Source organism: Armigeres subalbatus, chromosome 3 (assembly GCF_024139115.2).
Source record: "Armigeres subalbatus isolate Guangzhou_Male chromosome 3, GZ_Asu_2, whole genome shotgun sequence".
Lineage (NCBI taxonomy): Eukaryota > Metazoa > Arthropoda > Insecta > Diptera > Culicidae > Armigeres > Armigeres subalbatus.
The window spans coordinates 342,094,943-342,167,031 of record NC_085141.1 but is presented as its reverse complement, the minus strand read 5'-3'; the positions used below and the strand labels follow the sequence as shown (position 1 = coordinate 342,167,031).

The window sequence follows — 72,089 nt, the reverse complement described above, 5'->3', positions numbered from 1 at the left end:
GATCTGGACTGGATCTGGATCGTGATCTGGACTTGACTGACTTGGACTGGATTTGGACTGACTGGACTGGATCTGACTTGATCTGGATCTGGACCTGACTTGACCTGATCTGGACTGGACCTTTACTGGATCTGGATCTGGACTGGTCCTGACTGACCTGGATCTGACTTGGATCTGATCTGGACTGACTGGGACTGGATCTGGTACTGGATCTGGACTGGATCTGGACTGACTTTCATCTGATCTGGACTGACTGGACTGGTTTTGACTGGATCTGACCTTGATCTGGACTGGACTGGACTGGGACTGACTCTGTACTGGATCTGGACTGACCTGGACTGGCCTGGACTGACTGGATCTGACTGGACTGGACTGTATTTGGATCTGATCTTGGACTGGATCTGGACTGGATCTGGTACTGGATCTGGACTGACTTGGATCTGATCTTGACTGACTTTACTGGATCTGGACTGGACCTGACCTGATCTGGACTGGATCTTGACTGACCTGGACTGATTTGGATTGATCTGACTGGATCTGGACTGACCTGGACTGGATCTGACTGACCTGACTGGATCTTGGACTGACTTGGACTGGATCTGACTGATTTGACTTGGATTTGGACTGATCTGGACTGGATTTGGACTGGATCTGGACTGGATCTGGACTGGATCTGATTGACCGACCTGGATCTGGACTGATTTGACTGGATCTGGACTGATCTGGACTGGATCTGACTTGACTGGACTGATCTGACTGATCTGGACTGACTCTGGACTTGATCTGGACTGGATCTGGACTGGATCTTGGACTGGATTTGACTGACTTGGACTGGATCAGGACTGGATCTAGGACTGACCTGACTGATCTGGACTGGACCTGACCGGATCTGGACTGACCTGGACTGGATCTTGGACTGACCTGGACTGGATCTGGACCGACCTGGACTGGACTGGACTGACCTGACTGGATCTGGACTGATCTGACTGATCTGGACTGGATCTGACTGGACCTGACTGGACCTGAACCTGACTGCACCTTAAACCTGACTGCATCTGAACCGGCCTGACTGGACCTGACTGACTTGACTGGATCTGTACTGGATCTGGACCTGGACTGGATCTGAACTGATCTTGACTGGATCTGTACTGGATCTGGACTGGATCTGGACTGACCTTGGACTGGATCTGGACTAAACCTGACTGGATCTGACTGACTCCAGCCGATCTGGACTGATCTGGACTGGATCTGGACCGATCTTGACTGGATCTGGACTGATCTGACTGGACCTGGACTGATCTGGACTGGATCTGGACTGACCTGACTGACTGGACCTGACTGACTGGACTGGACTGGATCGACCTGACTGGACTGACTGGATCTGACCGATCTGGACTGACCTGGATCTGACCTGGACTGACCTGACTGGATCTGGACTGGATCTGGACTGATCTGACTGGATCTGGACTGGATCTGGACTGGATCTGGACTGATCTGACTGGATCTGGACTGGATCTGACCTGGACCTGACTGGATCTGGATCGATCTGGACTGGATCTGGACTGGATCTGGACTGGATCTGGACTGATCTTGGACTGGATCTGGACTGGATCTGACTGATCTGGACTGATTTGGACTGGATCTGACTGGATCTGGACTGGATCTGACTGACCTGACCGATCTGGACTGGATTTGGACTGACCTGGACTGGATCTGATTGACTGGATTGACTGACTGGATTTGGATTGGATTTGGACTGGATTTGATTGATTTGACTGGATTTGATTGGATTTGACTGGATTTGGATTGGATTTGATTGGATTTGGATTGATTTGGATTGGATTTGGATTGATTTGGATTGGATTTGGATTGATTTGATTGGATTTGGATTGGATTTGGATTGATTTGATTGGTTTGGATTGGATTGATTGGTTGGATTGGATTTGATTGGTTTGGATTGGATTTGGATTGGTTTTGGATTGGATTGGGATTGGATTTGGATTGGATTTAAATTTGATTTAGATTGGTTTTGCATATGAATTGGTCTTTCATTAGATTTAAATTTGATTTGGATTGAATTTAGATTGGATGAGGCCTCGATTGGATTTAAATTGGATTTTGATTGGATAAAGTTGGATTTGGCTTCGATTTATTTGGATTGGATAGGGAGAGATCGAGGAATAGAAGGGAAATTGAAATGGGTACTAGATCCAAAAAGCTCGTTGCTATGAAAAACGACAACAAAATAAATGTCATTTCTTGATGTTGATATGTTTGTTATTCTCCAAAAATGGTCTAGTAGCCTACAAATGTTAACATATCGACATAAGGAGAGTGAATCCAGAACAAAATATTATCAGAACACATCGAGATTGAGCGATATCGAGATAAGGAAGTTATCGAGATGTAGTAGTGGATCTGGATTGGATTTGAGCTAGTTTAGAAAATATTTTTCCTTCTATATCTGAGTGTCTGCCTTTATTTAGCATTCATATTTTCACCTTTTTCGGATAACAGATAACAATGGCCATTAACTTCATAAAATTTGTTGTTCTCTAGTTATCTATTCATCACTTAGATCCATATCCAGTTGCTCGACCAGATTTGTGGGACAAAACAGGTTGAAGGTATGGATCAAAACTAGTCTTTTGCGACCCACCATTGATCAGTCCACAACCCCCCGCGACTCACATTTTGGGAGCCCATGAAGTGGTGATTTCAGCACAAACTTTATATAATTAAAATAATATTGGAACTTATTTCTGTAAAAAAATTGTTTTTCTTTTTGGAAAAGTGCTATTTTCGCTGATGGACTCTAAACTATTGATTCGAAACACCAATTTTATAAAGGATTGTTAAAATTATAACCTTTTGTGTAAGTCAAGTTTGAAGCTCAAACTGGTTGAATCAATAGGATTCATGGTCAGATGTACTTTTGAAATCCCAGATTTGTTATCTGAACTGAAGCTCTTGCATAGGTTCGGAATTGTAGAAATGGTTCGGCCACATAGATCTGCCAGCTTGAAGGCGATTTTGAAGGAGATTTCCGGCAACGAAATATCACCACATTTTTGAAATGTAAATATTATCAATATGATCGAGATTTTCTACAATTTTAAAATGGCATAAGCTAGCTATATTGTTTAACTGTTGCATGAGGTAAAAATACCTATCAAAATCGTTACAGCTAAGATATTAAAGCAGTCTTTGCTTAGCTAGGGAATATTGTACCTCATTACCCCTTTGTCATCAACAGAGTTTGTTACAAGCCTTCATCAGAAGACGAACACAATATGACAAGAGTTAGATTATCTTCCAATTAAGCCAATAAAGTTATTTCGCTCATTGTCTTCCGGCCAAACCCCCTTTCCGGAATTTTTTACACTCATAGTATCGAAGCTTCAATGGTTCAAACGAATTCTTGTAAAACTTCATCTTTTTGTCAAGAAGATTTTTGCCCCTAATATTGGAGGTTTCAGAAGCTCACCACTAGATATAGAATTTTATTCCAAGTAGATATCATGATCTTTTTGGAATTTTTCATACAGCTTTGAAGTGTTTATGGATATTTGAAAATATTTCTACTCAATGAATTATTGGCATTGGGTGATTTTCTACCCGCCGCTTCCATATACAGGCGCTATCGTATATGCGCAAATAGCCAGCATGAGTTAACTGTATGAGTAACTGTATGTTTGTATGAGGAAAGACATCTATCGTAGGTTTCCTCAAAATTAGAAACTTTTCATGAAAAACTATTTGGTACCGGTTATGAAGGATGGTATCCACCACTACGCATACCAAATAAATTTTCGATGAAGGTGCCTAATTTTGAGAAATCGAACCTTAGATGCCTTTCGCTATACTGATTTTAGAAAGTTAACTCCTAGTGTGCCGCTGTAAGCACGCTCAAAGCAGGCGATTCATTGGGGCCCACTTAATCCGAAAGTTTTTATCTAGAGGAACGGAACCATCAGATAATCAGATTTAAAAAAGAAACAAGATCTTATTTACCATTCTCATAAGATTCTTAAAATTAAACCGGGAACTCAGTATAATTTAAAGCACATATCTCAATGTTAGGCTACCCAAGTAACAATCTCAATGCTTCGAAGATTTATGCTAGTTTTATAGAGGTTTTATTACGGCATGTAGAAATGCTTAAAGTTTTATTTTGGTTTTATTCAGTTGTCATTGAATTAGATCCGCAAGAGTACTTGAGAACTACGTTTTGAATTCCAATATAAAACCACAGCTCTTTAGGTTTTATAATGCTCCTGTGTTCCTCCTCAGAGCTAAAAAATGGAACTGACATAAAGCCAGCAGTTAAGTTAAATGTTGGTTTTGATCAAGACTTATAAAAGCTGCCAAGTTTCGTAGAGTCCTGTATAAAACCCACATATAACCTTTACTCCTGAAGAAGACCTGCATAGGAATACGAAGCTTGAAACTACTATGGATAGAAACCAAATTTTCAGCACAAATTGTTTGACCCAAGTCTTTTCATTTCGATTTCAGTCGAAAATGAAAAAAAAACATTAGCAGTTTTTTCTACGTCGTGAATTATGTAGGGGAACTGTTCCGATCTCCATCTCACCCACTGAACATAGAATCATCTTATCGGGAAGCAAAGAAATACGGCACCAATTTTGTTGTTTTTTTGTTAACATGCGTACCCCACAAATCACAATCAAATACCTTTCCATTTCTCTGCTTTTAATGGGATGAACATCGGAGCCATGAGATGAAATCCAGGAGCAGTTCCCTTATATATTTAAGTCGTTGAAAAAACTGTTCAAACAGCATTTGCCCATGAGGGGTATGAAAATATGTATTTAATCCATACATGCTTTGCCAATTTAACACGAGTAAAACACTTTTATGGTACAAAACATACCATTTAACAATTGCCACTAAATGCTTTTTAATTGAAATACTTATTTTTAAAAGTACTAGTAGTAGCATTCGATGTCGAGGGCAGAAAAAGTTTGTTTATGATTTTTTTATATCTGTCTATATTGTCATGTTGTCATTATATATAAAACTACCAAGCTTTAGGTTTGACCAAGATAAAACTTGCTAGTCGTAACATGGTCTTGAAAAGGCCAAGATAAAACCTCTAGGTGTTTGAAATGCCCAGATAAGGCCAGTTCAGGAGTTATGGTTATATAGAGGCATTTTTTATGCAATCGAAGCTTTATTCGAAAAAATGTCGTCGATATGAAAAAAATAATGAATTTCATAATCGAAATATCATGCAAATTTCTGTTTCACCTTTTAAACGGTAAAATTGGACATCCTAATATGTTTTAGGAACAATGCTTTGATTATTTGATCAACCAAAGTGGTTATTCATTGAAATTATTTTTAAAGTAATTAACTAAGGCAATCAATTAAACTTGAAAAATTCTAAATAATAACAAATTAACGAAGCGCATTGTTAAAATACTGATTATTTATCATGGTTTCACCATGAAAAATCCCTGGCATGCCTTCAAACATGCATAGAACACTCAAAGCCAGATATGAACTTTTATTGAACTGGCTGATAATAATTCTTTTATTTTTGTTGTTGACATGTAACCCATGTATTGTAGGAGGAAAAGCATATTTTTTCGAGTACAAACAATAAACAAATAGTCAACCTGAGAGATGACAACTGTTTCATTATCGGCTTATTTGTTGTTGTATCATAGTCATGAAGTGGTTGTATCATGGTTATATAGTGGTTCTCAAAACCACCAAGTCTAGAGGAGGTTTTATGTTGCATGTTTTATGTGAGACTTGAAGTATATTATAAAACCGTTGGTTCTGAACTGGAACGCATATTAGGTTTTAATGATTGCAATAAAACTGGGCCAACTGGCTGTAACATGGTTTTATAGAAATCTACAGGAGGTTGTGGAAACTGCGAGGACTGCATGGAAGGTTTTGAGATTAGGTTTTGAAGAACGCTATAAAACTCTGATACAACCTTAATTGTTACTTGGGTAAGGACGGTCCCAAAATAAAATGGAAAACAACTGCTTGATATTGACAAATGACATTCTGAATAACTCATAAAAGCTAATTAATAATTATCCGTCCACATATAGATAAACCAGATGAAACAAATTTGTTCATGTTTTCCAGCTCCAATTTTCAAATAGACTTCCATACATTGTTGCATTGCGTGCAGGAATTGCAGATGATTACGTCCGATTTAATTACTATCATTACCGACCAGCAGTTGCAGAACATAATCGCATTGTCCAGTGACAAGCGTACACAATCAGAACTCGACCGCGCCGAAGCGATGTAGATGTCTCAAGGTCCCCTGAATATACGAGCGAATTAGATTTCAGTTGCTAAAAAAACGAGGAAGCTACTACATATTATATTGACGTGTTCCGTCAGTCCAAACCCTTGAACTTCGGAGCGTAAATCCTTTCACGCAATCAATTTAGTACGCTGCCTGCTGACCCTCCAATTGGCTGAGCGACCATTAAGCGAAGTACAGTTTACCTTTCACCCCTTCGGTCCGAACCAAACTGCCTCAGGGGCATAAGCGACGTGTCATAACTCACCATCCAGCAAACCAAGGAGTGCAGTGGGGTCCGATTAGATCGCCATTAGCTTCGCTGGATTCCTCCATATGTCACATTTGCCCCCACCGTATGTTAACCTTTGACAGAGAGATGATCAATTGGTTCAAGTTCAAAAGTGCCACAATCGACGTGCTGGTTACTGCAACGGGCCTCATCCTTTCGTTCCGAACCAAATCAGGCACCTGTATCGGGTTAATTTTCCACGCAACTTAACTATTTGAACTGGCAAATTGAATGCGCGCTGCCATCTGATGTCCTTAACGAGGCATGTCGTTCCGCGCAACTCGTACTTACTCAAACACTTCTGAATCTTGTTCTTCGAGTGCCTTTGAGTGGTCTATTTGGAACTGCAAGAACTGCCCAAACCATAAAGAGGTATTATGTGGTTAGGAAAAAATGCAGAACTGTGATCATCAATTTGTTACCATACAGACAGTAAAACGGAACAAGATTGTCAAGTGGAGCATCAACAATAATAAAATCAGATGTTTGCTTCCATGAAGGTGCTTTCAAGCGGTTGTTGTACCTTCAACGCTGAGCAGAAGGTTCAAGAATTTGACGCTTCACGAGCTCATATGAACCCATAAAACGCGTGGGCTAAGTGAGGATGATGCTTCGGAGATGATTTATGGCACACGACGACGACGACGATGACGCCGGGAGAGTGGAGACTGGAGATAAGCGCACCGAGATGTGGAATGTGAATTGCGGCGCACACGGAAGGTTGTCGAATTTGTAGCGATTTGTACCGCCACTAACAATCAGTGATCATTAATCAGCAAATGATATTATGGAAGGGTTTGAAAAAAACGTCATGCAGAATGTTGCAATTCAGGCTTTATGAGATGCTTTATGTTGGTGGTTTGTCGAATAAGAGTTCACAAGATTACTACTCATTCTATTGAATGTCATATTCATATACTAATATAAACGTGGGTTTTATCTTTAACTATAAGATCGTTTACAATATTTCACATTCCAGCCACATTCGCAGACTCTAAAAGGGTGCGTAAATACCGTTGCAAGTTCTTATGGTGTGTCTGCAGAAGATCGTGACCATAATAATCATTGATAATTCAAATAACTAAAATCTCATGGAAACAACCATCAAACAGATGGTGTTTAGTGATAAGATAGTTGCAAATGACCTCCCGAATGCCCATTTAATACAAATTAGCCGACAATGTAAATTGAAGCCTGTGAAGCATTGTCTGCGGTCCCATGCAAATACGCATTACACTGTGATTAACAGACCCGCGCCGCGCATCCATTATTGGAGCGGTAGCGTGACGGTGTTGAACTTGAAAGCTGACCCGCGGTATGGGATGCAATGCGTCGTCGATGTCGTCGTGCTTCGACCCTAGATGGGTTAGTTTATGGTTATTGGATGGGTCGGATGCCATAGTTGAAAGGGCATCTTGTTCAACTACTTACTTTTAAACGCTCTTTCAAATTATGGATGTTATTTGTTTTTGTTGTGTTGTAATTACTGCATCAAATTGCGTGCTGATATTAGCTTGATGGGAGAGGTTGATGTAATTCTATTGTCCAAGTGCGTCTAATTCTTCTTCTCCTTCTTCTTCTTCTTCAATGGCTCTACATTCCAACTGGAATTTGACCTGATTTTCAACTTAGTATCCTATTAGCATTTCTTCAGTTATTAATTGAAGGCTTTTTCTATGCTCGTCATTGCATGTGTATGTATCTTGAGTGTCAAGTACGCAAGTACAATGGATACACTATGCCCAGGATGTCGAGAAAAATATCCTACACAGGTCCGAGAATCGACCTCGCCATCTCCGGATAAGCAATCCCACGCCTTTGGTTGTAAGGCTACTGGAGACCCCGAGTGCGTCTAATTACTGTGATGGATTTCGTAAGGTGTTTATTTACCAGGAACAGGAAACAGCGTAATTTTTAGAAGAACAAGTATCTCAACTCCATCGCTTGTGGCCTCTGAGCAGTTCAGTTCTATACCTATAGATCAATAAAGTGAATAATGGATTAACCACGGTATACAGAGCATTGTTACGGTTAAGCTTAGCGAGGGAAGAAATGACGTCAAAGGTTTATATTAAAACTGAATGTTTACATATGCGCTGAGACTGCCATTTTTTATCCTGTACGATTAATTTTGAATACCACTTTAAATTGTGACTATTTTGTTAAAGAATAAAGATATATCATGGCATCATATTGTGCTCGTTTAAAACATTGTAAACATCATCTAGTTGGCATCAGTATTAAACAAACAAAACACATGAAGATTATGTTTGAGTAAAAAGCCCACTTACAATATAACAAAAAAACCCAGATTAATCCACCTAGCGGTGATGGTGCCTTTCTCGTTTCTTTCGAGTGAGTAATTTCTACGCACTTTTGGTGAAAAAAAGTATTTTGACCATAACTTCTGATCCTATAGTCCGATCCGGCCAATTTTCAACAGGAAACAATGGGACCGGATTCTGCATCGAATGCAACTTCCTGAGAGCAAATCGGCTGAGGGTACATTTTGAAAAATGTATTTTGACCATTACTCCGAATCCCATAGTCCGATTCCGCCAATTTTCAATACGGATAATAATGGGACAAGATTCTACGACGAATGCAACTTGTTGCGAGTAAATCAGCTAAGAATAAAAGCCAAAAAGTGAGTGAGAATTTTTCTTATAAAAAATATATTTTGGCCATAATTCCGAAGCCCATAGTCCGATTGAGTCAATTTTTAATACGAAACAATTGGACAAGATTCCGCGTCGAATGCAACTTTGTTGCGAGCAAATTGCGGTTAAGGATAAGTGCCTGAAAAATGAGTGAGATTATTTAGCGCACACACTTACACACACACATACACACACACATATACACACACGCACACACAGACATCACCTCAATTCGTCGAGCTGAGTCGATCGGTATATAACACTATGGGTCTCCGGGACTCCTATCAAAAGTTCGTTTTTGGAGCGAACATATAGCCTTTACGTATACTTTGTATACGAGAAAGGCAAAAAGGCAAAAAAATAAACTTTGGCCATATCTGTTTAATATCGATCTGTTTAATTTTCAATACGAAACAATGGAACAAGATTCTGCGTCGAATGCAACTTGTTGCAGGCAAATCGGCTAAAAGTAACTGCCTAAAAAATGAGTGAGAATTTTGTCAACAAATGTATTTTGGCCATTACTTGAATCCCATAGTTCGATTCGACCAATTTTCAATACGAAACAATGGGACAGGATTTCGCGTCGAACGAAACTTGTTGCGAGCAAATCGGTTAAGGATAAGTGCCTGAGAAATGAGTGAGAATTTTGTACGTGTTTATCATGTGAAAAAGTGGATTTTGGCCATAACTTCGAAACCCATAGTCCGATCTGTCCAATTTTCAATACGAAACAATGGGACAAGATTCTGCGTTGAATGAAACTTGTTGCGAGTAAATCAGCTAAGAGTAAGTGTCTAAAAAGTGAGTGAGAATTTTTGTTGTAAAAAAATATATTTTGGCCATAACTCCGAAGCCCATAGTTCGATTCGACCAATTTTCAATACGAAACAATGGGACAGGATTTCGCGTCGAACGAAACTTGTTGCGAGCAAATCGGTTAAGGATAAGTGCCTGAAAAATGAGTGAGAATTTTGTACGTGTTTATCATGTGAAAAAGTGGATTTTGGCCATAACTTCGAAGCCCATAGTCCGATTCGGCCAATTTTCAATACGAAACAATGGGACAAGATTCCGCGTCGAATGCAACTTGTTGCGAGTAAATCAGCTAAGAGTAAGTGCCTTAAAAGTGAGTGAGAATTTTTCTTGTGAAAAAATACATTTTGGCCATAACTCCGAATCCCATAGTCCGATTGGGCCAATTTTCAATACGAAACAATTGGACAATATTCTACGTCGAATGCAACTTGTTGCGAGAAAATCCGTTAAAGATAAGTACCTGAAAAATGAGTGAGAATTTTGTACGTGTTCTTATGTACAAAAATGAATTTTGGCCACAACTTCGAAACCCATAGTCCGATTGGGCCAATTTTCAATACGAAACAATTGGGCAAGATTCTACGTCGAATGAAACTTGTTGCGAGAAAATCAGCTTAGAGTAAGTGCCTAAAAAGTGAGTGAGAATTTTTCTTATACATAAATATATTTTGGCCATAATTCCGAAGCCCATAGTCCGATTGGGCCAATTTTCAACTACGAAACAAGATTCTACGTCGAATGAAACTTGTTGCGAGCAAATCGGTTAAGGATAAGTGCCTGAAAAATGAGTGAGATTATTTTGCGCACACACATACACACACACACACACACATACACACACATACACACACACATACACACAGACATCACCTCAATTCGTCGAGCTGAGTCGATCGGTATATAACACTATGGGTCTCCGGGACTCCAATCAAAAGTTCGTTTTTGGAGCGATCATATAGCCTTTACGTATACTTTGTATACGAGAAAGGCAAAAAGGAGATACAAATCAAACGAAAAGCGCCATTCGGAACCGACGAACGACGATACATTCAAAAAGTTCAGTCTTCAAGAACCATCAACTGCAACGCCACTAAATCAAAGCCAGGAAACTGATCATCTGAAATCAGTGGATTTGGAAGACAGAGTTTCTGAAATTTCGTTTAAATCTTATTGGCAGTCTAATGTTGCATGAAGAAGAAGAAACAGAAAAGATGATAGTCGAAAAAAAAATTCACGGGCAAGCATACGAAGAAAATTCTAGAAGCAATTGATTTAAAAACGGTTAGCAGTCAGCGGGGTCAGAAATTTCTTATATTTTATAATAACCACCTTTCTAGGAGAGATCGACTATGATAATGATATTTGAGGTTATGGCTTTCAGTCTTCTTATGCTCAAAAACGGGTTTAACGTTTTTATCCGACGTTTCGGTTACATATATTGTACCTTTATCAAGAAGTCTGTAGACAATGGTGGATTATGTTGTATTAATGTTGTATGTTGTGTATGTTCAGGATTACTTATCAACTAAGTCCCGTTTTATTGTTAAATTGTCTTAGCATAGAACGTTTTGTCACAACTTTATGTTAACTGCAATAAACGAGAAACACTGATTGTAACAGGCACACTCACTGTGTAGGTGGTCTTCATAAATTTACTTACATCGCCCCCTCTATTTTTCGGTAGGGGCTGCGAAATTGAATTTATCCGGGCACCAGGAACTATCGTGTAGTACGTTTTTAGCGCCACTTCTATTCTGTTTGTATCGAACTGTGTTGTGATGGCGTTTCTGTCTGTCTGTTTGCTCTATTACACTGATTGTTTTTTTTTTTTTTTTTTTTTTTTTTTCGTCAAATAAGCTGAAAACAAGAATTGCCGGCCACCGCTCCTGTTCCAACCGATTACAAACTATGTGGGATCAAGGGAAATCAGCAGAAGATCAGGAGGTAGCAGCAATGCGAGAACGAACAGCGTTACTCGATCATTCCATCGAGAACCATCATGCTTTCGCATTCGATCGCACACACGTTCTAGACTCTAGTCTTAAGAAACAAAATCTACACATTCTAGAAACATGCCATATTATAAACACACAGAACACAGTCAACAAGCGCACAGACACAGACAACCTCAGCAGTACGTATGCCGGCATACTCCACACATTCAAAAACAATCAGTGTAATAGAGCAAACAGACAGACAGAAACGCCATCACAACACAGTTCGATACAAACAGAATAGAAGTGGTAATTCCTGGTGTCCGGATAAATTCAAATTCGCAGCCCCTATGGAAAAATAGAGGGGCGATGTAAGTAAATTTATGAAGACCACCTACACAGTGAGTGCGCCTGTTACAATCAGTGTTTCTCGTTTATTGCAGTTAACATAAAGTTGTGACAAAACGTTCTATGCTAAGACAATGTAATAATAAAGCGGGACTTAGTTAGTAAGTAATCCTGAACATACACAACATACAACATCAATACAACATAATCCACCATTGTCCACAGACTCCTTGATAAAGGTACAATATATGAAACCGAAACGTCGGATAAAAAAAGAAAACCCGTCTGTACTCATAAGACGACTGAAAGCCATAACCTCAAATAATTATAATAACCACATCATTATGATTAAAAAAATATTTTGTGATATTGCACTTTATACACAGTATAAGATATTTCCTCCTCCTTAGCCGTGTGGTAAGACGCGCGGCTACAAAGCAAGACCATGCTGAGGGTGGCTGGGTTCGATTCCCGGTGCCGGTCTAGGCAATTTTCGGATTGGAAATTGTCTCGACTTCCCTGGGCATTAAAGTATCATCGTGTTGGCCTCATGATATACGAATGCAAAAATGGTAACCTGGCTTAGAAACCTCGCAGTTAATGACTGTGGAAGTGCTTAATGAGCACTAAGCTGCAAGGCGGCTCTGTCCCAGTGTGGGGATGTAATGCCAATAAGAAGAAGAAGAAAAAGAAGATAAGATATTTCCGACCTCGCGCTGCTAACCGTTTTTAATTTAATTGCTTCTAGAATTAAAAAACCCAGATTAATCCACCCAGCGGTGATGATGCCTTTCTCCTGCGGTAAAAAAAAAGTATTACTTCTGAGCCCATCGTCTGATCCGGCAAATTTTCAATAGGAAATAATGAGACAAGATTCTGCGTCGAATGCAACCTGTTGCAAGGAAATCGGTTTAAAATGAGAGCATTAGTGAGCTAGATTTATTTACGCGCTTTTTTATGAGAAAAAGTATTTTGGCCATAACTCCCAAGCCCGTAGTCCGATCTGGTCAATTTTCAATAGGAAACAATGGGGCAGAATACTGCGTCAAATGCAACCTGTTGCGAAGAAATCGGTCAAGGGAAAGTACAAAAAAAGTGAGCGAGACTTTTTGCTTTTTTGGTGCGCACATACACACACACATACACACACACAGACATCATCTCAATTCGTCGAGCTGAGTCGATTGGTATATAACACTATGGGTCTCCGAGCCTTCTATAAAAAGTTTGTTTTTTAGTGAACATATAACCTTTACGTATACTTAGTTTACGAGAAAGGCAAAAAGTATTTTGGCCATAACTTCTAAGCCCATAGTCCGATAGGGTCAATTTTCAATAGGAAACAATAGGACAGGACTCTGCGTCGAATGCAACTTGTTGCGAGCCAATCGGTTAATAATAAGTGCCTAAAAATGAGCTAGACTTTTAACGTGCTTTAATATGAAAAAAAGTATTTTGGCCATAACTTCTTAGCCCATAGTCCGATCGGGCCAATTTTCAATAGGAAACAATGGGACAGGATTCTGTGTCGAATGCAACTTGTTGCGAGCAAATCGGTTAAGGATAAGTGCCTGAAAAATGAGCTAGACTTTTTAACGTGCTTTAATTTGAAAAAAAGTATTTTGGTCATAACTTCTAAGCCCATAGTCCGATCGGGCCAATTTTCAATAGGAAACAATGGGACAGGATTCTGTGTCGAATGCAACTTGTTGCGAGCAAATCGGTTAAGAATAAGTGCCTAAAAATGAGCTAGACTTTTTAACGTGTTTTAATATGAAAAAAAGTATTTTGGCCATAGCGTCTAAGCCCATAGTCCGATCGGGTCAATTTTCAATAGGAAACAATGGGACAGGATTCTGTGTCGAATGCAACTTGTTGCGAGCAAATCGGTTAAAGAGAAGTGCCTAAAAAATGAGCTAGACTTTTTAACGTGCTTTAATATGAAAAAAAGTATTTTGGCCATAACTTCTTAGCCCATAGTCCGATCTGGCCATTACTTCTAAGCCCATAGTCCGATCGGGTCAATTTTCAATAGGAAACAATGGGATGGGATTCTGCGTCGAATGAAACTTGTTGAGAGCAAATCGGTTGAGGATAAGTGCCCAAAAAGTGAGCTAGACTTTTTAATGTGCTTTTATATGAAAAAAAAAGTATTCTGGCCATTACTTCTAAGCCCATAGTCCGATCGGGTCAATTTTCAATAGGAAACAATGGGATAGGATTCTGCGTCGAATGAAACTTGTTGAGAGCAAATCGGTTGAGGATAAGTGCCTAAAAAGTGAGCTAAACTTTTTGCGCACACACACACATACACACACACATACACACACATACACACACACATACACACACACACATACACACACACAGACATCACTCCAATTCGTCGAGCTGAATCGATTGGTATATAACACTATGGGTCTCCGGTCCTCGGATCAAAAGTTTGTTTTTGGAGCGAACATATAGCCTTTACGTATACTTTGTATACGAGAAAGGCAAAAAAGAGTTTCAAAATGTTCTTCGCATGCTTCCCAGTGCATTTTTTTTTTTTGAATATCATCTTTATGCTTCTTCTTCATCATGCAACGTTTGTCTGCCAATCAACGCACGTTGGATGAAGACTGTTTGGGATGCAGCAGTACCAGCAGCAATGAAGCAAACGACAATGGCAAAACTGACGAAACTTCTTCAAAAATGGACTAACCGCGAAACATCTTCGAGCCCTGAAAACTCAGATATAAGGGAACTGTCAAACAGTTGAACAACATCCATGGTGGATTGTGGTGAAACTTCTCCGTTGGGGAAGGCCAGTATGGTGTTGTTTTTATTAATTCAATCCCAAATTCTTTACAAAACTTAGCCATGGCTTCGCTCACGAATAACAAAAACACAAATCCCAAAGCAAAACTAAATTTCGACGACCGGCCGATCCGCTTACTGGAGAAACACGACTGGTCAAGAAACAAAATAAGGCAAAGGACCTGCCTCCGGAGGAGCTCTGGGGGGGGGGGAAACACCCCCGCCTAACTCACGGTTTAACACTACTTTTTGCCCGTCGCCTTCCCCATCTCCGCCGGTTGTGGGTTCCGGATCTGCAACACAACACACAACGCTAGCCTTACAATGGAACGCAAACGGCTTCTTCAACAACCTGTGCGACCTGGAGCTGTTGGTCTCAAGCGCCGAACCGATAGCCATAGCTCTTCAAAAGGTCCACCGAGCTACGCCCGCAGCCATGGACCGAGCCTTTGGCGATCGCTACAAGTGGTTTGTTGGAGTCAAGCAGAACGTGTACCAATCTGCCGCAGTCGGAGTTCTGCAGGACGGCCTTCATCGATCATGGGGTAGCAGCCGTAACAACGCCAGAGGAAGCACCGTGTTCCACCGTGCATCACCCTTTCCATTGACGGAGTCACCGAACGAGACCCATCGGTAATCGCGGACGCGCTTGCCGACCACTTTCACCAACAATCCTCCTACGCCAGCTATCCGGAAGCCTTCCGGAAGAAGAACCCAGCTCCTGCTTCAGAGATCGCCGCCTTCCAGGTCCCACCGGACGACGGAAAAGCCTTCAACCGTCTCTTTACGCTGGCCGAGTTGGATTTCGCGTTGGCAAAAGGAAAGGGTAAGTCAGCGGGTCCTGACTCCACTGGGTACCCAATGTTCCAAAACAGTTCCCCCGGACGGAAAATCGGCCCTCCTGGAGGCCATAAACAAGGAATGGTCGGACTGTACGCTCCCCCCGCCACCAACCAAGCCCTCCACCCGCCGGGTGGAAATCAAACCTCGTCGTTCCCATCCCGAAGCATATAGGCCCAGCAAACGAGGCAGGAAGCTATCGCCCTATTGCGCTCACCAACGTCGGGTAGAAAATCATGAAGCGAATGGTCAACCGGAGATTGACACAGCACCTGGAAACCACCGGCCGATTGAACGACCGACAACACGAGTCCTACTCGGAAACCGGTGTACCCCAGGGTTCCGTGACAGCCGTCACCCTGTGCCTGGTGCCAATGGAAGACGTTTTTGCCTACCAGGAGGAAGCTCCAGGCGGCCGTTAATTGCATGTCCAGGTTGTGCCAAACCGCTGGCTTCACCATGTCGGCCACCAAGTGTGCACGCATGCACATCTGCAGTTCTGGCCATTGACTTTCTTTTTAAAAAAATACTTATCATAACGCATGTGAGAATAGGAATATTTTTCCTAATAAAAGGGAGAACGCGCAATGGGCAAGTTTTCTAGCATATGAGTCCATTGTGTTCGTTTGTCCATATCGTGCCCAAAACGCCACCGTGTGGGCTGCGGATCCGGCAACTGACGAGGGTTTGATGGAGGGGCTGGGAATCGAATCCATGACCGTCCGCTTGTAAGGCGAACATGTAGCCAACTACGCTACAGGGCACCCCTCTCCAATATCCAATTAAATCCAAAAAGATTTATCTTGCTAGTAGGTGTGTCAAATTGACACTGTCAATATTTGAAATATTTCTCTTTTTACAGGAGCCTTCTTCTTTCGTCGCCTCGAATAATCATGTGTCCAATGTTTCATGGTAGAATCAATGAAGCTAAATGGCTTAATGTTATTCATCAATCACAAAGTTATAATAACAATTATGTGAAATGCCCTTTATGCCAAACGACCATTATGCCAAAAGACCATTACGCCAAACCACTTTATGCCATATGACATTATCCCAAAAGGCATTATGCCAAACGACTTAATGCAAACAGAGTACAATCATCAATGGCACAGCTCTAATAAGAATTATGTTAAATGACCCTTGACCATTATGCCAAACGGCCGTTATGCCAAACAACCGTTATACCAAACAGCCATTATGCCAAACGACATTATACCAAACGGAGACAAACATCTTCTCTAGTTGCCTTGAATCCGGCAGATGCATCCATTTGAAAATCCCTCCATTCGCCTTATACCGAGAAAACATCACCGGCGGAGCCAGCTATTGTTATATGGTGGGGCACCGCTTGGTGCAAGAATAATAGCCGTTGAGAACAATGGTGTGATTGCATCGCGTGGTGCCCCTCCTCTGTCTCCGCCAGTGGCAAACATGTTCTTTTAAAGAAGGCATCACCCCTCCCTTCGCCTTATACCAAAGCAGCCATTTTCTATTCCTTCCGTCTTATACCGGACAGACGCATCAATTTGAAGACTCATCCTTTCGTTTTATTGATTTAGAGAAGGCATTATCTCCTCCCTTGACCTTGTAGTGGGCAGACTTCTTCCTTCAAAGAAGTTATTATTTACTCCTTTCGTCTTTCGACTCCATTTGAAAAATTTTCCTTTCGTTTTATGCCGAGCAAAAATATTCATATAATAAAGGGATTATCTTCTCTCCTTGCCTTGCACTGAGCAGGCACCACAATTTAAGGAAGAAACTACCCCTCCCTTCGCCTTATACTGTACAGACGCTTTCTTTTTAAAAGGTATCAGCTACTCCCCTCCTTAGCCTAGCGGCAAGATGCACGGTTATAAAGCAAGACCATGCTGAAGGTGGCTGGGTTCGATTCCCGGTGCAGGTCTCGGCAATTTTCGGTTTGTATCATCCTGTTAGCCTCATGATATACAAATGCCATAATGGTAACTTGACTTAGAAACCTTGCGGTTAATAACTGTGGACGTGCTTAATGAACACTAAGCAGCGAGGCGGCATTGTCCCAGTGGGGGATGTGATGCCAATAAGAAGAAGAAGAAAAAAAAAGCTTGTCTACTCCTTTTGTCTAATATCGGCCCAAGCATCCATTTGATGAATCTTCCTTTCGCCTTAATGAAAGCAAAAAGCTCCAAAATAATTGTATACCGTCAACTGGGGGAAAGATGATCATTTTTAAGACAAAACATGCAATAACAATGTGTGTTTACATTTTAAATCGAAAGAAATATTTTCAAAACATGTACTGCTATACGTTGCGATAATCAACAACTTTAGTTTTCTGAAATGCGTTCGCATTTATTAAAATAAATTAAATTATCACACATTTTTTTTGAATAACCTGTTTTGGGGTGAAGTTGATCAAGAAAGCTCTACTAAAACCATTATAACCTAGTAGTCAAAATACACTAGGTTATTTGTATGAATGTTGAATTTACTACGTAAAGAAGTCTAAGAAGTCAGTATTTGAAACGAAAATAGCGTCATTTTTGACTATCTCTCTCTTTCTTCCACAAAATACATTTTCATGATTATAATCGAAAAACTCGGATTTCTACCTAGCGGTAACATTACTTGAACGGAGAATATTGTTGACTACCGTTTAATAAAAAAATTTGGCACTTTTGACTGACACGGCAAATGCTGGGTAAAGCGTACCATTGGTACTTCGCGTACCTGAAGGAATAAAATAGACCCCACCTCGCGGTCCTTAGCCTCTTACCCAGCAACTCCTATCCCTACCTCCCCGCGGTGCTGGCCGGGATACGAGCAACCTTAGGGAAGATTGGGTAACCAACCCCGGTGGGAACTATGGTCGTATGCTGACAGGGAAGGGGGGGTTTGCTCCTCTCCGGAGGTGCAAATCTTATTGAGCGTGTGTTCTCCACGTTGGGAGCGGCTCCCAACAGCGTCTGTTCTCCATGTTATGGGCGGCTGATCATCATCTAAGTGCCAGCGAGGGACTCTAGGTGAAACTGTGCACCAGGGTCCACCGGAAAGAAGGAGGAATGGTCCTCCGGAAATTTAGGGGTTTGGTGTCAGGCCCTGCAAGCCAGCCTTTAAAAATCATAAGCAACGAACAATCAACAAGAGAGTACGGACCGGAACTATCGGCGAAGACCACTGCGACGAAAAGGGACTAGCGATTGGAAACTCGGTTCGTGGAACTGCAAATCTCTCAACTTCATCGGGAGCACACGCATACTCGCCGATGTGCTCAAGGACCGTGGATTCGGCATCGTAGCGCTGCAGGAGGTTTGTTGGAAGGGATCAATGGTGCGAACGTTTAGAGGTAATCATACCATCTACCAGAGCTGCGGCAACACACACGAGCTGGGAACAGCTTTCATAGTGATGGGCGATATGCAAAGGCGCGTGATCGGGTGGTGGCCGATCAATGAAAGAATGTGCAGGTTGAGGATCAAAGGCCGGTTCTTCAACTTCAGCATAATCAACGTCCACAGCCCACACTCCGGAAGCACTGATGATGATAAGGACGCATTCTACGCGCAGCTGGAACGTGAGTACGACAGCTGCCCAAGCCACGACGTCAAAATCATCATAGGAGATTTGAACGCTCAGGTTGGCCAAGAGGAGGAGTTTAGACCGACTATTGGAAAGTTCAGCGCTCACCGGCTGACGAACAAAAACGGCCTACGACTAATTGATTTCGCCGCCTCCAAGAATATGGCCATTCGCAGCACCTACTTCCAACACAGCCTCCCGTACCGGTACACCTGGAGATCACCACTGCAGACAGAATCACAAATCGACCACGTTCTGATTGATGGACGGCACTTCTCCGACATTATCGACGTCAGGACATATCGTGGCGCTAACATCGACTCTGACCACTATCTGGTGATGGTTAAACTGCGTCCAAAACTATCCGTCATCAACAATGTTCGGTACCGACGACCGCCGCGGTACGACCTAGAGCGACTGAAGCAACCTGATGTCGCCACTGCATACGCGCAGCATCTCGAGGCAGCGTTGCCGGAAGAGGGTGAGCTCGATGGGGCCCCTCTTGAGGACTGCTGGAATACAGTCAAAGCAGCCATTAACGACGCAGCGGAGAACAACGTCGGGTATATGGGTCGAAGTCGACGGAACGATTGGTTCGACGAAGAGTGCAGACAGATTCTGGAGGAGAAGGACGCAGCGCGGGCGGTCGCGCTGCAGCAAGGTACCCGGCAGAACGTGGAACGTTATAGACGGAAGCGGAGACAGCAGACCCGCCTTTTTCAGGAGAAGAAACGCCGCCTGGAAGAAGCGGAGTGCGAGGAGATGGAACAGCTGTGCCGTTCTCAAGATACACGCAAGTTCTATCAGAAGCTCAACGCATCCCGCAAAGGCTTCGTGCCGCGAGCCGAAATGTGCCGGGATAAGGATGGGAGCATCTTGACGGACGAACGTGTGGTGATCGAAAGGTGGAAGCAGCACTACGAGGAACATCTGAATGGCGCTGAGAGTACAGGCAGTGAAAGTCAAGGCAGCGGAGGAGATGACTACGTCAGTTCAGCGGACGATGGAAGCCAACCAGCCCCCACCTTGAGGGAAGTTAAGGATGCCATTCAACAGCTAAAGACCAATAAAGCAGCTGGTAAGGATGGTATCGGAGCTGAGCTCATCAAGATGGGCCCGGAAAAGCTGGCCACTTGCCTGCACAAACTGTGGATGGTGTGCAAAACTGTGTGAAGATTTCGGGCGAACACTCCAGTTCGTTCGAATCGCGCCGGGGACTAAGACAAGGTGATGGACTTTCGTGCCTGTTGTTCAACATTGCGCTAGAAGGTGTTATGCGGAGAGCCGGGTGTAACAGCCGGGGTACGATTTTCAACAGATCCAGTCAATTTATTTGCTTCGCGGATGACATGGACATTGTCGGCCGAACATTTGCAAAGGTGGCAGAACTGTACACCCGCCTGAAACGTGAAGCAACAAAAGTTGGACTGGTGGTGAATGCGTCAAAGACAAAGTACATGCTTGTGGGCGGAACCGAGCGCGACAGGGCCCGCCTGGGAAGCAGTGTTACGATTGACGGGGATACCTTCGAGGTGGTCGAGGAATTCGTCTACCTCGGATCCTTGCTAACGGCTGACAACAACGTTAGTCGTGAAATACGAAGGCGCATCATCAGTGGAAGTCGGGCCTACTACGGGCTCCAGAAGAAACTGCGGTCGAAAAAGATTCGCCACCGCACCAAATGTGTCATGTACAAGACGCTTATAAGACCGGTAGTCCTCTACGGACATGAAACATGAACAATGCTCGAGGAGGACTTGCAAGCACTCGGAGTATTCGAGAGGCGAGTGCTTAGGACCATCTTTGGCGGTGTGCAAGAAGACGGTGTGTGGCGGCGAAGAATGAACCATGAGCTCGCCCAACTCTACGGCGAACCCAGTATCCAGAAGGTAGCTAAAGCCGGAAGGGTACGATGGGCAGGACATGTTGCAAGAATGCCGGACAGCAACCCTGCAAAGATGGTGTTCGCTTCCGATCCGGCAGGTACGAGACGGCGTGGAGCGCAGCGAGCGAGATGGGCAGACCAGGTGCAGAACGACTTGGCGAGCGTGGGGCGTATACGAGGATGGAGAGATGCGGCCTCGAACCGTGTATTGTGGCGTCAAATTGTTGATTCAGTGTTATCTGTTTAGATGTTAACCAAATAAATGAAATGAAATGACTGACACATCAAATGATCATCTTCACCTCAATGATCATCTTCCCCCCAGTTGACGGTACATATTTTTCTTGATTGGTTTTTCTTTTGCAGTGAGGAATATTCCATAAAAATTCGTTAGTTCGTAATAATAAGTCATCAATCATTATTGCTATTACGACGGTTGTCGGCTGCCAGTGTCGCTTGTTGTGCTGTCTCGGTGCAGATTTGACGATAGTAAAAAATCTGCAAAATTTTGCAGCTACTAACGATGAGAATTCAGCTCAAGCGCCCCATTCTTCATAACAGTTTGAAAATTCATTCGTTTGTGTCAATTAGCGTAAGACAAGTTGATTGATAAAAATCGCTAACTTCATTGACGAAAAGTTGATGAATGACCGATCCGGGTCGAAAAGTTGTAGGCGATGACGCGCCACCGTGGATAGGCCCTGTTCGGGTGCCAGACAGATCGCGATCCCGATCAACCACCCCACTGGGCAGAAACGATGGACACGTATCTGCTGCTGTCTGTGATCAGAGTGTAGGTCATGTGGTGGTGTTTATTAATTTTGAAGATGATCTCTTATAGCTGCTGGTTGATGGAAACCTGTCCAAAATTTTGAATTCGGCTCGGTGGTTCGGAATAGTGGACACAGTGATTGATCATTTTGTGTGAAACCCTGCGGCAGTGTACCGCCATGTATATGTAGCTTGGTGATATATGAACTTCGTTAGTGAAGACGGTAAAAACTATTGAACTGCTACATGAGGGTAATCGTGAATGGCAAATTTAGACAAATATGTACGGTTACTAAGATTCGTCAATAGTTTGATGGTCGTAGTTGCTAACTAGAAAATGTTTCATCAATAAACAAAAATGAATGGAATTTTGAAATAATTGTTTGGAGAAGGTGCTTGGCGGAACGCGTCATGCTGAAGGTTAGTGATATTTTTGAATGGGATGTTTTACAACTATAATAACGGTTAGAGTTTCGTCATGCATTCTACAAGCGAATGCATGAATGGTAAGCTTAGAATAGAATGCTAGAAAAAACGGACATTTGACATATTTTTTTGTTTCACAAATTTGGATGAAAAATGTCCGTGTTATTTTGTTGCGACAATTTATGCATTTCAAAAAATATAATGAATGCCCTACATTAATTTATCTTGAAAATCACACCAAATTCAATGGGAAATAAATTGAGCTGCTTGAACAATGATCACCTTTACAGGCTTGAAATAACTCACTAAACACTTCAACTTGAACTGTCCAATTATAATAAACCAGCCTTAACCTTGCACATAATTAGCAAACTATCTGAGTCTAATTGTAGCAATGGACTCGTTCAAAACTGTTCGATCAATCGAAAAAAAAATCTCTAAATCTTCCCAAAACGTGCGTGAAGAGCATTTTCCGTTCATGAAGTGTTGTGTCGGTTGAGCCCATAATTGATTGCTGTTTTTGTGGTTGTTTTACACTTAATCTCGTACGCACGCAATCTCTTGGCGAGCAATCCAATCAATCTATTAATTCACTATTGTTTCACACATTAGCTACGCCACCCGTCCATTCGTCGATCAGCCATCGCACAACACAGTGGAGCGGAAGCACGGTTTTCATTGGACATATCCGCTTACATTCCGCATACGCTCATTTTTCTTACGGATATTGAAGCAGCAGGTTTAGGATTAATAAGTCATTCAAATGAAAATTTGAATAATTCTGCGTGTGAATGATGTTGAAATAAAGTTGAGGGTAAGAAGAACACGTACTTCAGTTGCGTTGTTTTGGATAACTTGAGATAGAAACGGAACATATTTCCCCCAAACATTTTGCCTGAGATATCCCACATTGAAACCCAGTGTGTGGCATCACTGAATCGAGCTGCCACTTCTACACATAATGAGGAGAAAAAACTAATTATTTGTTTCCTCTACACATATCATCATCCACTTGAGTGTGGAGTGGGATGTTTGATGTAAACAGAGTCAATACACGATTTTATGCCGAATTGAACTTAACTCCTGCCTCAATCTATGGGTGTGGAACACAATGTTGGCATTGGATAATATTGCATTCACCGAAAGTTTGTAGTTGGAGCGCATCATCTTGATTATGAAACATTTTACATTTGTTTGAAAACATTTGGTTTTATTTTTCTGCTTTTCAGTATTTTCAGAATACCTGAAAAGCTTGATTCGCCTGATCAACAAAATGCAATATCAAAACTTTTGATGATGAAAGGCGATAGAAGATGCGCATTTGCTCACAATTGTGCATTTGCCCTTGACGTAATGTCGTTTGGAATTAAGAACAAAACAAGGATGAAGTGCGACAGAAGAATAAGATAGGGAACTTATTATGTGAGTGAAAAAAAAACTATTAGGCTTGGTGTTGGTATTTTGTCGATTCATCGAATCCTCCAACTGCGTGCAGCTTGAAGAGTTTTGTCTTTTTTCGATGATCGTTCTGCTGAGTTTACTTTATTTCGCATCGATATGATCCTAAGCGTTAGCATTGTCTATCTACTTACAGTTAAACAACAAGTGGCTATTCATTAGCTCTTCATAAATTAATTGGTAATTAAACTGGCTTGAAAACATGTTAAATGCACTTTGTTTATAACACGCGTTAACGAATAAATAATTGAACTAATTTGTACTACTTTTGTGATTAAATATATGCGTATGTCGCAGCATGCAGTGTTGAGCCTCTCTCTCCGATAACCCTCCCAAGGTTGTGTCGTTCGCCGTTTCCTCCCATCTTAGGCCCTAGTGATAACCATTGTGACGGTTTCCTCCGCCGTTGCCATTTCCGTTAGCACCACGACGATGATGTTTACCGTTGTGCCCATTTCCGTGTCCATGCTGTCCGTTCCCGTTCCCGTGATGGCCGTCATCCGAGTTGCGCCGATGATGGTGCCCGTGGTCATGCCCATTGTGGCCATGATGCTCATGACCATTGCTATCGTAACCATGATGACCACCATGGCCGTCGTGGATGCCGTGATCCGCTCGGCTGTGGCCGTTATCGTGCTCGTGCTCGAAGTCATGGTGAGACTCCTTCGGATAGCCCAGCTGGTTGTGAGGCGATTCGTGGGGATAGCCGGCATGGTCGTGGTGGTGTGGGTGGGGGTGCTCGTGGTGGTGGGGATGCTCGTCTCCGCCCTCGTAGGTAATTTTTGGGCGGTATCCTTTTTGGTCGGCTTCGTACTCGACGATCTGAGGTGCAGGAGATAATTGAAACAGATATAATATTGCAAAAAAAAATAGTTGAGAAAAAGGAAAGTATGTAAAAGGCAAATAAGCCCAACCCAGAAAATTATTTTTATAATCTTTTGTACTACGTTTATGAGTGATTGGTACCATTGCTATATATTATTAGGAAATCATTCTTCAGATGTAGCGCTAAAACACACAAAGTGTGGTTCAACAAACCACTAACAACTAACCTGTAAGACTTTATTTGGCGATTATAGCTAGATGATTGAAATGATTTATATCTCGTTTATTGTTGTTTGTAGTACTAATATGTTCGAAATGTGTAGTGTAGTAGAGTCTATTTATTCATTTGAACATGTTCCATAAGCTTAGCTTTAGCTTAGACTGACTGTACATATCAATGGTTGCTTCTCCGTGATTGATCGAAGCTGATGCGAATTGCACTTCGATCCAAGTAAATACTGGTTGGGATTTACCATCTATTCTCGAAGTCCACGTTCCAGCAGCTCTCGAATTTTGATCCATAATGGTGCCAGCCAAGTCCTTACAGTCAGTTGGGAAAGGGAGGGAAGGTTAGTGTGTGGTTATTGTTGCTACTAGAAACCGAGAATACCTCTGTATCTCCACGATTACCACGGGAAGGAATTTTTTGTGTTAGTTGAGTGGGGTAATCAGAAACATAGATCGGGATTCACCATGGAAAGTGATGTGACCTATGCAACTTCTATACAACAGTATAAACACTTTTTTATCTTGTTCAACTGTTTAGGAAAGTAGAAAGTAGGAAAGTAGAAAAGAAGCAGAATTAAAAATGAAAATAAGGAGATTTTCACGGCTGTTCAGCCACATTGATAATACTCGGAAAGCTAATGTCAATCAGCAACCCATATTTTATTTCAATTTGAGGTTAAATATGAATGCTCAGCTAGATATATTTTGATAATTTACATTTTTTTACAGGTCGTTTATTTTTCATTCTTGTGTGAGGGTTATATGTAGGATTCCTCTACAGACCTTCACAAACTAATAATGTCAACCAGAAAAGATTTGCTATGCTTGTCAGCGCTTAATCGACCAGTTCCGCAGAAAACAGGCATCCGAATTTTATCACTAATGAGCTGTTCCATAAGTTTTATGACTGCATCAGTTATTCAAATTTCCGCAAAGACACTCATATAAAAAACTATAACTGTGACGTCAAAATACATCTGATATCTGTTACCGTAGGCCTTTAGATTGAATTGGATCATAAATAACAATCCACTGAGCATTAAATATACAACTGCGACTGCTTTTTATGTGTTGTAAATATTATTAAATTACAAATGATCATTGCACTATGGTCCAGGATACAGATTTACGCGGAAAGATGAATTTTACGCCAAAACTATATTTTTTAGAAAAAAATGTTGTTCTACAAAATTGTTCGAAATAGTAAGGCCATCATTATGGTTCTACAAAAAAAAAAGGGTGGCCCATCATATAAAAAAATAGAAAATATTGTTTTTATTTCTCAGAATATTGACACGTTATGTTCCACAAAGTTGTAGCGCAGCTTATTCCAATCAATTTTGCTAAAAAAAACTTTTTCTGTAGCTCTTGAGTTGGTTGATTTAGAGCAATTTTACCTAATTGGATTAGGGTGTACCTCAAAAAAACAATATTTTTTATCTACTTTTTTTATTTTGGATTTTTCGAAAAAGTCTTCTTTAGGTGACTTTTAGAGCTCAAAAAAATTCAACTTTTGATGGGTGAATATGCTCAATATCTTTTTCCAATAAAAAGTTTAATCGTTTTTATGTCAAAAATATTTTTTTTTCATAAGTTGATATCTCCGGTTAGGGCAGGCCAAAAAAATATATTTATACGGCATCTGAAAGAAAAATTTATATTCTTTCTTGTGTCAAAAAATTGGGGATATGTTATTTTTTTATCTCAAGTTTAACCAATTTTACTAAAATCATGTTCTTTTAAATAAATTGATATAACTCGACAACGGAAGAAGATACAGATAATATTCTTAAAGCAAAACACGCGTTTTGGAAAGCCCCAAAAGTCTTTAGAAGGTGACACACGGTGAAAAATGAAATGAGCAGATCATAAATATTGTTTTTAAAGGATACCTAATCCTGGTAAGTAAAATTACTCTAAACAAGTGAGCCTAAGAGCTACATAAAAAGTTTATATAGTAAAGTTAATTGGAAAAAGCTGCGCTACAACTTTGTAGAACATTTTATGTCAATACAGTCAAACCTCCATGAGTCGATGTTCTATGACTCGATATCGACTCATGGAGGCAAATTATGCCATATTAAAAATTATTTTCTTGGTTACTGTGATGGTCCCTTCAAACAGCTTTCCAAGGATTTTCTACTCCACATCTCGATATTTCCATGAGTCGATGGTCCCTTCAATATCGACTCATGGAGGTTTGACTGTATTCCGCAAAATAAAAAAATAAAAATTTCACATTTTTATATAATGGCCCACCCTATTCTTCGGTAACTCTATAACAAGGGCCCAAGTATCCAGAACAACTTTGTAGAACATTTTATGTCAATATTCCGCAAAATAAAAAAAATAAAAATTTCACATTTTTATATAATGGCCCAACCTATTTTCTGGTAACTCTATAATAAGGGCCCAAGTATCCAGAACAACTTTGTAGAACAAACTTTGTTTCTTAAAAGTATGCTTCAGACCGAAAATGCATCTTTCCTCGTAAATCTTGCAATACGATGATAATGATAAATCTTATAAAAAGTGTTAAAGCTGCAGAATTTTTATTTTTCACGAATGACATCTTCTGAAGACTTTTGGGGCTTTTCAAAACGCTTGTTTTGCTATAAGAATATCGTCTGTATCTTCTTTCGTTGTCGAGTTATATTAATTTATTTGAAAAAACATGATTTTAGTAAAATTGATAAAACTTGAGATAAAAAAATAACATATCCCCAATTTTTTGACATAATAAAGAATATTAATTTCTCTTTCAAATGCCGTATAAATATATTTTTTTGGTCTGCCCTAACCGGAGATATCAACTTATGAAAAAAATATAATTTCGACAGAAAAACGATTATAACTTTTGATTGGAAAAAGATATTGAGCATATTTACACATCAAAAGTTGCATTTTTTTGAGTTCTAAAAATCACCTAAACACGACTTTTTCGAGAAATCTTAAACAAAAAAAGTAGATCAAAAATACTGTTTTTTTGAGGTACACCTTAATTCAATTAGGTAAAATTGCTCTAAATCAGCCAACTTAAGAGCTACAGAAACATTTTTTTCAGCGGAATTGATTGGAATAAGCTACGCTACAACTTTGTAAAATATAACACGTCAATATTCCGAGAAATAAAAAAAATATTTCCTAATTTTTTTTATATGATGGGCCACCCTATTTTTCTGTAGAACCATAATGATGGCCTTACTATTTTGAACAATTTTGTAGAGCAACATTTTTTTCTAAAAAATATAGTTTCCGCGTAAATCTGTATCCTGGACCATAGTGCATTGATTTGCGTTTTTCCGGTGCCTAACATGTGAAAAATATAAACATTAAACTTGTTCTAGTATAGTATTTATTATCAATAAAGATCTGATTGGAATTTAATTGTGTAGTACGCTCTACAACCATACTTCCGATTGTTAAACACCCACACATATTGAATGGTCACTTACAAGAGTCATCACAATGTCAAGGGGCGGTTTTTTGGCTACATGCGCATTTTTTTTACACCCGGAGTTTTCACAAGGCCTAGCATTCAGTTAGCTAACCCTCAATTATGCCAATACTTAGGAAATTAATAATGCTGAAAAAATACTCCATTGATTTCGATCCAATAGTGATTTGCAGCAATAGAGCATCATCTCATGTTATTCATCCGTTTTCAACGCTAAATCTGGTAACTTTTATCATTGAATAACACTTCCTTTTCTGATATACAACTCTAATGACCACTGCACACATCAGATAAAACCGAAAAAAAAATGAAAAATGAACCGAAAAACGTAAAATAGGAATGTCATGGAAAATATGCATCCATTTGCGTCGCTTCAAAAGAAAACTAATTTGAGAGCCACCAGCTAAATTCAGGGGTGGCATTGCGCATCTCGATTCGAACGAAATTCTATCGAGTCGAACATGTTTGGCATTACGGCTTTCTATTCGATCTCGAAAACGACTTATCGTTCGAGTATGCTCGAGGAGGTACAAGAATAACGAGATGTTTTGGCATTATGGAAACTCGATAGCACACTGGAAAACGACTCAAGTCGAATGAAAAACACTCGTCACCTTTATAGCTTTCGATCGTTGTTCGAGAGTCATTCCTTGCTGAAAGTTTGTAATTATATTTGTTATTATTTCTGTATGGGAAGAGAATAAATGTTTCATTATTGAATCTTGAAGGAAAGAATGTCATTAGTATACCTACTTTTATAGTTTCCAGACAATATGTAATCTCTAATTATCCTGAAATCCGCGTAAAAACGACTTCAACTAGCATCGGTTTGCAGTTTTCACGTATTTCTTGACGATTTTGATAAACCGCGTGAAAAATTTATAGGGAAAATCTGCGTAAAAACGTGTATATTCCAAAATCTACGTAAAAATAGTTGAGTTAAATAAAAAAACGCGCAAGAGATGACCCAAGAGCATTTAACTAAAACACATGGAAACAAAAGTAATTTATTTATATATAAGTATATGGAGCCCTCCTTAGCCGTGCGGTAAGACGCGCAGCTATAAAGCAAGACCTCGCTGAGGGTGGCTGGGTTCGATTCCCGGTCTAGGCAATTTTCTGATTGGAAATTGTCTCGACCTCCCTGGGCATAAAAGTATCGTCGTGTTAGCCTCATGATATACGAATGCAAAAATGGTAACTTGGCTTAGAAACCTTGCAGTTAATAACTGTGGAAGTGCTTAATGAACACTAAGCTGCGAGGCGGCTCTGTCCCAGTGTGGGGATGTAATGCCAATAAGAAGAAGAAGAATAAATTTATATTATGCAAATCAAAGTAATTTATTATCGAATCCTTCTTTAGCTTTAAATTATTTAGCTCAAAATTGGATCTGTGGCATAAACTCAAATAAACATATAACATATAATTTGTGTCGTGACAATATCTCAATTTACAAGACATATCGTATCGGCAAATGTTTAAATCAATTGCTACTGCTCATTGCTTTTTATAGTCATTGAGCACAATTTGCTTGTCTATAAATCAACTGTTGATTCATGCCCTGAAGGATGCTTTTCCAACAGGTAACATGCTATTTACACGCAGATGAAAATATCTCTTATTCTCTCTGTTTACTCACATTTGCCATGCGTTGAAGGTTGTCTCTCCAGCGGGCGGCATACTAAACACGGATACAGCTATCTCTTATTCTCTCTGTCTACATTTCGTTTGATAGAACATACTCGATTGAACTAGTACAGCACCATTCGAAATCTTGTACTGCGACTGAATGAAGTCGAACGAAATACATAATGTCACATTTTTTCGAAACGAATGCAAAAACGTACGAATCGAGTGATTCGATTCGAGATGCGCAATGCCACCCCAGTTTTGGCTGCTGATTTCCGAAGATGCAATTAACACAAAAGCAAAATTCAAGGGCACCCTGATATTAGCCGCACAGTTTTAATCTAAACACAACACAACAAAAGAAATAAAATTTGAAATCACTAAAACATTTTTGCTTCATGAAAATTAAATGAGAAATCAGCTGAACCTGACTCTTAATTTTGCGCAAACGTCAAACATCCTTCTTTTAATCGCATTTATTAAATTAAGATCATAAAACCGTTTGGATGGTGCAAAATCAAAGAGCAGGCTTTTTTGCGCGGAGTGTAGGACAACAGTGACTGGTTAGGCAATATTTACAATCTTGAGTGTGAATTCAAGATGAATCGGTTTAAATTAATGTGAATATATGAATCAATGCATAAATGCATATAAACTTTATGTAAAAGTTAGTAAAAGGAAAGCTCTAGCCGGATATATCCTTCTACGCCTGCATGGAAGATCCTCACTAGACTGTTGAAAAACACAACACGCAATCCAAAATATAGCACAATATGAAAATTTCCCTTTTTCGGCTGGTTCATTAGAAAAGGAAAAATGAAGCTCTTGCGAACAAAGTTAGTTATCACACCACATTTTTCAACACCGGGTGGCGCAGACCGACTCACCACCAGCCGAAACTTTTTTAAAATGCAAACAAACTGTGCCAAAAATCAAGCACCAAAAATTGACGTCGGTATTCGCGCACGGTCCACTACGATCCTCCTTTATTCATTTGAACATGTTCCATAAATGACATTTACTAGGGTTAAGGCAGGCATTTTCATCTTTTTTGTCATAATCTTGAAAACTAATAAAAGATACCCTTTTTTGCCAAACTCATCCGTACGTAGGGGAGTTCTAGCAAATAGACGTTGCTTTAGTTGTTTAGCCCCTACGACGATGGGCGAATATGCCTGCCATGTCCCTACTCATAATGTAGTAAACTACATTTAATTCATACAAATCATTGTTGCGAAAGTATCGTCACTCATTTGTTAGAAAACTACAATGCTATCTGTTATCAGAATTATATTCTGATTTGTCTCGTACGGCGCTGAATCTGGCGGAGCGATTCATGAAACCAAAGAGTATGCAAAAGCTTTCTTCTTTAACTTTGGTTAACGACAGTAAAAATCATTTAACCGTCTAGAAGATCGTCGTTGGTTTCGATGTCAAATAGGAGCTCGGCAAATTGCGGTACACCAAGGAGAAGGATGCCTTATACTTCCGTGATGAATGCCGAACCTTTTTGAAGTCAATCGTCTGCAAGTTGTTGGTCAGATCGCGACTAACATATTCACTTACCATAGCATGCTTGTCGATCGATCCAGATCGATCTAGCAAAGAAACGTGTGGATAAACTTCTATCCATACTTACTAACCACGGACAAATTAGCGGGGTTCTGGCAGATAAGGCAAACAAGCAGTATCGATCGATTATATTAAAATGCGACTCGTTTGAGAACTACAATCGAAAGAAAACCCGCGTAGATGTGTTTTGGCGAGTTCTGCTAAATGATAAAAACAAAGAACTATCTACAATTATTCAAAGTGTAAGTTGTTTATCTCATGGTAACTCGGCTGTAGAGAGGGGGTTTTCTGTAAATGCCTATTCGACAACATGCGGGAGGAATTGGTGATTGCGCGCCGAATAGTGTATGACGCGATTGCAGCAAAAGGTGGTATGGAAAATGTGGAAATTTCAAAATCTTTAATCTTGAGGGCTAAGAATGCCCATTCGCTATACGTAGAAGAAATAAACCGTCGGAAGAAAGAGAAGGCTGATGAGCAAACCGAAACATCACAAAAAAGGCAACGAGAAGCTGAAGCAAGAGCCTTGCAGGCAAAAAAATCCAAAATATTAGAAGATGCTCAACGAGAAGCGGCCAAACTGGAAGAGGAAATTAAACTCTTGAAGAAGAAGTGATGAAATACATATTTTTTGTTTAATAAAATCATTTGAAAAATGTTGTTTGATATATTTGCTTGAGTATTTAGCTCCTGAAATCTATATATAACATATTTATTTCCACCTGGAAATTAATGTAAAGCACCTGGAAAAACCTGGAAAAATCAGGGAATTTTGTTTTTACAGATGAGTAGACACCCTAAGCCTTTTTGCAATTGCAGTTTTCGAGATAGTTTTCATTTTTCTAAACTTGTTCACTTGCAAATTTATATGAGTTATGCGCGGAAATATGCATTTTACGCCAAAACTATATTTTTTAGAAAAAATGTTGTTCTACAGAATTGTTCGGAATAGTAAAGCCATCATTATGGTGCCATAAAAAAATCATGGAATACTGACATCTAATGTTCGACATAGCTGTAGCGCAGCTTATTCCAAAAAAAATGCTTAAAAACGTTTCCTCTTAAGGAGGCGGGTTTAAAGCAATTTTATCTACTTGGATTAGGGTGTCCCTCAAAAACAGTGTACTTTGTTTTCGATTTTTTGGAAAAGTCGTCTTCGGGTGACTTTTGGAGCTCAAAAAAATGCAACATTTGATGGGTAAATATGCTCAATACCTTTTGCTGATCAAAAGTTATACTCGTTTTTCTGTCAAAATTACGTGTTTTTTAAACGTTGATATCTTCGATTGGGGCAAATCAAAAAAATGTTTACACGGCATTTAAAAGAGCAACTTATATTCTTTATTTTGTCAAAGAAATTGAAGACATGTTATTTTTTTTACCTCAAGTTTCGGTCCTTCACTATACATGTATTTGGGCATTCAACATCTCGATAAACTCCCTATCTCCTTGTCATAAGACGAGTTTGTACTTCTTCTTCTTCTTCTTCTTCTTCTTCTTCTTCTTGGCATTACATCCCCACACTGGGACGGAGCAGCCTCGCAGCTAAGTGTTCATTAAGCACTTCCATAGTTATTAACTGCAAGGTTTATAAGCCAAGTTACCATTTATGCATTCGTACATCAAAAAGCTAACATGATGATACTTTTATGCCCAGGGAAGTCGAGATAATTTTCAATCCGAAAATTGCCTAGACCGGCACCGGGAATCGAACCCAGGCACCCTCAGCATGGTCTTGCTTTGTAGCCGCGCGTCTTACCGCACAGCTAAGGAGGGCCTAAGTTTGTACCATTACATTTAATTCCAAAGTGACAGATACGAGTTTCGACCTCAATAGTAAGCCCGTCTTCAGTGTCTCGTACTTGACTCGACGGTATCTTGTTATCTCTCTCTCTCTCTCTCTCTCTCTCTCTCTCTCTCTCTCTCTCTCTCTCTCTCTCTCTCTCTCTCTCTCTCCCCATCGAGAGATGGGTTCTGATCAAGGATGTTATCGATCATTTAGAAATCTGCGTTCGATCATTAAGTAGTTTGTCAATAACTCATTCCAGATGCCAAATTTCGAAATGTGTTGTGTTGTGGACTTCTAGTGCAAAGGTTTATCTACAACTCTGCCTAAAAGTTCGTTGTATGATTTTCACTATTAACGGAGCTATAGCTCCAGTAGCAGTAACTTATACTAAATGATTAAAATTTTGTTATCATTTAGTATAAGTTACTGCTACTAGCGCTATAGCTCCGTTATAAGTTAAATTCAAACATCGACCTGTTAGGCAGAGTTATAGAAAAACCTTCGCACTAGAAGTCCACCATACAACAAATTTTGAAATTTAGCCTACTAAGTGATCGAACGCAGATTACTAAACGATCGATAACATCCTTGGTTCTGATAATATTTTGTTTAGGATTCACTCTCTTTATATCGATGTTCAAATTTTTGGGCGTCCAGACCATTTTCGGACAATATCAAATACAACTCGCAACTCTTTCCACGAGTAAAAAAACTTCCAATCATATCCTCGTCACTTATTCGGAATAACTTGGTCAGGCTGAGGAACTTGGTCTTTACTCTGAGTCGTAAAATAACATTGATAAACAGTAAATTTGTAATCGCCATGCTCATGTGTTGCATTTGAAGTTCTTGACCTCTAAAATCGACTGGTTACTGACGTTAATTGATTGATTGGGAAAATTTCGAGATTATTTGGTCACAAAGAAAGAAGAGTTCATCGGTTTAACGGCGTTGAAGTTATTTGCATGCTTGCATGCTCATGTAAAAATACTAAGTTATCACGATCATCTAAGTTATCACGATATCTGAATGTCTTCATGAGTATTTATCAGGAAAAATGGGTCTCCTAAGGAGAAATGTTAATAATAAATCAATACGTGTTATGTCTTGTCTAGTGTCGCGTCTTTAAGTGTCGTGTATTTCTTACGTTAGCACAAACAACAACTCTTTTCAGGAGAAATGTCAGGTCCTGAGTAGCACAATTGCTGCACAAAGATCACGGTATCTTATATGTGACCGGATTCAGTCACAATTAGGTTGCTGCAACCAGTTTCACTTGACTTGTGCTGCTTGGGGTAGGGATTTCGAAAACTTTTCAGCAGAATATAAGCAGAAAAGCGTATGGAGACGCATGGTTTTATGCAAATTTCATCACAGCCGATTAATTAATTAAATGAACAAGTGTGTAAACTTTTGTTAGCAAGCAACTTGTACTAAGGGAAACCTGAACCTAATTGCTTGCTGGGAAGTACATGTTCTTGGTTAAAATGTCGAAAACTGTGATCAATAAATCATGACAAACATGACACCAGGGCGTTCTATGCGATTCTTACAATTCTTCTACGGTTGTTTTACCCATGAAGGAGGCTGGGTTCAATTCCCGGTCCGGTTTAGGAATTTCTCGGCTTGGAAATTTTTTCGACTTCCTTGGCCATAAATGTCTTCACGTCGAAACTACCCATGCAGCATCAACCATATTAACCCATAAGTCAGCAGACAAAATTTGACGAACTCTAACCGTGAAGGCTAAACTGTGAAGCAATTCCGTTCAGAAGGGTGCGTGTTCAAATAACGGGAGCCCATCGTGCGGCATTTTGTGGACGCTTTTTTATCATTATCCGAATAAAAATCCATTTTTTACTCCACTCCACTCGATAATGGTCAAGTGGGTGAATAACGACGATTATATCAATTGAATGTTTAGTCTAGCAGATTCATGAAATTTTGTTTGCCGTAATTTGGTGTTTATGGCAAATTTTCTAGCTTTCCTCAAATGTTTATATAAATTGGTTGAAAAAAAAAACTTTGAGAAATAAGTCATACTGATCGAAAGTACACGCGTGGCATTCTTGGCAGCCCTTTCTTAAAATGTTCAGATTTCACGAGCTGCGAAAGAATTAGTTAATAGTACTATTACTACTATTACTATAGTATTATTACTACTTAGCAACATTAGCAAAAGATTGTTACGGTTATTGCTTTTAAGGCTGAGACTCAGCCTGAGATGAAAATGAAATTCTTATTGCATTTCCCATGTGCTGGTGAAAATTAAAATTTTTATGAAAATACGCTCAACCATCTGATACTATCAACAGTTTACCTGCCGTCTACCGTCAGGAAGCAGCACGTTGTATTTTCCCGTGGTGTAGTCACCATCTCTCATCTCTTCGTGGCCAAAGGATAAATCGCGATCTTCGTCATCCACTTCATATGTAAACTCGTACTTTGCTGGTTCCTGAAATTGATGATATGTCAAATCAAACTTGATCACTAGCTAATGCTGTTGCTCACATCTTCGAACGAATCATGATGCTCCTCGTGGTGCTCGTGGTGTTCGTGATGCTCGTGGTGCTCCTCGAACCCGGAATGATGGTGCGGTGGCCCATAGCTGCTGTCCGGTGTGCCGTAGCTGGACGACGGAGGCACTAGATCCGTGTGGTGATGATCGTCCCCACCGTGATGATGGTGCTCGTCGTGGTACCCGTTGTGACCATGCGCCGGTGGGAGATATGAGTTGACTGGGGCTTCGGGTTTTGCGTTCGCGGTGACGATGGCTATGGCAAGAAGCAGCAGGCAACGACACAACTGCGACGCGGTGGTGAATAGAGAGAGAACGAAGGTAAGTTGAATATGGTGGAATAAAAAGATTCAGCTAAAGGTAGATCGCCTGCCAGTATGAAACATTCGTTTTATATGTTTTATGGCAAAATGCTGAATTGACGGTGTATCACCGTTTCGCATATTGAATCACGATTGAGCTCTTCAAGCACAGTATCTCGAACACTAAAGTCTCTGTGTAGAAGGATGTAAAATAGAAGTGGGTGGTGGCTTTATAGCGACAACTAAAACAACAACATAACCACGAAGATTATCGCAAAGCTATTCAGCTTACGCTTATATTTTTGGGTGGAAAAGTTAAAGAACATTTTGAAATTAGAGGTCCTGACAAGGATGTTATCGATCATTTAGTAGTTTGTCAATAACTCATTCCAGAAGCTGAATTTCAAAATGTGTTAAAATTCCACCAGGAACTCCTTGAGAAATTTTTTTAGAAATTCCTGCGGAATGACTCTAAGAGCTCCATTGGGAATACTCCATCGGAAGAGCTCAAAGAATGTTTTCACAAGGAGTTACTTCGAAAATTCCTCCAATTGGAGTTTTTTCCAGGAATTTCACCGGAAATTCTTCCTGAAATTGCTTCGAAAATTTCTCCCGATATTTCACAAAAATTCCTTCCGAAATTCATTCAAAAATTACTACTGGATTTCCATCGGGAGTTCAAATCGGGACCAATTTGCGATTTGGGCGTAACTTATTTTGTAAACAAACATTGTTTCAAAGATTCCGAAGAATGTAAGTGCTTTTCTCCAAAACTAATTCCCTTACCTGATAGAGGAAAGCTCATTCTGTCAGATACATATCGTGGTTTTCACGGGAAATGCATGTTTTAGCAGGAATTTAGGCCTTCCAATGTTTGTTTAAAAAATAAGTTACGCCCAAATCTCAAATCAGTCCCGAATTCTCGAATTCTTTCGGAAGTTCTTAGGGCGATATTTCGAAAATTCCCCCAAAAATTACTTTTGAATTTACTTCATTTCCTGAAGGAAGTTTATAGACTACATCTGGGGCAAAGTCTTCAAGAATTTCTGGAGGAAGTCACGATGGGAATTGGAAAGTGATATCCTAAAAACTCCTGGAGAAATTTCTCATGGAGTTGCTGAAGGAATTTCAGAATCAAATCATTCATTGTTTCAGAGTAATTTTCGAATGGATTGAATCTCTTGATAAATTTTTGAACGTATTCCCGGTGTAATTTAGTAAACAGCTCCAGCAGGAATTTGTGAAAACACAGGAATTTCGAAAGGAATCTTAGAGGAAATTTCCGAATGAATAAGCGGATGAACTCCGGGAATTTCTTCAAAAAATCCTCTTGAGGAAATTTTCAAAGTTTTTCCAGAGGCATTTCTAAAAGAATTCTCGGAGGAACTTCTTGAGGAATTTTTTGTAGATATTTTTTAGAAATTAGAATTAGAATTTAATTCTCTAAGAAGTGTCTGAAATAATTTTCAAACAAATTGTTGGTGGAATTTCAAAAGGAATTTTTGAAGAAATTTTAAAGTGATTTTGTGGAGGAATTTAAGCACTCATTGAAAAACTTCCTAAAAAGCAAAGAAAAGAAGAAATGAGTTTCCGGTGAAATTTCTGGAGGAACTTTCGAAGAAATTTCATGAGGAATTTTCGAAAGAATTTCTGTAACAATTTCCTATGGAATTTCTGGAGGAATCCCCAAAGGAATTTTTCGGGGAACGTCCAAAGCAGTTCCTGAAGGAATTTCTAAAGTAGCTCCCTAAAGAGCTTCCTAAAAGATTCCTGGAGGAGTTTCGAAGGAAGTTCATAAACAACATCTGGAGGAATTTTCGAATGGGTTCCTGGATTATTTTCGAAAGAATTTCTGATGAATTTTCAAAGGAATATCCGAGACAATTGATCTTTCCCGTCAAAAATTTTTATTCGCTCAATTGATTCTTTGGCTTATTTAAGGTCAACTTTCCCAAAGAATCCATATTTTTTGACGCCTCTAAGTTCACACGTGCAACACTTTTCCGGGTTTGGTTTTTGCCAAAGAATCGACTGAGACAATAAAACAAGATACAATTTTTGACGAGATAGGTAAATTCCTCGGGAAAGTTCATTAGCAACGTCTGGAAGATCTTTCGATGGAATTCCTGGAGAAATTTTTGATGAAGCTCCTGCAGGAATTTCCGAAGGAGTTTCGGGAGAAAGGAAGGATATTCTAGATGAAACTCCAATAAAATTTCTGAATGAATTTTGAAGGAATTTTGAAATGAATTTACGAAAGGACTCGTGGGTAAAATCCCGAAAGAATTTTTCGAATAATCTCATATGCAATTTCTGGAAGAATTTTCAAAAGAATTTTTTGGAGAACTTTCCTAAGCAGTTCCAGAAGCAATTCCTGGCAGAACCTCCGAAACTATTCCTGGAAGAATTTCTGAGGCATTTCCTGAGGGAAGTTCATAAGCAACATCTGTAGGAATTTTTAAATAAATTTTAGGAGGAATTTTCGAAGCAATTTCAGGATAATTTCTGCTGGAACTTCTGAAAGAATTTTAGAGAGATTTCTAAAACAGTCTTTGAACGAATTTTTCAGGCAATACTTAAGGGAAGAGCATAAGCAATATCTGGAACTATTTCTTATAGAATTCCTGGAGAGTGGAGGTATTTCCAGAGGATTTTTTGAAGGAATTTCTGAAGGAAAATCTGAGACAATTCCTGAGGGCAGTTCATAAGCAAGGTCTGTAAATTTTATCTTCCGATGGAACTGCCAGAGCACCGGTTCTCAACCTGGGGTACATGTACCCAGAGGGTTACTTTTGCTAGTCTCAGAGGGTACCTCGGATAAAAAAGAGGAATTGGCTGATGTATTACAATTCCAATAAAAACATATTGATAAAGTTTTGATAATTACGTAATTTTTTATTCCAAAACTTTGAATCGTACATATTATGAGAGCGATGCGTATAATATACTGATATTACCAAAACCTATAGAATTCTGCCCACCGCACCGCAACCAGCACAGTGTACATAAGGCTGTAGGACAAAAGATCAAAAGAACAAAATGTCGAGTGACTAAAATGTAGAATGTAAATGTTTCTGATAGGTTCGGAAGCCTCAAGTGCAGCATCAAATGACTTCGAGAAGCAGGACGCAGGACACCTTGGATCATCCCAATCGGTGCTAGGACCCTTAGTAACTGAAGGCAAAAAGGAAAACGCCGGAGAACCTGCCTGTGTCAGCGAGGTTTCAACATCCAGAAAAAGTCCAACTATGCTGTTGGCATTATCGTAAGTAAACGTTTTTTATTTAATTCACCAGAATCATACAAATGTAAATCAAATTTGTTCTACTAAAACGCTCAAAGTGATTAGTGAAGTGAAAAAGTGATTAGTGAAGTGAAGTCAGTGAACGTCTCAAAATGCTCCCAGTAGTCCCACGAGCAGTAATCCCACCAGCGGCAGCCCCACCGGCGGCCCAAGTCCCAGACCTGACCACCCAACAGTTCTTAGAGCTTGGAAAAAATTTCGGAATTTTCGGAATTTAATAAACAATGTGCACTCGCTTGACTGTGGATATACAACAGTAAAGCACATGTGCAGATTGGACAAATCAAGCATCCGAAAGATATTCAATTTGCAAAAAAGAGAGCTAACCGCGGTGGAAGTTGGTACTCGGATTCTGATGGCTTTCCGCAAACGTGACCTTTAAGTGGTCTCGATGTGTAGGGGTTATCACGCCTATCTAGATAATAGGAGGTTGAGGGTTCGAGTCCCTCCAAGACACGTGGATTCTTTTTCGCAAATTTCATATCAATTTGTCCATTTCGAAACATATGCTGTGCATATGCACAGCCAAGATATTTAACAAAAAAAATCCGAGATGCTATCATAAGACCATCACGTTCAGCTTGGGCATCTCCAGTTTGGATTGTCCCCAAGAAAGCTGACTATCGCAAACTAAACGAAAAAACAACTTCGGACAGGTACCCTACGCCTGAAATCAATTACGTCGTCGACCAGTTAAAAGGTCAAAAATACTTTATCACACTCGATTTGGCATCTCGTTTTCACCAGATTAAAATGAAAGATAGTGATATCGAAAAAACTGCATTTTCAATCAATAACGGCAAATACGAGTTCACTCGGGCAGCAGGGACTATGTCCAAGGGCTTGACGATCCCTCCCCAGGCCATCTGCGAGTTGTGGGGCTTGCCTAGGATGTGGCGGGGTTTGACAGTGGGCCCTGGGAGACCTCTCTAAAACGCTGCATGGATCCGCAAGTAGGCCCCACCAAAGCGACCGTGTGCCGCTCAAAGCGCACAAGCCCAAGTCCTGGTGTTAGGTGGGACGCTAAACAGCCCTGACACGACGGCCCTCCGACGAGACAGGAGGTTTGCGCAGGCCCAATAAGCCGCCTAGAAAACCAATCATTACGAACAATATAAGAGATAATGCGACTCGATATAATCGGCAAAGACCTAGGCGACGAATAAAGGATCACGATTGGAAGCTTGGAACATGGAACTGCAAGTCGCTAGGCTTCGCAGGTTGCGACAGGATAATCTATGATGAATTACATCCCCGCAACTTCGACGTCGTGGCGCTGCAGGAGATTTGCTGGACAGGACAGAAAGTGTGGAAAAGCGGGCATCGAGCGGCTACCTTCTACCAAAGCTGTGGCACCACCAACGAGCTGGGAACCGGCTTCATAGTGCTGGGTAAGATGCGCCAACGCGTGATTGGGTGGCAGCCAATCAACGCAAGGATGTGCAAGCTGAGGATTAAAGGCCGTTTCTTCAACTATAGCATCATCAACGTTCACTGCCCACACGAAGGGAGACCCGACGACGAGAAAGAAGCGTTCTACGCACAGCTGGAGCAGACATACGATGGATGCCCACTGCGGGACGTTAAAATCGTCATCGGTGACATGAACGCACAGGTAGGAAGGGAGGAAATGTATAGACCGGTCATCGGACCGGATAGTCTGCACACCGTATCGAATGACAACGGCCAACGATGCATAAACTTCGCAGCCTCCCACGGAATGGTAGTCCGAAGCACCTTCTTTCCCCGCAAAAATATCCACAAGGCCACATGGAGATCACCTAACCAAGAAACGGAAAACCAAATCGATCACGTTCTAATCGACGGTAAATTCTTCTCCGACATCACGAATGTCCGCACTTACCGCAGTGCGAATATTGAATCCGACCACTACCTCGTTGCAGTATGCCTGCGCTCAAAACTCTCGACGGTGTACAACACGCGTCGAAGTTGGACGCCGCGGCTTAACATTGGGCGGCTACAAGACGGTAGACTAGCCCAAGAATACGCGCAGCAGCTGGAAGTGGCACTTCCAACGGAAGAGCAGCTAGGCGCAGCGTCTCTTGAAGATGGCTGGAGAGATATTCGATCCGCCATTGGTAGCACCGCAACCGCTGCACTAGGCACGGTGCCCCCGGATCAGAGAAACGACTGGTATGACGGCGAATGTGAGCAGTTAGTGGAAGAGAAGAATGCAGCATGGGCGAGATTGCTGCAACACCGCACGAGGGCGAATGAGACACGATATAAACAGGCGCGGAACAGACAAAACTCGATTTTCCGGAGGAAAAAGCGCCAGCAGGAAGATCGAGACCGTGAAGAAACGGAGCAACTGTACCGCGCTAATAACACACGAAAGTTCTATGAGAAGTTAAACCGTTCACGTGCCACAGCCTGATATGTGTAAGGACATAAACGGGAACCTTCTTACGAACGAGCGTGAGGTGATCCAAAGGTGGCGGCAGCACTACGAAGAACACCTGAATGGCGATGTGGCAGACGAAGATGGCGGTATGGTGATGGACCTGGGAGAACGCGCGCAGGACATAATTCTACCGGCTCCGGATCTCCAGGAAATCCAGGAGGAGATTGGCCGGCTGAAGAACAACAAAGCCCCTGGGGTTGACCAACTACCAGGAGAGCTATTTAAACACGGTGGTGAGGCACTCCCGAGCAACACACATGTTGTAAATCAGTTTATGATACTCATATATGACCAAATATGGTCATATACGAGTTATTTCAACTAAATCTACTTGAATTGTGTTGCTAGGGCTGGCTAGAGCGCTGCACTGGGTCATTACCAAGATTTGGGAGGAGGAAGTTTTGCCGCAGGAGTGGATGGAAGGTGTCGTGTGTCCCATCTACAAAAAGGGCGATAAGTTGGATTGTAGCAACTACCGCGCAATCACATTGCTGAACGCCGCCTACAAGGTACTCTCCCAAATTTTATGCCGTCGACTAGCACCAACTGCAAGGGAGTTCGTGGGGTAGTACCAGGCGGGTTTTATGGGCGAACGCTCCACCACGGACCAGGTGTTCGCCATTCGCCAAGTACTGCAGAAATGCCGCGAATACAACGTGCCCACACATCATCTATTCATCAACTTCAAAGCCGCATATGATACAATTGATCGGGACCAGCTATGGCAGCTAATGCACGAACACGGTTTTCCGGATAAACTGACACGGTTGATCAAAGCGACGATGGATCGGGTGATGTGCGTAGTTCGAGTTTAAGGGCATTCTCGAGTCCCTTCGAAACCCGCAGAGGGTTACGGCAAGGTGATGGTCTTTCGTGTTTGCTATTCAACATCGCTTTGGAAGGGGTAATACGAAGAGCAGGGATTAACACGAGTGGTACAATTTTCAATAAGTCCGTCCAGCTATTTGGTTTCGCCGACGACATAGATATTATGGCACGTAACTTTGAGAAGATGGAGGAAGCCTACATCAGACTGAAGAGGGAAGCTAAGCGGATCGGACTAGTCATCAACACGTCGAAGACGAAGTACATGATAGGAAGAGGTTCAAGAGAAGACAATGTGAGCCACCCACCGCGAGTTTGCATCGATGGCGACGAAATCGAGGTGGTAGAAGAATTTGTGTACTTGGGCTCACTGGTGACTGCCGAAAATGACACCAGCAGAGAAATTCGGAGACGCATAGTGGCTGGAAATCGTACGTACTTTGGACTCCGCAAGACGCTCCGATCGAATAGAGTTCGCCGCCGTACCAAACTGACAATCTACAAAACGCTAATTAGACCGGTAGTCCTCTACGGACACGAGACCTGGACGATGCTCGTGGAGGACCAACGCGCACTTGGAGTTTTCGAAAGGAAAGTGCTGCGTACCATCTATGGTGGGGTGCAGATGGCGGACGGTACGTGGAGGAGGCGAATGAACCACGAATTGCATCAGCTGTTGGGAGAACCATCCATCGTTCACACCGCGAAAATCGGACGACTGCGATGGGCCGGACACGTAGCCAGAATGTCGGACAGTAACCCGGTGAAAATGGTTCTCGACAACGATCCGACGGGCACAAGAAGGCGAGGTGCGCAGCGGGCAAGGTGGATCGATCAGGTGGAAGATGACTTGCGGACCCTCCGTAGACTGCGTGGTTGGCGACGTGTAGCCATGGACCGAGCCGAATGGAGAAGACTCTTATATACCGCACAGGCCACTTCGGCCTTAGTCTGAATAAATAATAATAATCGTATGCCATTTGGTCTAAGGAATGCTCCTGCATAGGGAATCAATATTCGAGCAACGCCTAACAATATACTCTTTGTCATCAACAGAGTTTGTTACTGACAAACGCACCTAGCGACAAACCATTAGCAGAATCCGAACACAATATGACAAGAATCATTTGCCTTGCATGCTCTGATATCTCCGCAAATACGCTGCTAATTTTGTAATCATTGTTCGATTCTCGAATATTTCCATAAAAGCAGAAACTATGATAGCATAAAACCGAAATTTTCACTAGAAATAATGCAAAACAACGGGATGAAAAGTTAGCAACAAGATTGTTTTCTTTTTTGTTGCTGATAAAATTTTTCGGATCTTTGTCATTATTATCTCCGACAAAAACAAAGCTTTGTCGTTGGTTCTCTTTTGTCGCTTGTTTCGCAGGCGCATTCCAAAAAAATTGATTCCCTGCTCCTGCAATATTTCAAAGAGCAATCGATGATGTGTTGCGGAGGCATGTTAGAAAAATATGCTACGTCTATATCGACGACGTAATCATTTTTGAAAAAACGCTTGACGAAGTGCTTCAGAACCTGGGAACCATATTACAAGCCTTAAATAACACAAACCTTAAAATTCAATAAGAAAATTATTTTGAGCTTTTTAGTGGAATGTTTTCACCTGGCATAAGACGAGTTTATACAATCCCATTGAATTCCACCACTTAATTGTATCTTGACAGATACGTATTCCGACCTCAACAGTAAGGCCGTCTTCAGTGTCTCGTACTTGACTCGACTCAATTAGAAAATCAATTAGATAAATTAGAGTAACTGCATAAAGAAATTGACTTTCTTGGTTGAGGGCCTTGAGCTCAACATATGGAAAATCGAAAAGTATCCTGAACCATCAACGATTAAAGAAATCCGATCATTTCTCGGAATGGTGGGATATTATAGGAGATTTGTAAAGGATGTTGCGAAAATAGCAAAACCCATTACTTATCTTTTAAGAGGGGAAGGATGCTACTCTAATAAAAAAGTTAAGTTAAACGAAAATGAACGGATTTGCATTAGGAAAATGGAAACTATTTTGTCCTCTTCAGATATTTTGATTTATCCAGACTATAGAACACACACTAGCGCCTCCTGAAGGCCGTCATGATACATTAAATTTTAAAAATTAGGTAAAAACATAAAAATAATAATAATAATAACATGTTAAAAATAATTGTAGAACAAAAGATGTGTAAATAAAAAAGAATTTTACTACTACTAACATACTATAGAAAAAGCCGCTAGCTTTTTCCCTTTCAGCAAAGAATACTGATGCAAAACTCAAGCGCGGGAAATCGTATCTCGAGGAACACGACTATACCATAAATCAGTGGCGTAGCCAGAAAATTGGTCTGGGGGGGTTTTCTGAACATTTTTTTTTTTCGAAAAAAAAATTTTCTTCCAAAAATTTTGTCTTTGGGGGGGGGGGGTTTATACCCAAAACCACCCCCGTGGCTACGCCACTGCCATAAATTATAAACCAGGTAAGAGCTACGTGGTAGCTGATGCACTCAGACGCATAGTTTGTTCAATGACCGGTACGCAACTTTTAGCGTAGAATAGCGACCATTTTTACATTATAAATCCACCGAAGCACCAATAAACGTTTTCAGACATCAAGTTTTTTTTTTTTTTTTTGGACTTTATTAGAGTGATTTTTAAGTTTGACAAAGTTCATCACTACAGACATCAAGTTATTCTAACATTCGGTCCGGATAAAGTAACAGTTGAACATCCATTTGAAAATTATACTAGATTCAATGTTTCTATCAGAGATGTTAATGAGAATTCTCTTTTACAGGTTTTGAAAAATCACTTTAACTTAGGCAAATTAAACGAGCTTTTGACATGTGAAGAAATAATGGGAAAATTGCAAGAAGTGTAACCCAAAGCCGGTTACAGGATATTGACCGAGAGGACGAACAATGGTAAGTTATACGGAAAGAACATCATCGCGCCCATAGAGGTGCGGAGGAGAACAAATTGCAACTTTTAAGGAAGGTTTATTTTCCAAAGCTTTCTAAAAAATTGCACGATTTTATAACCAATTGTCGAATCTGTCACGAGAATAAGTACGACAGAAAACCAATCAATTTTCTAATGCAAAAACCCCCATTCCAAATCAACCATTCCAAGTAGCACATATCGATATTCTTTTCATAGACAACCTACAATACCTCACATACGTCGATAAGTTTTCAAAGTACACCCGATTCTTTTTTTACACGGGGGATGCGTTCCGTGTAAAAAAACTCAAAGGTGCAGCCCAATTGGGTTGTTCGCAAAGGTGACGTTGAACTACGTAGCTGTATGTAATGTGACGGTTTTCGACTTTTTTGTTCGATAAAACCAAAGCAAGCGTTTTTCAAGCCCAAGGTGAATCTGTTTTCGTTTATTACGAGTGAGCATTACGAACCCTGGTGATGCATATTATTTTTAGACCAATATTTGAAAAGGATGATGAAAATAAAATTTTCAAATAATCGGGGATGAATAACACTCTTAAGCGATCACATATCCACATTATCAATTGTTAAAAACTCGCTAGAGGCTAAGAATCGTTCGATATTGTATCTTGATTCGAAGCATTGGAAAATGCTACTTTATGAACTCATTTTCCTACATAACAGCAAAACACAATGCCAAACATCCGATTGAACTTCATTGTTGACATTAAATAGGTTTTAGTAAGGTTTATATTTAAATGATAATCGATTCCAAAATTTGAAAAGTTATCGCCGATGCCAACGCGCCTACTTTTCTCACCTGATAATTCCAATAATTATCGTATGAGAATGATTCAGCACAACCCTGGCTGATAGTGCACCGCTGCAACCATCACCGACGCAAACTGGAACAGAGACTAAGCACGCCACTAAGTCAACCTGAACCCCCGGTGGCTCAAAAAAGCTCATCATCAATGGGCTAGGGTGTCAACGGCGTTTGGTGGTCGATTAGACGCGATGCAAGGGGCAACTAACTCTAAACTTTTGACAGTATCCAAAAATACTAACAAATAGGGGGAATGACGGCTTTGGCAGGTTTTGTTCTATTATTGGCAGGGTTTTTTTATGACTGACTATGCTCAAATTTGGCCTAAACATTCTTTGCATATCAAAGAATATTGTGGCCAAATTTAATAAAAAATGGTTGACAAAAACCCCCCTGCCAATAATAGAACAAAACCTGCCAATGCCGTCTTTCCCCCTACTAGAGAAAAACTACGTCGTATCTACGGTAAGTTGATCGAATAGCCCTGGTTGGAAAAGCATGAAACACAACGCCACCCAGTCGATACAGTCCACCCAGTTTTTGGCAACACATGATTTCAGTCTCCTTTAAATTCTTCAAAAATCTTTGAACAACTTTTTCTATTATTATTAGTTTCTAAGGAATCTTTAGGGCCTACGCTTTGGTTTGATGCCATTCGTAATATAACATGCGGGTTGAAAGTTTTCTAGAATCTCTAGAAGGTAGAATCAGGTGTTTCCAAATCGTGGATACTAGAAATATCACGAGATACTATTGCGAGACAATGAGTAATATTTTCGCAAAGTTTAGAGTTACTTGCCCCTTGACGCGATGCGACACGACGCGACAAAGAAGTTCGCACGCAAAAAAAAAAAGCGTTCCCGAATTCGTGAACCAGCAAAAATACACCGTGATTTAAGTCATTGATTCGGGAACACCAGTCACGTTTTCCAGAACGTTCCAGAAAACGTGACTGTGTTCCCGAATCCGTGACTGTTGTTCCCGAAAAAATACACCGTGAACTCGTTAGTTCACGAATTCATGAACGCTTTTTTTGCGTGTGATAATTTATTGATAATAATTATTACTCTTTCACGTGAGTTGCGTCGGACTTTGCGTTTACTCTGGCAGACACCTAGAAAGTTTCCAAGAACGCATCAACTGCAGCAGCGAAGAAGATTCCGAGCCCCTCTACTGGCATCCATAAAGGTAAGCGAGAAGCTGCCGTCAAACGCCCCCAAGCTATCGAGAGAAAACGCGCGGGTAAATTAGCGGATATGAACTGCACCAGCTAAAAGCCCTGTAAGTTGCTTTAATTTGACGTCTATGCTGGCTTGAGGTTTCCAGTTAGCCTTGCAAACAAAGGCTCAGAACCCGGAGATGGCGAGAAAGATTCTTGATCCGATCTAGGATGTTTTCGGGTGGGAAACATTCTCGACACCCTGGGCATAGTGTATCCATTGACTTTGTCACATACTCATGCAAAGCTTTCAATTTATAACTAAAGAAATGCTAATAGATTAGTTGAAAAACAGGCCAAGTTCCAGTTGGAATGTAGTGCTATGGAAGAAGAAGCTTGCGATACACTTACGAGATTGACTGATTCACCCAAACCAATTGCTAAACTGTTAGCAAGTTTTCAATAGTAAATAATCATACATATATATTGTAATACACTGGAGTCGGTTTTCACGCGGAGGATATAGGCCGCGTAAATTAAAACAACGTAAAAAAACGCGTTAATCCCGAAATATGTCTGAACAAACCGCGGAAATCCCAAAATTCGAATGAAAAAAATCGCATAAAAAGCGATTCGTGTAAAAACAACGGGTATGAAGCGTTGGCTCTTCCTTGATTGAATGGTCCATGAAAATTGAAAATCCATCAAGAAACGGCTGAAATATTAACGATCAAAGTCTATCATATTTTCGTGACGTTTTTAGATTTTTTGCAATTGTAAAGTGTACCCCAATATAGAAAAGACAGACATAGTTCTACGTCAAAAGTTTTCAGTATCAAATTTGAAAATCCGTGTAAAAAAAGTTTTATGATTTCTCGACGAATTATGCAAAATGGAGCAACTTAGCAAAAATTTTGTTTTTTACACGGCCGGGGGGGGAAATACCAAAAAATAAATATTAAAATGGAAAAAATCAATAAAACTCCTCGGATTTGTTAAAGAATGTTTTGAAAATTTTCAAAATCATCCAAATTTTTTGTAGTTGCCCCCTCAAAATATAATTTTTGGGCAAAAAAATCCGAGGGGGAGGCCTTAGTATTGTATTTGTATCGGCCTCCTCATGAAGTCATAATCCCTTGCTCCCAAAGCTCCCATATCATCGAAACAGTCCACAAAAAATACTTGGAACTCAGACCAAAGACATAGAACAGCATAGCCGTAAGACGAAACACAAAAATATTGAGACAGGAATTGACTCCTACGAAAAGACAAGACGCCGAGTAAAGACGACCCCTAGATATAAAAATATCAAAATAACAAAGGTAAATAAAAGCACGGTGCAAGCAGATGACGGCAGACGAGTACATAAAAACGACATTAAAATTAGGAAAATATAACTACTGATCAGACCGCATCGTGCTTTCGTGCTGTGCAGTTCTTTTCTGTCTTTGCTGAAGGAAGTTTTCAATGAGAGGTGAGCCAGCCTAGGGTTAAAAACCTCTCAAAAACTAAAGACAAACAAATGTTTTTAATACTACTCGAAGCTATTTTAATTTCAACAGTGCTTCTCAGCGCTATTTGTAGCTACTGATCTTTGCCTGAAACCGTGCCTTCGGTTTACGTTGGACCCGTTTGCGGAAGTAAAATTCCGACATGCGGTGGTGATTCTGCAAGGACACCGTTCTGGAAAAAAAACTCTTATGGGCCAAACACAACTGTCAAAAACGCACGCAAACGTATCAATTGTGTTTGGCCCATTAGAATGTCACGTCTCCACGCTGAGCAATGATCATTAATTAAATACAAGAGGAAGTCTCACGTCTCTGAATTCTCCACTTCCTTCTAAGAAACAAGGTTTCCAGACCAGTGACGGGAATGTCATTTCGATGTCATGGGACTAATTTGCTAATAATTTTTTCCACACATTATTTACAATTATGTTTATTATATATACATGTAGCCCTCAAAAGACCCTAGAACTTTTTCTAATAGGTAATTTCTCTAAATCTGATATTGGCGGCATGAGAGCCGAATTAGTGTCAAATGACATTAATGTCATGACATTCCGTGACATTTTTTTAATTTCGCTCTCATGGCTTAAGGCCGGCGCACAATGGATCCGGAAGGCAATCCGGAAATTTGACAGCTAGTTTGAATACATGCAGTCAAACGTAGCAACGCACAATGCATCCGGAATGAGTTTGCGGATTGTACTAAACGCAAAGTAAACCGCAAACCTGTCCGCACCATTTGAACAATCTCAAACTTTGCGGACAGGCTTGCGTCAAATAAATAAACAAATCACGAGAAAATGATGATTCATTTTTACTTCCACTGGAAATTGCAGGGAATTTCCATTGAAAATTTCAAGGAGATAAAACTTAAATAAATATGTTGAATTTCTATGGGAAAATGTAAGTTTGTTTTTAAGGAAATTATAAAGAGTTGCAACGGGTAATTCAAAAGAATATCCTCGGAAAACTCTAAGAAAATTTCCTGGGAAATTGTAAGAAATATTCGTGGAATATATTGTAAGAACTTTTCAGGGAAAATTGTAAGGAACTTCCATACGAAATTGCGAGGAATTTAAACAGGAAATGGAAGGAATTTCGTCGGGCATTTGTAAGAAATTTCCATTGGCATCTGATAGGGATTTCCATCGAAAATTGTTAGGAATTTCCATAGGAAATTGTATGAAATTTCCATAGAAATTATTTAAATAATACCAATGGCAAATTACAAGGGATCTCTATTGAAAATAGAAAGGAATTTCTAAGGAGAATTATATGGGATTTTGATGGGAAATTGTTAGGAATTTTCATGAGAAACTGTTATGGGATTTTTCATGAAAAAAATTGAGGATTGTCCATGGAAAACCATGAACAGAGAGGAACTTCTATGAGAAACCATGGAGAGTTGTATGGAATTTCCATTGAAATTTGTAGAGGAATGTCTATAAGAACATTTAAGGGATTTCAATTGGCAAACTGCTAGTAAATTTGTGACGAATTTCAATGGGGAATTCTAAAGAATTTTTAAGAGAATTCGTAAGGTCGGAGACAAGCCAGCCTCGGGCTGAAAGTCTTCTTAATAAAGACAATAAATAAAAATAAAAAAGAATTTGTAAGGAATATCCATTGGGATGTTGGGAATATCATCAGTAAATTGTTAAAAGTTTCATAGGGCAATTCAAAGAAATTTTTATAGCAAATTGTGAATGTAATTGTAAGAAAATTCAATAAGAAACTATTAGGAAATTTCATGGAAAATTGTTAAGAACGTCAATAGGAAATTGTAACAAATTTCCAAAAGGAATTGCAAAGATTTACTTTGAGAAGCTGTTAGAGTTTCTCATGGGAAACTGTAAGGGGTTTGCATGGGAAATCGTGAGGAATTTTTATAAGAAATCGTAAAAAATTTCAATTTGAAATTTTAACGAATGTCCATTGAAAATTGAAAGATATTTCATCGGAAACTCCAAGGAAGTTTCACAAGACATTTTTTTCAAATTTCCATTGGAAATAGCAAGAAATTTAAAGGATGGATCGTAAGGAATTAAAAGTGCCTCCAGGAATTCCTGCGGAAGTGCTTCCAAGAATTTCTCCGGAAGTTCCTCCGAAAATTCTTTCAGAAGGTCCTCCAAAGAATTGTTCCAGAAGTTCCTCCAGGAATTCTTCCGGAACTCTTCTTCTTATTGGCATTACATCCCCACACTGGGACAGAGTCGCCTCGCAGCTTAGTATTCATTAAGCACTTCCACAATTATTAACTGCGTGGTTTCTAAGCCAAGTTAACCATCTTTGCACTCGTATGAGGCTAACACGATGATACTTTTATGCCCAGGGAAGTCGAGACAATTTCCAATCCGAAAATTGCCTAGACCGGCATCGGGAATCGAACCCAGCCACCCTCAGCACCCAGCCACCCTCCGGAAGTTCCTCCGGGAATTTCTCCGGAAGTTCCTCCGGGAATTCCTCCGGAAGTTCCTCCGGGAATTCCTCCGGAAGTTCCTCCGGGAATTCCTCCGGAAGTTCCTCCGGAAATTCCTCCGGAAGTTCCTCCGGGAATTGCTCTGGAAGTTCCTCGGGAATTTCTCACGAAGTTCCTCCGAGAATTCCTCACGAAGTTCCTCCGAGAATTCCTCCGAAGTTCCTCCGGGAATTCCTCCGAAGTTCCTCCGGAATTCCTCCGAAAGTTCCTCCGGGAATTCCTCCGGAAGTTCCTCCGGGAATTCCTTCTGAAGTTCCTCCGGGAATTCCTTCGGAAGTTCCTCCGGGAATTCTTCCGCAAGTTCCTCCGGGAATTCCTCCGGAAGAAACTTCCGGAGTAATATCAGAAGGAAATTTCAGAAGAAATTTTTGAGGAACATCCGAAGGAATTCCTGGAGGAACTTCCGGAGGATTTCGTGGAGTAACTTTCGGAGGAACTCCTGGAGGAACTTCCGGAAAAAATCCTGGAGGAACTTCCAGAGAAATTCCTGGAGGAACTTCCAGAGAAATTCCTGGAGGAACTTCTGGAGGAATTCCCGGAGGAACTCTCGGAGGAACTTCTGGAGGAATTCCCGGAGGAACTTCCGGAGGAATTCCCGGAGGAACTTCCCGAGGAATTCCCGGAGGAACTTCCGGAGGAATTCCTGGAGGAACTTCCGGAGGATTTTTTGTTTTTTCTTCCGAATTCTTCCGAATGATTTCCTAGAGGAATTTTCAGAGCATTTTCCGAATATTTTTTTGCAGAAATTTCCGAAAGAATTCCTGTACAAATTTCTGGAGGATCCCCTGTAGAAACTTTGGAAGAAATTGTTTAGGAATTTATAGAGGAATTCCTGGAAGAACTTCTGGAGGAATTTTCGGAGGAATCCTGGAAGAATTTTTGAAAATTTCTGTAGGATTCTTTATAAAAACTTCCGAAGTTATTGTTTGTGGCATTTCGGGGGGAATTCCCGGAGAAACTTCGTGGGGTGGCTGGTGGGGGGTGACTGCTGGATAAACTTCCGGAGGAAATATTTGAATTTCTGGGGGAATTCTTGGAGGCAGTTCCAGGGGAATTCCTGGACGGTCTCCCGGAGGACTTTTTAGAGGAAATTTCGGAGGATTTTCCGAAAATTTCTGGAGGTATTCCTCGAAGAACTTCCGGAGGAATTTCTGAAGGATATTTTATAAAAACTTCCGAAGTTAGTTTTTGAGGAATTTCTGGGGAAATCCCTGGAGGTACTTGCAGGAGAATTACTGAAGAAACTTTGAGAGGACTGTTGGAGAAACTTCCTGGTGGAGCTTCGGAAGGAATTTTTATAGGAACTTCCGGAGGAAATTCTGGAGGAACTCCCGGAAGAATTCCTGGAGGAGCTTCCGAAGCAATTCCTGAATGAACTTCCAGAGCAATCCTTGGAGGATCTTTCGGAGCATTTCCTGGGGGAAATTTTGGAGTTTCTGGAAGAACTTCCTGAGGAATTCCTAGTGGATTTTTCGGAGGATTTTCCGAATGTTATTTTGTAATAACTTCCGAAGGAATTCCTGTAGAAATTTCTAGAGGACTTCCTATAGAAACTTCTAAAGGAAATTTTTTGAGAATTTTTTGGAAAATTCCTGAAGGAACTTCCAGAGGAATTCTTGGTGAAACTTCCCGAGGTATTTTTGAAGGAATTTCCGAAAAAAAATTTAGATAAACTTTTTATAATTTATGTGGAAATTTCTGAAGGACATCCTGTAGAAACTTCCGGAGGATATTTTGTAGGCATTTCTAAAGGAATTCCTGGAGGCACTTCCAGAGTAATTCTTAGAGGAACTTCTAGAAGAATTTACGGACAAACTTCTGGATAAACTCTCGGAGGAATTTACGGAGAATTTAGTAGAGAATCTCCTGGAGAAACTGCCGAAGGAATTTCTGGAGAAAGCTTCAGAAGAATATCTTGAGGTACTTCCGGAGGAAGTCTAGGAGGATTTTATGAAGGAATTCCTAAAAGAGCTTGCGGAGGAATTTCTCCAGAAATTCCTGGAATGACTTGTGGGGAAACTTGCCTAGGAAACACCTGAGTCAATCACGATTTTTAATTAACCTCCATCCTCCAATGTCCAAAAACTCAGTTTTAATTCTCCTTCAAATTTTCTGAATACTTTAATAACTTGTCTAAATAAATATAAGCTCAAAATCGCGAGCGCCAGAGATACATATATCCATTCCGTAATAACTTATATGGAACCCAACAGCGACAAATAAATGTTAACTGATCAACTGTCAAAAACCGTATGCATTGTGGGTTGCTTATCCGTTTTGCGTACGTTTTGTATTTTAGTACAAAACGTATCAAACGGATTGCAATACGCAAACCCAAACGCAAACGCAACGTATTCATTGTGCTCCTGCCTTTAGCCTTCGTATTTAGAACAATGATCTTTTCGTCAAAGGTCTAGGATCTTTTAAACTTTGAATGTTAAAAAAAATTCGAATTGTAAATAACTTCTGAAAAAAGTTATTAGTTAATTAGTGATTGCAATCCCACGACATTTTTTTGACATTTCCCGTCACTGTTCCAGACCGTCCTGCCAAAGTGCGTAAAAAATAGAAGGAAGGAGAATTCAGATATTTCTTCTAACTTTAATATTGAAAATAATTCTTCACCTATCGAACTGAGCAATCAGTTCGATTTGATTCATGACGAAATTGGGCTGATTAGTCTCTTTCTCGATGCAAAGAAATTTGAAAACAACAAGGCCAGTAAATGTCAAAATTCATGAAGAATGAAAGAGAAAGGATTTTCCGTGTAGTGCCCTGTTGTTGAGAACCAGAAATTTAGCCGTTTAAGGACAAGAATTTTCGAATCCAAAACAAAATTCACTCGCGTTTTCAAGTGCACACCACTCAATACGAAAGCGTCGCAAGACTATCATTTTCATTATTCCACGCATGCTGTGATGCAGCAAAGCTGGAATAATGAAAACAAATGTTGTCCGCTGCCTCCGTATTGAGTGGTGTGCCTTTGAAAACGTGAGAGAATTTAGTTTTGGATACTGTGATGCTTGTCCTGAAACGAGTTAACGTCTACATTGCTGGATAGTTCATAGGAAATATTGAATTGTTTTCGTAGTCGTATTTTAAATATTTTTTTAGAAAATTTCTGGATGGCCGGAAGTAAAGATTCCAAGGGACATAACAAATGTTACAACGAAAAACGCTTGTAGAGAATTATTCTTCACGGGGGAATACTTTGCGTCCTGGTCAACGACAGAGTGTCTACCTCGAGTTCCACAGGATGCGAACACCCTACCACCCGGCAACGAGTAGACAGGAGGAAAAATTCATTCTGACTGTGTTAAATCAACGATTAAATGTGGAACTAATCGACATTCATTTGAGGTACCGTAATATTATTCATCCTGCTACTGGAAAATGCTCTTCCATAATGGTCTTGATTCGCAACACTACCTGGCCCGACACATTCGGAAAAGATAGATCCGAATATTCGTGCCATTCCAAATGTAGGATGAGTAGCTGCTCGTGCTGTTCTAGACCATGAGAGGTGGCAATACAGTCGTGTCGTGAAAATGATGTGGAAGTTGCACTACATAGGACAGCTGGATAACAATTGTGGGCCAGTTCGTCGCAGATATGCCGATTTTACCACAGATATGTTCAACCCAATCGACAGTCGCTGAGAATGTGTAGCCTTACTCGGCTACTGCAATGGATGCGACAATTGCGAGTCCGAATGTTCAACGAGTGCTCCGGTTAAGAATGAATCATCAAAGCCAGTTGCGAAAAGTATACGTAGCACAGGGTTACAGCGTTACAAATATAAAAATATAAGCTAATTCAACACGTTTGGGAATACGTCCACCTTGAAGATGGTTGTAAAAGAATTTATTTATTTCCCAACATTACTGCGTGACAAATAAATGAGACTTCAAGTCAACAATATTCATGTAAAAAAATGTTTCAACCAAACCAAACTATACCTTTAAAAGTTTTATCCTTTTGGCGGAACGTTGCATGATTTTCAAAAAGTTTGAACTGCTTAGCAGTTCACAAATTTCTTTGAGGTCCACTATCACACTACTCAACTTGCGCCACTGAATATTTAACGAAGTCCACAATGCCGAAAAATATCACTATTTAAACTATTCTAAGAATCACTTTTGAACTATCACACAAATAACAAAATTATTTTACTATCACTTTTACCGATCCGAAGATCTCTACAGATAGGAAGAACAATAGAACTTGTTCTTCCTGCTCCTATCGAGACAACCGAATCAACTGATGTCCTAGACGAGCATTTCCATGTTTTTATAGAAAAAGGAGATGACAATTCTACAGAGAACACTGGCGTCCCCGCCTGTCCTAATCAGTATCTCGTTAGATCACACTCGCCTGATGACGACAAACCGCTCATTACGGTGAAAAAATGGAATCAGAACGATTTCCTCCTGCCTCCTAAATAACCCCCGAATGCAGCACATCACCACCCACTTCCAAAAAGCATTAAACGATTACCCTCGGGCATAGGAAGGCATCCTCCTCATCAGCGCAGCACTATGGCGATGAAAATTGACTGCTCGACGTGGGACACACGGCAAGTGCACACATGGATGGAGGCCAATTTTAGTGGACAATATCTTTGCATCAGCCATTGAATAATATCAACACTTAAATACAACTTTACTCCATGATGGATTTGCAAATGTATGCAAAGGGATATTTAAGAACTAAATTATTGCACATCATATCACTCTAAAAATTAAATTTTATTGGAAAATAATCTAACTCAGCAGTTCGCGTCATCTCATCGAATGTCGAATAATGGAGAGAATCGTCTGAACATTATACAAGTACAAAAGATTTTAACCACCGAAAGCCTTAAACTATCCCATTGTACAGCGGTGAAAACGATCGTGAAACAAATCAACTTCACGAAAACTCGTTTGCATGCTGCTTCGGTATCGAGCGGAAAGAGATTACCCGGCAAGGAAAATCAACATTTTGCATACATTTGTCAGTTGGTTTATGCTTCGATTGTCTCCGATTTTCCGCCGGAGCCGAGACACCTGAGCTCACGATTGTGGCGAGCGCACACCTAAACGATCGCATAATCGGACAAATTATGGACTAAGTAAGCACCGATTATGGAGCAGTATGCTGCCGATGTTGCATATCGATCCGGTGTTGATGGTGGTCGCGTGTCACCGCAAAAAGAAATAAGGTGCCAGAATGGTTTCAGCTCGTTGCGACAGTGACTCTGAAAAGCGGGTCGAGTGGCATCAAGATCGCGAACCTTCAACGGAAAAGTGGATGTAAAAATTGAACCCTTCGATGACTGGAAGCATAGAAATGTATTACTATGGGAATGTTAATCTCTGTAACACTATTCTATCAGGTATACAGGTTTTATTGGTGTTGTATTGTACTCTGACAGTACCTGTTGTAGGATACCTATTATAGAATAAAGACCCTGTATTGTAGTCAATTGTACTCTATAACATACCACACCAATAGCTAATTGTGTACTTGTTTGAACTTGGACTTTGGACTTGTTTAGATTTGTTCATATGTCTTTTTTCGTGTTTTGCACGTGGTGTATTGTTTTCTCAATTAATGCATGATTTTATTCTTTAGTGTTTTATTGGAGCTTATAATATTTGATTTTCCAATAAACCAAAAAAATATTCAACACTCTACAACATAAACAACTTGTACACCAGATCCAAAAAGGTTAAACCAAGGAGCATAGCTTGGAAATATGCTTTACACAGTATTATTGAATCTCATTTGTATATTATTAAAATGGGAAGGAACATAGTTATTGATTACTACTGTTATGTCTCATTGGTTATCAACAGTAGCTTTGGTATGTGATCACCTTGGGTCACCTTTGGTTTGGTATGTGATTTTACTTGTTTTATTTATTCAACATGATGAACTCAAATCAATTGTTTCATTTGAAAATATAATTTACTTCACGTTTAAAATAAGTTCTAAATTCAGATCCGATCACTCCAATCTAGAATCCTTTCACTTTCAGTCAATCGGTTGACGCAAATCTGGAGACATCCTCACCCGTTTCCATCCGGCCTAGTCGTCGTGTGCTGAATGACAGCTGATTGGAGGAAGATGCGCTCGCGCTCGAGCATGAGTCTATTTTAGATCGAGCCCCACGGCGGCAGCTCAGCGGTTTTCCATCCGCCGACATGACTTGGCTTGGCTCACGGTAAATGATTTTATTTTAATTTAATTTACGACTGATTTTAATTTGGCCTCATCCAACGGACTGTCATTGTGAGCATTCGAATGTGACGACACCCACCACCCATTACCAGCGCCAGCATTAGGTTCGTCGCTTGATAAGCGTCGATGTTATTCGTGTTGTGTTTGAGAGTTTTGAAATGCACCGCATTTATGGAACTTGGGTCTGGTGGGTAATATAAATGAAAGGATTTTTGCCATGCTCTGTGAGATCGTGAATAGACTATAACAACTAATCGATTACAGCGTGGTGGAGATTCGATCGTGGACTTGATTGAGAGCTGCCTGTGCAATTGGATATGAAGGAGCTTGTTGACAGTTGAGGGTTAAGAAATGGTGTCGATGTGCATCTAGAGAGAGGGCGGTGGTGATATCGATGCTTTATCAGGCTTATAGTTAAATGATTCTGTTTCATTGTCATTTAAGTTAGAATAGAATGGGAGGATTTTCGGAACAGTATATAAGACCACGGTTGCCTCCAACGGTAGTTTGTCTTATTGGCTCTGTCGAGGGATGATAATGCTATTCATAGCAGCCACTAATGTGCTTTCTTATTTAAGTCATTACGTCTTCCAGTAGGACAGAGCCCTTCATAGTAGAATTTGTGGTCGTGCGGATGGCGGCGTTGGTCGTTTATGTGCATTTGCGTTTTGTGAAGTGTGAGTTTGAATCCCACCCTATGATGAGTAAACTAGTCCACTCAGTGTTATGTAAATCTCCTATCTGTAGTATAATTTTGTGTTGTCTAGGTGTCTTCTGGCTGAAAACAGCGATCCTGTCTTTACTTAGTGTTGGGCACGTGTTTTCGCCAAAAATCTTGACAAATCTTGAAAAGTCTCATTTTACTATGTAATAAAATTGAAACAGATTTTATGACCGTGATTATAATGAATGATTTGATTATCGGCTTTATCGGTTAGTTCTACTCAAAGTATGGAGGAGTAGATAACTGAAAGATAGGGTAAGACGGTATTATGCGCCCCACCTGGCCAAAACGCCCCCCTTTGATTTCTAGAAAACTATAACTAACTATGGGTCAACATCAGTTGATACCTATACATATTTGTAAACCTTTCATACTATATGAATGTTTACGTATTTTTGTATTACATAATGAAAATATTTGCAAAATACAAAAAGTTGCAGTTTTGATGTAACTTTCAATGTTTATTTGCTCAACATTCTGGAGCGACGCTAGCATGCTGTCCGCAAAACTTGCACTGGAACACTCAGTTGGGCAACAAAGTAACTTTTCTCAGTGGTGAATATAAAATTACTTTCATCTTCAAAAATGTAACGTTTTTCAAAAACATGTTTCACTAGTGAAAACACCCCAGGTAATTTTTTATTGTGATCCTATAGCATTTACGTAAACTGAGTGTACAAGTAATGCAAAAAGTGGGACATTTGAAATCTATATAACTCACGTGTAATTTCGTGTAAACACAAACTTCAATCACGAGATAAGAGTAAACATACAGCAGTTTCAGTGTACTAAAAAATTGTGTGCGCCATTTTGCGCCTGAACAAGTTACACGATTCTAAAACACCCCTAGGAAAAAACACATTTTCTCAAATAACTCTTCAATTTTAAGAGAGAGCTTCGCAATGTTCTACAAAAACATGTATTTTTGTTAGTTAAACAACGTTGTAGAAGAAAATAAAAATGCTTGACAATAAAAAAAAATTGCTAAAAAAATTGATTTCAGGGACCATCCACAGAAAATGTCCCATATCAAGTACTATAGGGGAAACTGGACACATGATCCCCACTTTTTGTTTCGGATGTTACTCGATGTAAAATGCTTAAATTTATACGATTTAAGACTTGATGAACAATTTAATAAGTTATTCAAAAACATCATTGGAAGTAATATTTTTTTCATGAAAGTTATCCAAAAATCGATTTTTCCAAAAGATAGAAAATTTAACATTTTCAAAACTAGCGGGAGACTTGATCCCCATATCGGGGGGAATAGATCCCTTTATGAACTGAACAAATTTAGGCTCTATCAAGCCTGATAAAAGACCAAATTGATTTGTTTTCAAATCCTAACAACTATTTATAGTTTAACGTAAAAACAGTATGGCAAAAATTGAAAATATTGTTGGTGTTAAGTAAGGCAAGTATTTGGTTCTTGAATAGAGTAACAGTGACAATTTCCAACATAGTTAACATGCTGATGATTATTTATGCAATCAATCCACGCCACTGAAAGGCAGGGGTCGTATTACGACAACAATGATGTTTCCAAGAGAATCTCTCTGTGTGGCTGATACAGTTATGATACCAAAACTGGTTGAACGATACATAAATATTAAATATATCTTTTTTGTTTTTAAATCTAATTATACTGTTTATAATTTTAAAAATTAAAAACCTTTCCCGCACTTAAAAACATATCCCAGTGTGCCTATTTCGGAATAAACCAAAAATGTCTTTGATGCATCGCGGTCGCCAGCCTACTACCAATACCACGATCGTGATCCTACCAGGCTGGTGATTCCATAAATCAATGTGGTACTGTCACTCATGCTTGAAGCATTGTATTTACGTGTATATTATTAATACATGAATGTGATTTCTTTTAAAATACTGAATAGCGATAGGATTAACCTATTGTTAAAACGTTTTAAAGGAAGACAAACAGGAAGACTTGCGATAAAATACGATGAAAATAGTATTTCTAAAAAACTTAACCTATTTATAAAAGAAAATACTATTGAATAGTAGATCTAACAGTACCGATTTTACACCCGGTGATTTCTTAAGTGTTTTCAAAACTTCAGTTAATTTTAGATTGAATATTATGCTATTCAATTTACTCGCATTTAATAAAACTAATCAAAGTTAAGCATGTTTAACTAAACTTTGTTCTAGGTAATGAGATAAGGCTATTGGCAAATTCAAAATACGCGTGTGCTTGAATAATAAAATTGTAGGAAGTAAATACATCTATATTAACTTTTAATAACGGAAACGAATAATAACAGATCAATAAGTTGCATGTAATGCAATTATATGCAAATGCAATGGAATACAACAAACGCCTCAATGTATGCAATATCGGGATCAAGTGTGTCCAAACTTTGGGGATCAAGTGTGTCCATGTTGAGTATTTATCGTGGTTTATTTATCCACACAATTTAAAATGAGCAATAATCAATTTAATGAGCTTATTAAATTCTGCAATAATAAAACTACGACCAGTAAAAATTTGACACGTTTTGGTTGGTTATATTCAAAGTTATTAAACTTTTTACCTTTGCAGAAAAAAAGAATTGGGAACGCTAAAATATTAAAACCTTTCTAAAACCCATATACATAAAGGAACTAATATCAAATGTAACTCAGATTCAATTATTTGTTTAACGGATCTTTTCACACAAATCAGTGGTATAAAAATTTTATTAGGTTTCGAGAAAACAGGGGGGGATCGGCAGGAGGCAACACTGTGCAGTGTAGGCAGGACGATATGCCCTTACCAACTGGACACAAGCGCGGCGAGCTTGCAGCAGTTTCTTCCAAATTATATGGAAACTATTGAAATGTAATTCAAACCTGCTTAACTAGACTTATGTTGGTTTATAATGTCAAGCACATAAGGATTGTAATCTTTTATTATGGGATTGATGAAATACTAATGAAGGGCTATGAAACATCTTTGGTTAAGGTGGCGTATTGTCCAGGCACTTTTTGAAATCCATTGTTTCACGACCATTCAAAAAAGCTTTATTACATGTTCTCAGTAATATTTTTATATGACTACTCACGGGCATCATGCATTTGCGACTTCCTGGACTACCAAATAACACAAAGTTTGTATAAATTGCGTTGAAAAGTAAAAAGTTATTAAGGATTTGCCTTAGGGGGGCATATTATACCGTCTTACCCTAATTGAAAATCAACAGATTGAAAGCCGTTCGCTAGGGCGCGAACACTCACACTCTATCGTTTCATACTTGTTCGCGCCCTAGCGAACGGCTTTCAATCTGTTGATTTTCAATTATCTACTCCCTCATACTTTGAGTAGAACTGAACGATAAAGCCGATAATCAAATCATTCATATGTAATTATGAGTTACGAAAACTCTACATAACGCTTCAAAACAACCAGTTTGCCCATACGAAAATAATCATACATTGCATATTATTGTACATCTCGCGCTTAGAATCATAGGGGCGTAATTGTTTAATGATGATGATGATAATGGTCCAGCCACATACCCCTGCAAAGGTTTGAGCTAGACGATTTATCTTAAAGATAATTGATTGAATTTAATTTTACAACAATTTAATCAGATTCAGTGCTCAAACATACAGTGAAAGTGTGACCTATTGTTTCCGCTGTTGAACGATTAAATTAAGCTAAGTAGTATTGATTTTTTATGTTGGCATTTTCTGTAGAGAACAATAGTTGTTGATCGCACGTCCATCTACACTATGGCAATGGACGTTAAAGACCCTCCTGATATAACAGATCCAGAACAATCCCCAAGAGCCAGAGCTTATCCTGCCACAGCCAAGCCTTCATACGTTGTCTTTTTCCGTCAAATAGAAAAACCGCTAGAAACGATTGCAATCTCTAATGACCTACCCTACATTATCGCATTATCGCTCTAGCATGAGCATGAGCATTATGACCGCACAATTCGTAGTTGCTACTCCGTGATTGACTGAACTTGCAAAATTGTACAGAGAACATAATGAATGGGGCTTGGGATTAGCTACCCATTCTCAATGTACACGTTTCGGGAGCTCGAATATTTAAAGTCAATAACGGCGCCGGCCACGTGCTTATGGTCATATAGGAATGGAAGGATTGTTAGTTCGACTCTCGTTGCTACTAGAGACCGAGTTTACCTCTGCATCTTCACGATTGTCTTGGGATAGGATATGGTTTTAGTTACAAAGGATAATTTATCTGGATTCACTTTGGTAAGCGATGCGATCTATGGGATGGGAAATAACACTAACACTCTGTATTCACATGCTCGATGGCAACAGCAAACTATTGAAGAACGCACTTTTTTCGACCGCGCACGACCACCGAACACAAGACAGATATTTTATTTCTTTCTCTACGACTAAAACACGTACTGCACTTACTTGTTCGATGGCTACTCTTATTACCAGCCGCGCAATGCAGAACACAATATTTCGGCAGATCGCGCGATCGTTCTGCTGGCCGAAACAAGAGAAAACACGCACTCCCTACATAAGCATTATCGCTCTATCCAACAAACTCGCAAGGTCACGGTGAGGAAGATTTGCGTAGTGGTCTCAGATCATATGGAAGCCAATGACACATCCCGAGTGAAGATGCTGAAATTGATGACGTAATTTCTGACTCCACATTGGACGGGCAATACCTACAAGAAAATGGCTATGACCCAAGCTACTCATACCGAATAACATTTGAAGGAACCGCTCTTCCAGATTACGTCGAGATTGATAGAGTATTAATTCCAGTTCGCTTGTTTGTGTACTAATTGTAAGCGATACGGTCACTCAGCCAAGATGTGTGATAACAAAGAACGTTGTGGTAAATGTGCTGAGATCCATGAAGAATCAGCGTGTGGCTTTGTGTCTCCTCTATGCATTCGATGCAATACGGAACAAGACCTTTATCCTAAAAATTGTCCCTCGTACCTGGGACTCCCACAATATCTGCGGCAATAGAAGCAAACGATGCCCTGTACGTATTTAGTGATAAATTTCAGGAATTATATATATAGTAAATAATTGGAACGTGCTCACCAGTTTAGTTCGTCAATAGCTCCAGGTTTAAACAGGGCGTAGCAAGTCCAATAAGATATCGACGTATTCATGAATTAGCACTTCTCATCCTTCTTTACTTCCATCGGAACTATGGCAATGCCCAACTGTTGCCGTTTGGGGACTGTGAAGATTCTCGTGGGATTCCTAGCTGCGGTAGCTCTTATTGTCAAGGTTGCTGCTCTTTCAGTTTAATTAGGTTTATCCCAAAATTTCAGTTCGTTCGCATTGAGCCTGGTATTACTATTTTACTTTTTAGTGGAGAAAGCTTGATGCCTCTCTTCAGCATAATCTGGGAAAAGCTGATCACTCATTTGCCCCTCCTTGCTTTCATTGCTCCTAACGGTTTTCAATGGAATTGCCATAGTATTCTCTCTAAAATAGCCAACTACAGATCAATAATTAATCAAAATCAAGTAAAAATTTTTGTATTGCCTGAGACGTGGTTGACCGTAGATAAACATTTCTTTGTTCCTAACTTTAACATTATCAGATGCGACAGAGAACAGCCTTATGGTGGAGTTGCGCTGGGATTCAAACGAGAAATTGAGTTTACCATTTCGATATGTAAGATACCATATCGATCAAGTTGTAACTCGCTGCTACTCGCTGTAACTCGCTGTAAACACGCTCAAAGTAGGCGATTCATTGTCGCTGTAAAATGCAAAAACAAAAACAAGCAACAAAAGAGAATAGTCCTCATGTGCAGTAGATAAAGACAATGTTGCGTTCCATTTTATCTGCAACAAATATGGAGAGGTAATGAATCACTAGCTTTGAGCGTGAGTGGCACACTAGGAATTAACTTTCGGATATCTGTATGGCGAAAGTCATGTAAGGTTTAACATCTCGAAAATAAGCGGATACCTTCCTACATAACTGGTACCAAATAGTTTTCCGTGAAAAGTTCCTACTGTTGAGAAAACCCGCGCTAAATATCTTTCGCCATACAAACTTCAGGTGGTTAACTCATGCTGGCTATTTTTACATATACGATAGCCCCTGGATGCTGGCAGCGGCGGGTAGGAAACCAACCACTGTAGGGGAAGAGGCCCCAAAACGCCCCTCCACCCCCGGGGCAAAACGACTTTCGGGTATTCACTTATATTTACCATGTTTGAGATAGCATTAATAAAACTAGACGTGAAGTTATGTAGGTTAGGCGAAAAAAGTGTCAAAATAATAGATAGGAGCGTAGGAAAAACTGAAATTTTCCACATTTTGATAAAACATCTAACATTTCGGCGAGGCAAAATGCCCTAGTGGAACTATCCTATCCTATGTTCTCGCGTCTCCAGGCACTGTCCATACCAGAATGCTGATGCGCTGATACCACGTGGTACGTTGTTCCCAAAGAGCTGCCGGCTAAAAGGCGTTTTGCCTCATGAGTTTTTCGGCAACGAAATATCACCACTTTATTGAAATGTTAATATTATCAATATGATAGAGATTTTTACTAATTTCAATATGGCATCAGCTAGCTATATTGTTTAACTGTTGCTTGAGAAACACCCATGAAAATCGTTATAGCTAAGGCATAAAAGCAGTCTATGCTTAGCTAGGGCATATTGCCCCTCCTTCCCCTATGCGATTCATTGTTTTAAACTTTTCAAACTGTGATAACTTCTATAATTCAGAAGTAAAACAAAAATCATTTCAACAGATGGTTATGTTTATGTCTAAACATTGATAATAATTATCAATTATTGATACTTATGTTAGGAGAAGAGGACCCAAAAGAGACCCCACATTTTGATGAAACATCTAACATTTCGGCGAGGCAAAACGTCCTAGTGGAACTATCCTACAATGTACTCGCGTCTCCACGCACTGTCCATACCAGAATGATTCGCCGACGCGTGGTGCCATGTTCCCTAAGAGTTGCCTATCAAAAGTCGTTTTGCCTCATAAGTTTTCAGGCAACGGAAACACCCATGAAAATCGTTATAGATAAGGCATAAAAGAAGTCTATGCTTAGCTAGGGCATATTGCTCCTCCTTCCCCTACCAAAAACATCATCGAAAACCGACTACTTCCCTAAATGCAGGCGATCATTGTCCTATTCTGTTTAGGCTGACCATACGTACCGTATTTAACGGGACAGTCCCGTTTTTTAGACCTTTTTGTGCTGTCCCGTCGTAATCTGAAAAATCTTCAATTTGTCCCGTTTTTTTTATTGATTCTACATTGATCATACATGGGAAGTGTTTTTGTTTGCGTCCTTTATAAGAGAGATTTACAGCCCTCGGCTGACTAATCTCTCAACAAAGAAAGTGGACGAAACCCATAAAAAGTGTAAGGTGTTAGGTTATTAGTGTTGCTTTTAAAAGAATGCTATCTATGCCGTTTTTTATTTTCCATTGATCGACTTTTCTTAAGGTGTCAGTTATTGACAACAGGTGCTTCACCGGGAGATTTTTCATACCGTCAATGATTTTTCTGCTTATTAAAATTTGACTGTCTAAGACGAGTTTAGTACTTTCCATTTAATTCCACTAAGTCTAAGTCTAAGTAATCTCTTTACAGATACGTATTTCGACCTCGACTGTGAGGCCGTCGCGACGAAATTGCATGATTCTCGCTTGGGAGCACATGGGAACAAAATTAATAGACAAGATTCCCGAGATGTTAGCCTACTTTTAAATTTAGCGCCATTTAAATCAGTTTGGATCAAAAAGGACTGTGAATTGCTTAGATTTGACATTTGTTCTCATGCGCCAACCAATTCCATGTAAATTATTAAAATTACATTCTTTTAAAGTTCTTTCCTTGTTAATATTCATGTTATTCTTATCCGTTGTTGCCCACTTATATTAATGAAAAAGGGATTTGGCACGGGAAATCAATAATCCACTCTATTGCTCTTTTCGCATTTATCTTCTGACATTTTTTCCTTAAAGTATGTTTTCTTATTTTTTAAATATTGAAAGATGCTTAATTTTCTGTTCCTTCGTATTTTTGTCCGCGTTCCTTTGAAGAGTGAAATATTTGTAGTATTTTTCCACAACTAACTTGCATGAAAAGCACAAACAGGCTTGAACATTTTTCTGAAAAATACTTTGCTCAACTCCTTTACCACCATCTTGCGAACATCTTTTGCGAAACAATGTTTCGTATGACATCGTCGCCAGAAAGCGCTGGAGTGAAATGTCAAACTCAAAGAATTACGATACTAACGCCTCTAGTTATGAATTGCGCAATCAATTAAGGTGATTAGACGTCAGCAATCTCAGTGAATTTTGAAATTTCCACAGCTCTTGAATTTTATCATACGGTTTTTTGTCTTGTCCCGTTTTGCAAGCGCGATTGTCCCGTTTTTTCACCAAAATGATATGGTCAGCCTAATTCTGTTACAGTTTGGGACGCTTGTGTGAGTTGAGTTTGTCCCAACATTTACAAAAGAGGATAATGTAGCTGTCAATGGCAATGTTGTTGTTTTTTTTTTTTTCAATTTTTGTAATAATCAAAATGAAATAAAAATCTGAAATGTGCAGAAATATAATGTCGCCTAATTTTGGAATAGCATGAATCTTATTATAGTATCCCTAATTTTACCGACAAATAAAACGCATTCAGCACGCTATACGTGCTGCATATATGCAGGATCGTTTGCTTTATTTTCAGAGCAGTCCGAACATTTTATAGCTATAAACAAACGCTTGGTGAAGCGCACCAAGGTTGCTTCTTACGCAGTTAGATTACTCGGTCTATCTACTCGAGCAAAGGCAGACAAACAGTCAAAAACTGAAATGAAATCAAACTAATAATAGCTTTGACTTCATTTAGATATTTAGTTACCAATTATGTGATTAACTGATAACTGAACAATAACAACATTTTATTATCAATACAAATAGGCTATTTTATTTTAAGTTTCGCATCGTTAGTATTCTATTCATTCAAACATACTAACTTCTCCTCAAAACAAATAGGACAATCGTTGGGATTTATTTTTGACTATGCAGATAAAAAGAAATAGGGGCCTATTTTTGGTGAATGGTCATCCCAATATCACAGACAAACAGACAGAACACTCGTAAAATTCTCATCGTTCATTGATTTACTGATCAATTTAAATAGTCATTAGTTGGCCAATAGATCACTCGTGGCGAGTTTAACGTTTGCTCGCTACCGCCATCCGGTGTGTGATTTGTCCAACTTAGTGAAAACAACAGATGTCCTTAGTGTGTGTACGACAGATTTGATGAGTGAATGAGTGAATGTTAAATGTTTTTTGTCTGTTTGTCTGTGGCATTATGTTTAAAAAAAAATGGAAAAGCAAAGCAAAAACTATCAGGCAGATATGTAAATACATGAGCATGATTGTTCGCCCACGGTTGCTACTCCGGTATTGCCAGATCAGCTGTAATTACACAGAGAACCAACAGATGATGTTTGGGACTAACATCATCTTCAATGTGTAAAAACTGGAGACCCAAAATTAAGCAATACCAGCGCCGGCCGTGCTCGAATGCAGGCCAATTAGGGAGAGGGTAGGAAATTGTTGACGTGATACTCGCTTTGATGGAAGCCGACGAATCATCTGCACTTCCACGAGAAATCACTGGGATGTTGGATATATGGGGTAAGAAGTGTAGCAGGGTTCGTTTTGGTAAACGGTTTGCCGGGTGTAGCATGTAGTTTGATCAAGGCTAAGCAAAAACACAATCGAGCGCGCACTAATTAAATAACTTACCGACCGCACAAAGCAGAACAAAGTATTCCGATGATCGTGCGATCGTTCTGCGTGGTCAACGAAACACGATCGGACGCGCGCCTTTTTTTTGCTAATCACCTGCACAAAGCAGATCTGATCTGATGATCGTACGATCGTTCTGCGTGTGGTCGACAAAACACGGTATTACACGCATTGATTTTTTTTGCTAATTAATTAACTCATCCGCACAAAGCAGAACAAAGATCCGATGATCGAATTCCGATCGAAGCATAACAAAAACATTATCTAACGCGCGCCAAATAGTTTGCTCTACGTCCAACTGAATAAGACAAAATAAGACAATCCGGACTCCACGAACATTCTTTGCACATTACATAAACACGACTGCGTAAAGCGGAACAAAATAATCAGGACTCCGCAAAAATTCTTTTGAAAATACGATCAAACTATTTTATGAAGAATAGAAACGAGTAGGGTAACGGCTGTATTTCGGACCGGGCTCATATTTTGGACCACCCAGCTGAATTTTGTATTTATATCACACAAAACTAAATAAAACATGCAACATTTAAATGTTATTGCAAAAAAAAACTATTCATAAGGTATTTCCTACATTGGGTCGGGGTTCAGCCAAACCACGCCAAGTGGCTTTTCGACTGACTTGTGATATTTTGTTCGTTCAAGAAAAACGGAAGTTGTTTCATATCAATTTAAGCATACACTTGCAGTAGGATATCCTCAGTTATGGGGTTGAGGGATATCCAATACGATTTGCGATCAATAATATCTGATAAACGAAAGTTTGAGCAGAAAAATCAGCAATTTTTCGTTGGCGCTTGGTGTGTTTTGGCTGAACCCCGACCATTTGTTTCTTATAAAATATTGCAATTATTTAGAATATTTGCACACATTTACCCATTCTGGCTGGATTAGACCAAAACTAAGACGATATTGTAAAATTGAAGTCAACTTTCAAAAGTTGTAAGTTTGTTTGTACATAGATTTAAAAGATGTGAATGATGTTGTTGACTTATTACAACCTCATAGAAGCAGTTTCCTATCTCGAGCAAAACATTGTAAGTTTAAAAACAGTATTCTGAGGCATGTCCAAAATAGGTTCATTTTTCATTGAGTCGAACATAGATTTCTTATACTTTTGTTTTTACCAACCATTTGTTCCTGTAGTATCAAATCATTCATAAATTACTGTTCATATAGCATTTATAAATTACCGTTCATTGATGTAGAAAAAAATGGAAGACATTAATAAGTGTCTATTAACCCAACATGTAACTGTTTTTATTATTTTCATACGAAAATACTGCCTATGATAGCATATCAGTCCCATCTTTACTGGAATTCCTAACCATATGAGACAAATATGCTATTGTGGGCAGAATAGTTAAGAAAGCTCCATGACAAGAACTAATCTTTGCTAGAACTCTCCATCCGTGCTGCTTGCCAATGCAACAGAGTTACGCGTTCTACGATTATGTTTCGTTTTGAAAAAGAATGTGCAAGAAGCAAGAAAGAACCGGACAACCCACTACTATCAATGGCGCAAATGGAACAGATCTGGCAAACTACATAAAAATGTGGCTGGGTAGGAGTGACCAGGTGCATGGGCCATGGGCCGCACGTTTGTTCTGCTTCCATGATGCTGTACCGAGTGGTACTGAAATTGATATTAGGGTAATTCGTCAAATGTTGAACGGCTAATTTCTTCGCCTATTGTTGAACGCACGTGCATTTCTTATAGGAGTTCAACAATAGGCGACAAAATTAGCCGTTCAACATTTGGCGGTTTCCCCTAATTCCAATACCCTTAGCTTGTAGATATTGTTCTAAGCTTTTGAGTGCCTTTAAAAATGTATTGCTTAACAAGTATTTTCAGGATGAAAACGCCGAAATAATTTAATCTAATAGTAACATAACTTTGCAAGCAATACAACATTATTCGAGTGGTCCAAAATATGTTCAATAGGTGGTCCAAAATAAAAACAGGCGGTCCAAAATTAAATTTTACATATCTTCAGAATTTATGATAGTTTGGTTCTTTTGGTGGGATTTACAACATTTTTACCTACAAATCCTACCTAGCATTCACCACTTTTTAGTTGTATAGGGAATTGATCAAGCATTATTACAAAATCTAACTTTTATTCGGAAAATTGTTCGGGCATCTCCTAAAGTGGTCCAAAATACCTCCCTTACCCTATTTGACTCATTTCCAGTTCTAGCACTGATTTTGCATACAGTTCATATTACGCTAGAAAAAAGTCTGCATTGTGCATTTGATGCATTTGTTGATAGGTAGGTAGGGTTATATGAGATTTCGGAAGACACACAAAAGAATAAAAATCCTTAATTTCTAACACGTTGCCGAATTGTCTTTTTTGCAATCAAAATTTGTGAAACAAGCAAAAGTACCATAAAAGTTTTAGTTCTAACAGATTGTCATGAGAATTCAAAGTTAGCTAGCCGGAAACCAAAACTATTGAAAAACAGAATCAACATAATTTAGTCACGCCTTACAGTAACAAAATGTATGATTTTTCTACTAATGATCATCTATCTAGGCCGTTGATCGGAACAAAATGAATTATCAGTATTGAAATTTGAGATGTAGAAAACGCTGTGTGTGTAACCAAAATGTGCCATATAGAAAAATTCTCAAGACGAAGAAAAAAATTGAAAAAAGCAATAATTCACAAGATAGTGTTAGGCAATAATTTAATCTGTTTAATTTACTGAAGTGCCACTTTTGACCTTATCGATGTTCTTTCCAACTACACTCAACCAGCATATGTCAGATTCTTCCAGACCTCCGTATAGGAATACACCGAAATCCGTACAAATATTATCTAATGTCTAACAATGTAACAAACTTTTTTTTGCTATAAACTTATATAAGCTTAGATTCCTCCAGTAACGAGCAAAGGCGTAGGAATGCCTATCCGGAGATGGTGAGTACCCCGGGCACAATGCATCCACTGCACCCGCCATAAAAGATATACACTCATGCAATGACGGGAAAAGAAAAGTTTTAAGTTAATAACTTAGGAAATGCTAACAGAGTACTAAGTTGAAAAACAGGTCAAGCTACAGTTGGAATGTAGAGCCATCGAAGAAGAAGCTTACATTGTAAGCTTAAAAATTTCATAATCTCTTACATGCCAAGCCTTCACACAGATTGCGGCAGGCATACATAACCAAAAAACCAACTTCCGCTGATTGGATATACCTTCGGGCTTATGCCCAACGTAAAAATCTCGGTAAAAATTAAGCACCTCTTCACTACTGAATTGGAAATAATTAATACGTACCTGCATTTCACCAAAATCTTACCAAATTATGGTTCCTGAGATATGGATCGGGTCATTCTCCGGAAGTAGAAGCGGAATGTTAAAACGTCGATGTTTACCCGTAAGCGCAGCTGAATGGTTAAGGCAAAAATTACCGACATCCAGTCATTGACAAGAAAACCAGCCACGTGC

General features: G+C 39.8%; 1 protein-coding gene across 1 annotated transcript; it reads right to left on the bottom strand.

Moving 5' to 3' along the window:
* Positions 1 to 24,086: 24,086 nt before the first annotated feature.
* Positions 24,087 to 56,141, bottom strand: LOC134222038 (histidine-rich glycoprotein-like). The gene is made up of 4 exons (XM_062701188.1): positions 55,852 to 56,141; positions 36,104 to 36,397; positions 35,913 to 36,047; positions 24,087 to 24,913 (listed from the first exon to the last, which is right to left on the bottom strand). Exons 1-4 carry the CDS (start codon positions 55,885 to 55,887, stop codon positions 24,464 to 24,466), a joined length of 915 nt encoding a protein of 304 aa, XP_062557172.1. The 5' UTR covers positions 55,888 to 56,141; the 3' UTR covers positions 24,087 to 24,463.
* Between the last annotated feature and the right edge of the window lie 15,948 nt (positions 56,142 to 72,089).

Bases quoted from the DNA above. Each gene is read 5' to 3' on its own strand.
- LOC134222038 (XM_062701188.1), bottom strand. From the start codon at position 55,887: ATGCAACGTTCCGCCAAAAGGATAAAACTTTTAAAG. The intron at 36,398-55,851 runs GTATAGTTTGGT...ACCGCGTCGCAG, and splicing joins AAAGGATAAAACTTTTAAAG to TTGTGTCGTTGCCTGCTGCT. The intron at 24,914-35,912 runs GTAAACTGTTGA...CCTGCACCTCAG, and splicing joins TTCCTGACGGTAGACGGCAG to ATCGTCGAGTACGAAGCCGA.